General features: G+C 53.9%; 3 protein-coding genes across 4 annotated transcripts in view; 2 read left to right on the top strand and 1 right to left on the bottom strand.

The window, feature by feature from the left end:
• Positions 1 to 3,579, top strand: part of DIRAS3 (DIRAS family GTPase 3) — a 4,074-nt gene extending 495 nt beyond the window's left edge. For both annotated transcript variants that reach the window (XM_052801285.1, XM_052801284.1), the window contains exon 2: positions 79 to 3,579. In XM_052801285.1, coding sequence (XP_052657245.1) covers positions 164 to 760 — 597 coding nt within the window. In that variant the 5' untranslated portion in view covers positions 79 to 163 and the 3' untranslated portion in view covers positions 761 to 3,579. The remainder of the gene's footprint in view (positions 1 to 78) is intronic.
• Positions 3,580 to 16,603: 13,024 nt separating this feature from the next.
• On the top strand, positions 16,604 to 41,519 carry GNG12 (G protein subunit gamma 12). The gene is made up of 5 exons (XM_052801287.1): positions 16,604 to 16,691; positions 24,942 to 24,999; positions 25,633 to 25,732; positions 39,191 to 39,307; positions 40,362 to 41,519. Exons 4-5 carry the CDS (start codon positions 39,212 to 39,214, stop codon positions 40,485 to 40,487), a joined length of 222 nt encoding a protein of 73 aa, XP_052657247.1. The 5' UTR covers positions 16,604 to 16,691; positions 24,942 to 24,999; positions 25,633 to 25,732; positions 39,191 to 39,211; the 3' UTR covers positions 40,488 to 41,519.
• A 4,723-nt stretch (positions 41,520 to 46,242) lies between these two features.
• GADD45A (growth arrest and DNA damage inducible alpha) lies at positions 46,243 to 48,403 on the bottom strand. The gene is made up of 4 exons (XM_052801286.1): positions 48,254 to 48,403; positions 48,046 to 48,147; positions 47,754 to 47,967; positions 46,243 to 47,076 (listed from the first exon to the last, which is right to left on the bottom strand). Exons 1-4 carry the CDS (start codon positions 48,295 to 48,297, stop codon positions 46,963 to 46,965), a joined length of 474 nt encoding a protein of 157 aa, XP_052657246.1. The 5' UTR covers positions 48,298 to 48,403; the 3' UTR covers positions 46,243 to 46,962.
• Positions 48,404 to 68,441: the final 20,038 nt, after the last annotated feature.

The following is a 68,441-nucleotide window of genomic DNA, read 5'->3' as shown; positions in this document are numbered from 1 at the left end:
GCACCGTAAAATTACCGAGATGGTGTGAACGATTTCTTTTTCTTTCTCTCCCCCCCCGCTCCTCTCCGTCCTCTGCAGGCCACCTCAGTGTAGGGGTGTGTAAACTTGAAGAACTCGGGCTCGTTCAGTTAAAAATCTTCACTTGTATCGCAGCGCAGTAAACATGCCTGAACAAAGCAATGATTACAGGGTGGTTGTGTTTGGAGCAGCAGGGGTTGGGAAAAGCTCCTTGGTCCTTCGTTTTGTAAGGGGAACTTTCAGGGAAACCTATATCCCCACGATCGAAGATACTTACCGGCAGGTCATCAGCTGCGATAAGAGCATCTGCACCCTTCAGATTACAGACACCACGGGAAGCCATCAGTTCCCTGCTATGCAGAGGCTGTCTATATCCAAAGGGCATGCTTTCATCTTGGTGTACTCTGTCACCAGCAGGCAGTCCATGGAAGATCTTCAGCCCATATTTGAACAGATTTGTCAGATTAAAGGGGACATCCAAAAAATCCCCATCATGTTGGTGGGTAACAAAAGCGATGAGACCCAGAGGGAGCTGGATGCCAGTGAGGGGCAAGCGTTAGCCAGCAAGTGGAAGTGCTCCTTTATGGAGACATCAGCCAAAATGAACTACAACGTGCAGGAGCTCTTCCAGGAGCTCTTGAATCTGGAGAAGAGGAGAACTGTCAGTCTCCAGGTGGATGGAAAGAAATCCAAGCAGCAGAAAAAGAAAGACAAACTGCAAGGCAAGTGCTCTGTTATGTGATTGACTTTGGCTGGACTCGCACTGCTGCATGGTGTAACTGGAGCATGGACTCCCACAGAAAATGCATTTCTGCTGGAGGTTTCAGATGAATCCATGCCTTCTAGGCTATTGCTTTTCTCTAAAATCTCTGCTGGATTATATTATGTGTTGGTTTTAAAGAGGATGGCTTTCTGCATGTTTATTTTTTTAAAACAATAAATGTTCAATGTTAGCAATTACATGCGACTAGAAGTTTTTAATGCAAGTTTACAGAAGAGAAAAATGTCAGTCAGAAACAAACATCTCTATTGCTGTGAGTACATGCTAGTTTTTAAGTATTTCCAGCCTATTGGCTCAAAACAAGTCATAGTGTCTATAATGTGTATACTTCAAAAATTGTTTTCAGGAATCTGTTGACCAGAGCAAATCTTTAACAAAGCTAGGCATTTGCACTGCAAATGGACATGTATGTGGCTCCAGATGCTTACATTTTTGGCAGACTGGCTTGCATACCAAAGATGCTTTTTTTTTCATAGTAAAAGTTAAGTTTTCCTGTGCGCTATGCAGTTCCTGAGACTTCTGCAGTTCTGTGAATGATTACAGCTATACCAGCATATAATCAGGCTGTTTGCTCCCCCCTCGCCACCACCCTTTGCACTGACTTCCCCTGTTCACAGAGGTAAGAGGTTCTACATCCTCTGGCTCCCAATCCAGGGGTGATTCCTGGCATCCTTAAGCAAGAGCTGCCTCCTTCATGAATGTAATTAGGCTGTTGTAAGTACCAGCTGAGGTAGTGGTTGGTTATCCTGGCAATTCACCTTTCCTTTCTCAGCTGTTGGTCTGGTTTTGTATGTGGTGGAAGCTACTTTTGCAATCTTCCCGGAGTTCCCTTAGATTTTTTTTTTTTTTTTTTTTTGCCTCCTCTCCATTATTTCTTCCAAGTTACCTAGGTTTTAGCTGATGCTTATGATGAGTCACTTCAGGTAACACTGCTTTGGGAAGAAACGTCTACACCTGGAAGCTGCATGTTTAAAGCACACTCTTCTCTGACAAACTTTTAGCAGACACTTCTCACAAATGAGAGGAGTGGAGACATGGTCTTAGTCTATCTCCTGTCTCCCTCCCCCTGCTTTTTTTTTTTTTTTTTTTTGGCTGTTGTTAGCAAGAGACAAGCATGATAAGCCTCACCTGCAGTGCATGCTTGAGAAAGATTTCAAGAAAATAAGTGCAAGTATTTGCATCAGCCTGTGCTGTAGATCTACTCTGTGTACGTATTAGTCCAAGCAGAAGACTGTATGGACTTCAGTACTGCACTGTTGATTTGATTTTTACACAGCAGCATGGTCTTGACGCAAGAGACGTGGGAGAGACGAATTGCTTCTTTTTATAGCACTTTTCTAGTGAAATGATTCTATTGTTGAAGATGAGCAAAATACAGAACAGGAGATGCTGGAAAGTACATACCCTTTTTTAGTTTGAAAGCATTAGTGTCTATTAATAATTGCTGGTTTTCTACGTAAGATGCTGGAGAAGGGCCTTTTCTCTCAGCTGTTATTTCATGCGTCGCAGACTAATACACAAAGCCATGAAGTTCGTATCCATGTTAGTCTCTCGCATATTTGAACAACTCTGACAATCGATGCTGGCTGCTGATGCTCCGTTGTCTCCTCTGTCTGTCTGTGGGCTGCTTTTCTAGTCTCCTCAGGCTGTTCCTACGCCAACAGAAGGGGTCAGTTAGCTCTGTGTGTGCCAGGGGACTTGCCCCAGCTACAGCTGGAGCCCTCATGCCGTTTGATTCGGCAGAAAATCTTACTCATGATTTCAGAAACCCAAGCGAGTTCTGCACAAATGTTTGGTGCTGACTGAAATGTTACGCTTGCCAAAATGACGTGCCGATTTGCCATGCTGATACAAAGGCTCTACACCTGATTTTTCTTATTGGAGATGATACCCTGCGAGCTTGCTGTGCTGGACCTGTGGTGCTGACTGGTGTAGTCCTCTGTGCTACTGCTGTGTGTGACCTTCGCTTCTGTTGCCCAAGCTGAAGGGCAGCTGGAGAAGCAGCCGTAATGGCTTTGCTTGAAAATAACTCTTGCTTTTTCCTCTCTAACTTTGTGCATGGATTTTGATCTCTCTGTTCTTTCATTTCCAAGCAGTTATGCAATGCTTCTCTGTGGGTCATTTTTAGCATCTGGCAATTATTATTGCAAAGGCTATTTCAGTTCCATTCCAGCCTTTGAAACCCCTATAAGACATTTTATATTTAAGCCTTTTTAAAATGTCATGAGACCTAATAATGTCTCTGCGACTCCCACAGCCTTCGTGGAAATGCCTGTGCAAAGGCAGGGCAGTGTGTATCTGCAATTATTCGCACAGCCGAGATGTTCCGTAATGTGTCATTATCACTGCAGCGTTTTTCCTGTACATGGTATGGAGATCACTGAGGACTGGGGGCTGGCAGAGCACAAGGAACAACTAATTGAACAAAACAGGCTCAGTCCCGCCTGCACCTGGGAGAATCATTGGCAGATCCCCCCCAGGCTGCCTTTGGTGGCTACGAGAGCAGGTCCCATGGGACAGAGTGGGTGATGGAGATGTGTGGGTGGAGACGCTCGGGTGCTCCTGGTGATGCAGGATGGTGGTGTGGGGGCATCAGCACCCCAAATTCCAGCCTAGGAGCCTAGAGCAGATTGGGAACGAGTGACGCCTGGCGTGGCTGCCTTTCATGCTGTGTAAATAATCTGTGGTTTGGGTGTGCTAGATCAATTGTATTGTAAATGAAATCTGTATTAATAAATTGTATAATTGTATTTGTTTCCGTATAAACTGAACTAGTCTGATTTTTTTGTGTGTGTGTGTAATCTATCATTCTTATAAGAAGAGAACTTTATTTTAATTGAACTGATGCCCATCAAGATGTTGGCTATTAAAAGTTCCATACAAATCTAAACTGCAGGGCAGTATCTTCACAATCTTCCAGGGAGCTATGTAGAGAATGACTATAGTTAGTAACAGAGTGAAAAATACCATACTGCTTGGGGATGCTCGTTAATCGTTACGAAACACTGGCCACATTCCACTTGTAAATGAACGTTACTTCATGAACCTTGTATTCGGATCTGCTTCCTCATAACCTGGATCTGTTGGCTTTGTGTGTGCTGGGACAGATGGTGGCATCGTTCCTCTTGTGCTCTGACAACCAGCAGTCTTGGGCTAATGTTGTTATTCTGGAGTGATGGCGTAGCAGTAGAATTATGCCCCTCAGACAAACTGGAGAATAGCTGAAGATTCATCGTTTTTAGGGACTGGTGGGTAGGTTTTTGCTAAAACCGTACTTAAAGTAATACGTGCCTCTTGCAGATAACATCTAAGGAGTTTATTGCACACGTGCTTAAGTTTTATTTCTTACGTAGGAGCATTTTGCATATTAAAGGAATAATGATTTTTCTTCAAGGATTAAAGTGTTTTGTAGTGTAAGGAGTATATGTTGGAAGTAAATGCTTTAGCTTTTTTTGAATAAGTACAGTTTAAAAAAGTGAACAGATCTGGGTTTTTTTAAAAAAAAAAAAGAGCAGAAGATACTCTGAAAGACATTCAGGTAAGATCGTTTGTCTGAAGTAAACAAGCAGTTCTCATGGCTGATAGAGCTAGCTCTTGTATTACCTTACAGGCTTTGTCCTTAACTGCTGTTTGCCAACAGCATGCTTTTTCATGAGGCAGTGACAACGTGTTTTTTATGGAGCTATTTATGCATCCTGTAAACTCTTCAGCTTGGAGACATGCCTTGACACACTGTTCGTATCTGGTGAGCAGAATGGTAACTCACTACTTCTCAAGTTGGTTGTTTTCCTCTCTTTTCCCCCTCCCCCCATTCAATCAAATGTCATTCAATCCCAGAACTCACTGTTTTTCTGAAATGTTCTTCAGGAGTTCAGATGTGGTGAGACAAGGTCGTGGAAGATGCTGATGCAACTTGTTGAGTTGCTATTAATGCCCCCATAGCGTCTTTTCCAGGATCACGAGGTGAACACAGTTGACCGTAAAAATTCTCTGCGACGTCCCGAATGAATCATGAGACCCATCGGTAGCCTGGGTGGCTGGGTGAAGGCTGAGACATTTCAGGCAAGGCCACTTACTGCATTTACTGGCTACCCTCTGTCCTGGGAGTTAATGAGGAGTGGCAATTTCTAGCTTTGACCAGCTAGGTATGTATTTCCAGCAATAATTTAACCCTGTCTTTAAGTTTCTCCACCAAGCAGCTGCTTTAAGTTGGAAGCAACATGGACTGAGTGGAGCATTAACACAGGTTTTCCTTAGATCTGCATTTCAGGATCTCAAGCTTGCTTTAAAGCTTGGGTCAAATTTTGCTCTTAAAAATCAGTTCCTTGCTCTCTGCCACTGTAGAGCTCTTAAATAATTTTCAGAAACAGCGTTGCAGTGCATTTTGGAGAACTTGTTAAGCAATATTCAGAAGAGAAGGTGTCAGATCAGAGGTGTTTTAATGGAGAAGGATAATAGCACTGCAGGCCTTCTGTTTCTTTGCTGGAGGAAAAATATTATAGCACCTTTCATTTTAAAGCTGTTCCAAGGTTTCCTCTCTGCAATATAGAAATTCAAACATTTCTCAATTAGTAATGTTTATTATTTCCATGCAACACTTGTCGACTGGCTTGAGGCAGCTTCCTTCCCGAGTCTGGCCAACAAAATTAGTGTAAAGAGAAAATACCAGGGAGGAGAATCACGAACAGCTCTTCTGTGACTTGCAAGAGAAAAAATATGAGCAGTAGCTGGAGCGTCCACCCACACGTGTATTTTAAAAACAAGCAGCCAGAATATTGCCATATTCTAATTCCTCTTCCCAGAGCAAAGCAGGCACATGATTAATGTAACAAAGAGCTCTGAATAATAAGCAATATTGCTTTATATGCGTGGTCCGTAGCTACAAGGTACTCGGCGCACTCTACAAAAGTGCATCTTAATCATCGTCTGCCATCTTCTACAGTTTCTGTGGTGTATATTAAGGATGTCAAAAGCATCTAAGAGCTAATGAAAATGCTGAAGACCGCTTAAAACTAATTGCAGCATAGCAGCCTCCTAGTTAATGGATATTGCTGCATGCTAGGCTAGCACTGCTACCCCTAATTGGTTCCTTTTTTCCCCATTTTCAGCACACATCTAATAATGGAAAAGGACAGGAGGGGGGGAGAAAGGAGGGAAAGACCCGAGTCCCAGCACTGCCTTGGCACTGTTGCTCTTCTGCGCAAGGTCGCAGTGTCCCACGGTGGCGGAGCTGAGCCAGCAGCAGGCGCGGGGTCTGGCTCGGTCTGCTTTGTCCAGTCCCGTTTGCTGCTGTTTGTTCTTTTCAGATTTCCAGCAAGTCTGAAAATCGGATGGGAAAAGAGATTGTGTTTTCCTGGCTTAGCAGAGAACCAGAGCCTTCCAACCCAACCATCCCTAACTGTTCCTGCAACCCTCCTGTTGCCCCCCAGTCCTTAGCTGGGTGGAAAAGGTGGGCATGGGGGGACCACCGTGGCCCATCGCTTCGTGGCAGCCTGTGCCGAGAACTTGCTCCTCGACTTGAGGAGACAGCAAATGCAGTCGATCTGCTGTAAGACAGCATCTCTGTGAGCCCTCCCCTGAGCTCTGCTGACAAGGATAAGTGGTATGAGGTTATGGGTCTCTTCCCGCTCCAGTAGGAAACTGGGACCTGGAAGCAGTAGCCTGGGACGCGATGGGCATCCTTGACGGTGCTCCTAGGGACAGGCAGAGCCCACATGTCCTGAGCTGTGCCCGCAGAGACTCGGCTGCAGGAGAAAGCTGCTGGATTTTCTTAAGCTATTCAAGGTCAATTCTGTATATGTATTTATTTAGCTCTGGTAAATGCAGTGGCCTGTAGCTGTTGGGAGACTGACTCCTCCTATTTAGCTCCAGTGAAAATTAAGTGCTTGGGCAAGTGCTGGCAAAGAGTCGGAAGCTGAAACCAACCAAAACTCACTTCTCCTTATGCACAGCTTTCCCCAGAGGTGCTGAAGTGACTTAGGTACTCGGTCCCTTTGGCTCTAGGAGGTCTGAGGGAATAAGGCACCGCGCAGCCTGCGTAGTTTGCTGGTGTAGCACTCGTACCGTCCTTAATACACGGAATTAATTCAGCCTGCTCTTCTAGGCTGCTCCTCTGGACCAAATGGCCAGGCAGGTCTGCAGCTTTTCTGTCTGAGCTACTCACTTCTTAAGACGGCAGATGTGGATCTAGACAAATCGATGAACGAAAACTTGATCCCCCAAGAGCAGCTGTAGGCAGAGGTAACCTCACTGACAGCGTGAGTAAATACAATGGTAACTCTAGAGCAAAGTACGTGCGTGTTCCTGGTTGGAAACATTCTCCTACTGAAAGGTATTGGATCTATTTTTAATGACTGCAATTTAAAACACTTTACTGATAATGATATATTATTAACACACCCATGATGAGACCCCTGCATCTCACCAGCTGAGCCTGGGATGTCTCCCCCAGGTAGAGGGAGATGGTTTTCCTACACCTGTGAATGCTGCCCCAGTGCTAAAACCTCTGGGCAGCACAGAAGTAAAAGCCTTGCATCTTGAGCATCAGCAAGAGTCTTGTTGTTTCAGCTCTGCTTTTCAGAAAGGGCACTTCTGAGGTGACAGCTGTTTGTCCCCAGAGGTGAGACTAAAATAAAACACTCCAACGTCACAACAATATCCACGGCTGAGCGACCTGAGCGTGCGGCGGGGCTCCGGGTTACCGGGAGAGGCAGGGGTGTTGCGTTTGCACCTTGTCGACCAGAAATAGGCAGAATCCAGCAAACACCAACATCGACTGCTCAGCAAAGCCTTTGGGTGAGCTTTACCCAGCCTGCGTCTCCTGGGGCTGAGTCTGCAGGAGTGGGCTGTAGGTGCCCACCAGAACCTCCTGCAGCCCCTTGGACGTGAGGGGGGGGGTAGGACGTGTTGTTCAGGATACGAGCACCGTGGCATGATCGCATCCCTGACGCCAAGAGACAGCACCGCCAGATGGTGAGGGCTGGCCAGCAGAAATCAAAATCTTTTTCTCCCAGTGGAGAACAGAAAAAGTTGCTCCGTTTCACCCAGAATGATAGCATGGGCAAGGACATAACGTGCGTCTTGACGAAGGCTCCCCTTTTAAAAGTGTATCCTATTTTTCCACCCAGATAACGGTAAGAAGAAATCAGTCATACCTGACAGATTTTTTCTGCGTAATTCTGCTGGGTTTTTTTCAAGGATCGGTATCTGAAAAGCTTATGCAGGTACGCTGCGTCGTGCCCGTGTGTAAATACAAGGTTTCTGTTGCCCGCAGAGAAGGGCTGGTTGAACGCGCCGCTGTTTGCCACCAGCAGCCAGCCCGTTCCCGCAGCATAAGGGTCGCCTGTCCCCCCTCCCCGAACAGGGAGGGCCAGGCTGTGGTGTCGTTCCTTTCCTAACCGGGGTCCCTTCCACCCCCCGAGAGTCCCTGCTCCCACCCTGCCGTAGGGCGAGCCTCTGACCGGGGTGGGATGCGGGCAGAGCACCGCACCGGAGTCTCCGGCACGGGGACCAGCGGGGAGCTTTCTTTTTATATCCCAGTGATGCATTTGTGCTTTTCAGACTAAAAATATCTAAGGATGGAGATATGAAGACGCTTCCCTCCTATGTTGTCGTTTGTTCTTTGTTCCTACATGGTTTTCTCCAACCCCTGCACCCCATTATCTGCCTTAGGCTGCCCGTGGGATCCCAGCGGGCGAGGGACGAGCAGCTCACGCCCAGGCAGTGAAAATCCTTTCTTGGAGGGAAAAATCCACCCGTCAGGTGGAGTCCCTGGACCAAGACCGAGGTCTCGTCTGAGAAAGGAGCGACGAAAAGGCTTCTTCAGCTGGTGCCAGCTGCCCACGTCCTGCTGCCGCGGAGCAGACGGCTCTGGGCTGCATCGCTGCTGTCGCTGCTCAGAGCATCCCGGGTGGGCAGGGGATGGAGCAGACCCTGGCCGGCAGATAAAACCTACCTCTGCAAAATGCTCAGCCCTATACAGGGCCATATAGGTCTGCTGAAATGAATATGGAGGTGAGGGATTAACCGAATATGCTCCCACTGCCTCCGAGGAGCAGCACGTAAGTCTGTCCCTGTGCAGTCCTGAGATGTCATTTCTATAAAGTAAAGCCCACAAAAGGAAAGGGGAAGAAAATTAATAAATAAGGGGATGTTTGTGCTCAAATTGTTTCAGCTGTTTCTGTCATCAGATGCTTTACCAGCTGGCCGAGCTGGAACGGGGAGATTGGCTGATTTCTTGATTATCTGGAAAGATTACCCAGAATGTGGCTCAAAAATGGAAAATATTTCTATTGACTGTAAGAAATTATTCTTTCCTACAGGCGTAATTCCAGGCATTGATTTGTTAGTTCTTTTTTAGGTGAAAAAATAGCCTTTACGCACAAGAAAGAGGATGCTGAAGTGTGGCTGGTGTTTGTCCATAATGCGAGTCATGCGTAACAGAAAGATACTTGGAGTTTAATATTTTTTGTTGCATTCATTGCTGCTCGAAACAGCCCTTCCCGGGCAGGGTTGTGGTCCCAGCTGGATTCAGCCCGCGGGACACGGACGGGGTGAGAAGCAGCCGGCCCAGAGCCATCGCCGCGGTGTGCCTGCCGGTGCTGCGGGTGCTGAAATTCACCCTTAAAGGAAAGCAGGTCGTGCAATTTGAAATAGGTTGAGCTGTTCTATCAAATTGTGAATGCCTGGGGAGATGTAACAGGCCTACGTTTTCTTTACATGTGACGTAGCAATTGAATCAGTTGGAGGATTTCAGTTATATGGAGCATGGGAAGGTTACAGCCCGATCAGGCAATTTTGGGCCATTGCAGGTATGGTGCCAGTTACTCTCGTAATGCGCACGATGTAAACCAGTGTGGTTTTCTTAGGGGACAGGGTCATTTACCACACATGCTCCTTTTGGACAGCCTTTTCCAGGGAAGGCTGGGTCCACCAGCCCAGTGATGGGGGTTTAAGTGAGAAACTCCTTCATTCGTGAAAGAAATACATGATAAATAGTAAGGGAAAATAAGCATAGGGAGGGTTCAGACCATATTGCCGGCGGCTGGCTCCTTGGGACATGGGTGGGCAAGCAGAGGCAGCAAAGCCAGGGAGCCTGGGCTCTGGTTTCTTCTCTGACGATGCTGTAGCTGGCCCGTAGCTCTCGCCCCTTTATCCATTTTCTGCTGCCAGAAGGGACTGGGGAACCCTTCTGACCCTCTTCCCTGAGCATCGCAGGTGATGGTGCCTGCTCCCTGGAGATCTCCCGGCGGATTAAGACCCTGCCCTTTTCCACGCTGGTGCTAGCTGGGAGAGGTGAAAGCAATATTCCTCTCCTAGTCTTTCTCCTTTAGCAGAGTCTATTCAACAAAACAGCCAAGATACTGATTTTTTTTTTTTTTTTTTTTTTTTTTTGTCAGCTCATTCATCCAGGCTTTGCTCTGGGAATGCAAGAAGCCGCAGTGCTGGGACAGAGCCGGCAGCGTGGGTGCCATCACGGGAGGGAACGCCGGCCGTTAACGGGGCCAGGATGGCGATGGGGGAGCAGGGACCGCTCTTGGCCGGGGACCACGGGCACGGGCACGGGCTCTGCTCCCCGCGCAGAGGAGCGGTGAGGGATGGCTGCCCTGTAAATTACATTGCACTGTCTCCTGTACCTCCGGTTCTCCTTCCCCGCATGTCTACGCGGAATTTGATTACTCTTCTGCTCTAGAGAAAACCTTTCTTGACTGCTGGCTGCGCACATCTGTCTGGTTTATTTATCAAGTCCCTTTTTGTAACGATTACTCCGGACTCTGTGCCCAGTGAGCTAAACCCACAGGATAGCTGGGACCAGCCCCTTCCCGAAAGACACGACAACCACCTCTGCCCCATGCCAGCACCTAACCCGGACCAAGCTCTGGCCTGCTCTCAGCTATTTTCAGGATCATTTTTCTGTGCGTTACTAGTTAAGTACGAGCTCAGCAGAGCCACTAAGTCAAAATTCCCATTCTGCGCAGATCCTGGGGAAAAATCACTGGGTTTTTGGGGGGGGGGGGACATGACACAATTTTGAGGATATCCTAGGGAGGGGAAAAAGCTAAGAACTGAGGTTTTCTGCTCTGCCTGCTTTTGCCTGGCTCCATCCTCCCTGCCAGGAGAAGGGCAATGGTCGGCCCCGGGGGCTCGGCTGCAGCGCCTGCCAGCCCGGCCGGCTTGGACGCCCACGCTGACTTCTTTGGGCATCTTGCAAAAGAAGTGGGCAATTTATGCAGAGCATTGGTGTTACATTTTTGCTCACTACTGCTAGCGTGTCCAGCACCTTACTTTGAGATGCAGGTTCAGGAAAGCATCTTTGCTCGTGGTAGCATTGGAGCGAGGCACCTGGCTGATGTTTTTCTGACAAAGGAAGTTTTTGTTACAACATGATGAATGCTGAAAGTCAAAATGCATCGTAAAAAGTGTCGGTTTTAGAACAAACTCCCACTGAATGCAGCTTTGGACACGGGCACTGGGTGGGTGCACAGCAGCCCAGTACCACGCTTGTGCCAGGGGCTCAGACTGACCCACCTCGGCGCAAAAGCAAACTGCTGCTTTGTCCTCAGAGAAGCCAGCCCTGCTGCTGGCAGCCTTTAACTTAGGGTTGGCTTTTGGTCAAATGGATGGGAAAAAATCACTTTATTTCTCCTTGTGCATCCCTCCCCCAGGGATGACGCACTTGACCTTCGGGCACCGCTCATCCAGCGCTGTGAACGTGAGGCTAATGCTGATTTTCCACGATGCTGCCGGTGGGGCTGCAGGTCCCCCCCTTGACTGCAGCAGTGCCTGCGGCATCTCCGAGCGCCCCAGAAATTATTAGCTGCTTGCAAACACGCACTACTTTTCATTTCAAGGTCCGCTGCCTCTCTGTTGCATTAGGTGCTGTGTCTCATTCCCCAGCAGGGAATAGGTGATACGCTCACCTCTGGAACTGGATTATTTGGGAGACGCACGCTCGTTGCTCTCTGCAGCCCTCCTGCCAACAGCAGCTCCACTAATTGCCTTTGAGGAGAGATTTATGCAACTACTGCTGTTTCTCTTGTTCAGCTGGTGTGCGCTGTATGATCATTTTTCAGCAGAAGTGCCCCGAGGCGCTGGGAGCATCCTCTGTGGTCACTGCAGCTCAGCATCCCTCAGCACCGGGCTCTGGTGGGCAAACCCCTGCTCCCGGCAGGCTGCTTGGAGCATCCCCGGGGCACGAGGAACCGCTTTTGGGCAAAAAGGTGGCTGTCCTTCCTAGGATGGCCGTGTGAGGGACAGGCGGTCCCCAGGAATGGGCTTTGCTGGGTGATGGTGGTTGGGAGCCGGGTGCCGGGCTCTGCCGGACGAAGCTCTGCCTTTTCCACAGTGCTGGCCCCGCTCCTTTAACCCACCCTCTCTTGGTTCATGTGCACTGGAGGCTCGTTAGGGCTGGGAGTGATTTAGCTATTTTTCTCCAGCGTCAGAGGTCTCCAGCTGGGGCAGACCCCCCCCAGCTCATTCAGTGAAACCCACCCTGCCTCGGTGGCACGCTGGTGATGCCCGGCTGGTGATGCGGAGGAGCTGCAGCATCTTCTCGGCCATCCCCGGAACGGGCTACAGCGCATCCGAGGCAGAAAGGAGCAGCAGCGTCAAACACGCGGACGAAATCTGGCTTTGCTTTAGCACGGCCAAAGTGCATGCTGAGACCAGATCTTCTGTCTTCCAGGTTTATGTTATTGCAGTGTGTCCCTTGGCTGAACTCTAAACCTTGTTACGCAGGAAATAATGAGAGTTCAGCAAAGATAAATGATCGTGGTGGACAGGATTAGACCGTGCGTACCATACTGAATCCCACAGGCGGGGGCTGCCGCACGTTCAAAACAATGTTCACACACTTTGCTATGGGTTAAGGGGAGCAAAGGAAAAGAATCAAATAACAAAAAAGTTATTTGCAATAGCCTAGGTTGAAATACAGGTGTAAGATGTGTGAAAAGCAAGCTGCAAAAACGAACAGTTGCTTTGCTTTGTGTCACCTTCCTCGTGTGTGTCTGCGGTCAGATGGGCAGGTAAGAGCAAAGTCGCGGCAGGACGATGGGCTCGGGGTGCCGCACCACTGGCCTGGCTGCAGGGAAGTTTTTCGCTGTTTTCTTTGAACCGGTTCTGCTCACCGATGTGTGTCGTGTCCTTGGGAAATCATGGCATCTCCCCGTATCTCCCCCCATCCTTCTGGATGGACAAAAGGTGGGAAGGAGGTAAGCTCTTGAAGCAAAGACTCTTTAATAGCGTGGGTGCTCTGATCTAGGCTTAATACATGCTAATAATAATAAACATTTTTATATATAGATATATTTGTGTTTGGAGGAGAAAGGAAAAACTATGCTTGCATCACTGCAGATGTGAAGAACTCAGTCCTGACTTCAGACAAAGGTGAGACAGCCTTTGTTTTAATGTCTGGGACAGAAAAAAAAGGAAGGAAAGCCGAGAGATCTCCTCGTGCTGAGTCTTTACCCAGTCCCCGCTGAAAAGGAAAACAAAAATTTAATAGAGAAAATACAAAGTTCAAACTCGCTCTAAGTTTTACGGTCCTGTTGCTCCGAGTCGGAGCGGCAAGGCTGGTCCCGCGCACGGTCACTTGGTGCAACTCGCTGTGTTTTCTGGAAGCGTTTGAGAGCGCAGGATGCCGCAGAGGCGCGTAGACAGGAGCGTTGCGTTTTTGCAACGGGCTAACCTGGCGTCACGTCAGCGCCACGAGGAGCAGGGTGGCTGCAGCCCTGCGGCCGGGGCCTCCACCAGCTTCAGCGGCATTTTTCCGCCACACGGTCACTCTTTGTTTGGCCGTTCCCTGTGCTGGAGCCGCCCATGATAACGCACACGTGCAGCCCCCAGCCCCGTGCCCCTGCCCAAACCCCCCGGGCACTGCACGCCTCGGCTCCAGTGCACCCAGTGCCTGCAACAGCGGGCCCACCGTGTGTTCTGCTGTGCTTATTGCACACGCCAGTGTGCCCAGTGCACGCTCCAGAGCGCTCGACGTGCCCAGTGCGTGCCCCAGTGCGCCCAGTGCATGCTCCAGTACACCCAATGTGCCCTGCCAGCATGCCCAGTGCACGCTCCAGAGCGCTCGACGTGCCCAGTGTATGCCCCAGTGCGCCCAGTGCGTGCTCCAGTGCACCCAATGTGCCCTGCCAGTGTGCCCAGTGCGCCCAGTGCACGCTCCAGAGCGCTCGACGTGCCCAGTGCGTGCCCCAGTGCGCCCAGTGCGTGCTCCAGTGCACCCAATGTGCCCTGCCAGTGTGCCCAGTGCACGCTCCAGAGCGCTCGACGTGCCCAGTGTATGCCCCAGTGCACCCAGTACATGCTCCAGTGCACCCAATGTGCCCTGCCAGTGTGCCCAGTGCACGCTCCAGAGCGCTCAACGTGCCCAGTGCGTGCCCCAGTGCGCCCAGTGCGTGCTCCAGTGCACCCAATGTGCCCTGCCAGTGTGCCCAGTGCACGCTCCAGAGCGCTCGACGTGCCCAGTGTATGCCCCAGTGCACCCAGTACATGCTCCAGTGCACCCAATGTGCCCTCCCAGTGTGCCCAGTGCACGCTCCAGAGCGCTCGACGTGCCCAGTGTATGCCCCAGTGCACCCAGTACATGCTCCAGTGCACCCAATGTGCCCTGCCAGTGTGCCCAGTGCACGCTCCAGAGCGCTCAACGTGCCCAGTGCGTGCCCCAGTGCGCCCAGTGCGTGCTCCAGTGCACCCAATGTGCCCTGCCAGTGTGCCCAGTGCACGCTCCAGAGCGCTCGACGTGCCCAGTGTATGCCCCAGTGCACCCAGTACATGCTCCAGTGCACCCAATGTGCCCTCCCAGTGTGCCCAGTGCACGCTCCAGAGCGCTCAACGTGCCCAGTGCGTGCCCCAGTGCACCCAGTACATGCTCCAGTGCACCCAATGTGCCCTCCCAGTGTGCCCAGTGCATGCTCCAGTGCTCCCAGCATGTGCTCCTGTGCACACAAGACACCCCCCCAGTACAGTGCCCAGTCCTGTGGACCCCAAGGGCTGCAGGCAAACCCAGGGAGGCAAACTGGGGGGGTGAGACGGGACCCCCCTGCAAATGCTGCTGCTCGGGTCAGGCGATGGCCCCGCACTGCTGCTGCGGGTCGGGGGCTGCTCGCCCAGGAAGGCTGCACTGCCAGGCAACAGGTAGTTAATTAACACTGGTTAATTAAGCTCACGATTAGAACTGAATTAGTGGGTAGCTGCTTCTTTAGCCCACGAGAGGGCATTGCTTCCCGGGGCCTGGCTGGCTGGCGGAGAAGCTTGGGGAAAAGTGGCTTTCTCTTTTTTTTTAATTAGGAATTAGGAATTCGTCCTCTTTTGACAGTTTTCGAAGGGTTTGGGGTTTTTTTTGTTTGCACTGCGGTGTAATGCATGACATGTGCATCCAACAATTACTTTCCAGCACCGAAGTGTTACCGGCTATAATGCCGGAGATGTGCCATAAAAAGGAGCCAAGCAGAACGGCGATACCATCTCCTCTCCTATAAAGCCTGTCTGCGGAGACGGGCTGGCGTCATCCGTGAAGACCTGGCTGTGCCAAGAAGAGCAACAACCGGGCTGGGCTGGCGTCAGACAAAATATGGCCGTGGCAAAGAGCGAGGAGGGACGTTCCCGACGCTTTCGGACCTGCTGCAGGGCAGAGGGACAGCTCGGGATGCTGCGCAGGGACACGCTCGGCACCATGTTGGTGCTGGCTGGTGATGAGCGCAGCAGCTTCCCTATCTCTCCCCACGACGGGACCGGCGCTTTCTCCCACCCAGCTGCCTCCCCTTCCTCCCGTCTCCTTTTTCCCAGGCTGGGTGCCCGGTCCCTCGCAGGGAAGGTGAGCGGGTGAGAGCCGGTGGCAGAAGTTGGGTGCTGGGTGCGGGGCTGCTCCCCCCGCTTCGGAGCAAACCCAGCATCGCTGCCGATAGCCGAGGAGATGCGGGAGAAACATCGAACTCCACACCTTCACTTGTCCTCCTGGAGTTTTACAGCAGTGAGTCTGGTACGGAAACGAGACCGAGACCAAACTTAATCTGATCTCACGAGGGCTCCTGCAGGCTCCCAGGCAGCAACCTGTATTTAAGCATTAATCAACGCCCTCCTCTGCCTCTGAAGACAAATTCGCAGCATCAAAGCGCCCAGCCCCGCAAGCAGAGGCACGTCGGGCCCATTTGGGCGGCAGACAAGTCTTTGCAGACGCCAGGCCTGCTCCTCCCCGGGCATCGGCGCTGCCCCCGTGCTCCAGCAAACCCCATGGGATGCCCAGTTCGTCCCCAGGCACAGGGACACAGGGATGCTCCGGCTGGTCCAGCGTCCGAGATGCTCTGCCATCACACCCTGTGGGCCGGATCTGCTGCAGTCCCCGGGAACACACTGCTCCTGTCGCAATCCCTTCGGAAACAGCGTCGGCGGGTCTGAATCCGGCCTTCGGGACAGGAGAGATGGGATTCGGTTGTGCAATTTCCCGTAGATCTGGAAGAGGCACTTTGTACATCAGTCGCCTGCACTATGGAGCGAACTCTGTGGAGTTTGGCGGGTGGTGGGGATTGGGAATGGGCGCCCCATCCCCCGCGTTCTGCTCCCTCGGGCTGCGCTCAGGCTGGGGAATAAAAAAAAATTAAAGTAAAAAAAAAAAAAAATTAAATCCTTTTCTAACGTGAAAGCGGGGATCCCATGAGCTGGGACAGCGGGGGGCGGGGCGCCCGAGGCCCCGCCCACCGCCCGCGCTCGCTCCGCCCACGCTCCCCCGGCCCCGCCCCGCCCCTCCGGGCGGGGCGGGGCCGGGGGAGCGTGGGCGGAGCGAGCGCGGGCGGTGGGCGGGGCGAGCGCGGGCGGTGGGCGGGGCCAAGCCGCCCGCTCCGGTCGCCCGTGGAGACGGGCTGCGGGCGGAGGACGGGAGCGGCGGGCGGTGAGTGCCGGGCCCGGGCGGGGAACGGGCACCGGGCCGGGGGTCGGGGGGGCTCCGCCGGCGGGAGAAAGGTCCCCGCTACCGAGGGGGTAGGCCGTACGGACCCGGCGGGAGGCGCCAGCCCGGCCCCGTTGGCGGCTGGTTCCCCCCCCCCCCCCCCCACCGCCGCCCCGGGTGGGCCCGCGGGCGGTGCTGGGCCCGGCGGGGGAGGGTTGGGCCCGCGCGGTCGCCGGGTGGTTTTTTGAGGTTGGTTTAGGGTTTTTTTTTCTTCTTTTAATTTCCCTCCCTCAGTTTTTCTGAGGAGAAGTCCCGGCGAGAGTCGGCGCGCAGCCCGATGCGGTTCAACAAGTTGCGTGCGGCTTCAGAAAGCGACGAAATCTGTCCAATTACATTAAAAAAAACCCAAAAACCCAACCCTCCCCAAAACTAGGCCTTTCTTTTGGAGACAGGCTCTGCTGCGCAGCACCCGGCCTTCCCGCCTCCGTCCGTCCGGACCTTCTCTCTGGCAGTGATGGATGCCCAGGGCTGGGAGCAGGAGACTGCGAAGGGGCAGCCCCAGCCTTGGGATAAATCATTTAAACTTTTATCTGTTTCCACGTTCCCACCCGTCAGGCGATGGCTGGGCTTTCCTCGGCCCCGCTGGGGTTCCTCTGCTCGGCGGAGGAAGTTTCCCATGTGCGAGGAGTTGTGGGATTAGTGTGGGAAGGAGTTTAATTAGTGGTAAGCGTCATTATTCGAGGAGGTTTCGTGTTGATACTGAGAAGATTACACGCCCTGATGCAGTAATGAGTTTACTCTAGTAACTTTTAAATTGCAATACTCTATTCCGAGCTTAAATTCTTTACTTTCTTGGGGGAGAAAAAGGGTAGCTGGGGCGTATATTGTGTTTTTAGCCTGGTGCTGTTGGGAAGGAGGACCCGCGCTGGGCTGATGCCTGTCTCGGCCCATCCGTCTTCCCCCCTCGCTGGCACCGACCCCGCCGCCGGCGTGCGGGGGACACCGGGGTCTTGTCACCGCTGGTGGAAGGGCAGCAGGACCTGCGTGGACGTGTGGCTTCGAGCGCGATGGGGACAGACATCGGGGTCGCTGCAAGGCAGGGGAGGGCCCGGGAAGCCAGGCTGAATACGTCGGAAGCTGGGCCTCGTTAGTTCTGACGATCAGGAAACAATTTGATTAGTATGGCATATCAAACTGAATTCACAGTAATTTGTCAGGCTATTAGCCGGCATTTCTGTTGACTTGGAGCTAATAGCATGAGTGACAAGTTACTTGTTTGCATTTATCTTCGTTGTAAATTGGTTTAGAAATAAAATTCCGTGAGTAAATAGCGAGTACTGGAGAGCAGTAGCATTTTATGCTACTCCAGTACCACTAAATGAGATTGAGGGATTAGTATGCAGTTAATGACTTCTCAATCCCGTATTTCGTCCTGGCGTTGAACGTATTGCAGTCATTTAGGATATCTTTAATCAAGAACTAAAGCGGCAAATAAACTCTAGAGGAGAACAATGGATAGGGTCTAGTGCTGCGGTCAAGCTCGCTTTCGTAATCGCCCGGCTGACGGAACCACCTTCCTTTAAAAACAAAGGTCTCCTGCTCTTTGGAGAAGTTTCGGAGGGCTCCCAAACAGCAGTCATTGCTGGTCAGAACCACTGCCAGCATCTCTGATCTCTTGCTGGCGTTACACTTAAATGCAAACACTGAGTTGTGCTGTAGGTTTCAGATACTTCTTTTGTTTCACATACATGTCTCTGTGGCTATATAATAACTTTTTTTATGAATACTGAAAGTTCTTAATTTCTTAGGCTCTGCTCCTCAAAACACTCAGTATATTTGAGCCAGATTTGCGAGAAGTTCTCTATAGCAAGGTTTGGGATGCAGACAGTAGCATGGTGATGGCTCCGCAATCCCTTCAAGTGTTGCTGAGATGTTAAGTCTGTTGTGGAAGATGGTGAACACGACAGCTCTGCGGGGTGGGAACGTGCTTCCTTCCCGGCCACAGCTTCCTAAACCTCATGCATCATCCTTTGATTAGGCTCTGTTGCAAGAGCAAATTCAGATTACTGCAGAAGTTTGTGGTACAGCCCCATAAATCCTCACCCTCAGCCATTTCACTTTGTCCTTGCACCAGAGCAGAAATTACCGCACGAGCCAGCTTGACGGGGCCGGAGAGAAGTACTTTCCAAGCAGTGTATAGTTAGCATGGGAAACACCACCGCAACCTTGGCCAAAGTATGGAGCGGTATTCCTAGGAGGATTGTGTCGCTGCAAATGCATCTGCGCTTAAAAAAACTATAGAAATGGGTAGGGCTGGTGGGTCTCGCGTTCTAGCACAGAAATACCCTTGTCAGGACGAGGTAGGAATTGGTAGTGCAACTTTCATTAGACTTAATGGAAGCAGAAAGCAAGTTCCCCAGATCTTCAGAGTAGTCGTGGACTTGCCGTTTCTTGGGAAATTGAAGCTGCAGATGTTTGACGACTCTCGGGATTTGCTCCACATTAATCACTGCTGGCATCGCACAGCTATTTTCTGAATTTTGTAATGTTACACAACTAGACCTCATTTTTCTGAACCCGAATGTTCATCCTGCATTCAACACTGTGGTCTCTTCTGAAATCATATCTTTGCTGCTCTCAGCAATAACCTATAGAGGAATGTCGAAGGGAGGGAGCAGAGGAAATACTCATGACATGAGCAAAAAGTTTTCACTCTGTATTTGGCAAAGATTAATGAGAAATAGCAGAAAGGGCAGAGGTAGTGACAAAAGTCCTCACAGTGACTGAGTTACGGTAGGATTCTCCGTGGCGTTTTCCAGAGGTAGGCAGAAGTGGGAAGGTGGGGGTACCCGGGGGAGGTAGGAGCACGGTGGGGGTACGTCCATCCCCCGGAGAGGCACGCGGCTCGGGGGGGGGATCCGGCATTCCCATGCACCGCGACGTAGCGCTCGTTACTGCGGAGCAGCTCGGCTCCCTTCCAGCCAGGCGTCCGTGGGGAGGAGAAGGTCCTTAAAACTGGGGTACGGTGTACCCCGCATCTGCAAGCTCTTTGGTTCCCGGGGGCCCCCAGGCAGCGTAGCCTGCCAGCGTGGGTATGGGCGGTTCGTAGCTTTGAGATGTTCAGGGACACCACTGACTGTATGTTTTTAGTTGTGTTCCTTTGAATATTTGGTAAAGCAGGCAATGTGTTTATATTCAGCTTCCTGTATCCGTATCAGCGTCTTGGCATGTGATGGAGCTACAGAGTTTTAGAAAAAAAAAAAAAAGTGTGTTGTAAGGATTATTTGTATTGCAGCGGCTAACGACTGCGGGATGCGGCCTCTGGGATGCCGTGGGTCCCGAGCCCCTGCACGAGGGGTGGTAGCCCATGTTGGCTCCCGTGGGCTCGCCCGGGACTCGTGCATCAGCTCAGGGTCGTCTCCTTCTTGTTTAAACAGTCAGCTCCACTTGAAGCAGGAACCAGGCTTGCTCTTCCATTTGTTCACACCATTTTTCTTCCCGTCCCTTCTCCCGTGTCTTTACAAACCTGCCGTACAGGGACAGGTTACTTTTCGGCACGTTTTGGATTTGGACGTACGCGTGACCCGAGCCTCACTGCTTCCCTCCGCTGTGTCTCTGCTCCGACGTGGAGCATCGGCTCGGAGCCCTCGCTCGCCGTGCGGGTCACGATCCTGCCGGCTCTCCCGAGCGTTTGGAGGTGGCAAAGCCCATCTTTGCCCCGGTGGGAAGGGGGTAGCCCGGTTCCCCGGCACATGCCGATGCCGGCGGTGCTCTCTTGAATCACCCCTGCGCTATTCGTAACCTCTCCTTGTGCAGAGGCAGTTGGAGCACAGAGGGGAGATTTGGCCCGGTCTTGCTCTCTAAATGATAGTTATCTTTGTGTGAAAGCTTCCCCCAGCTAGGTACTGATCTTCAGAATAACTTCTTTCCCTCGCTGGGGCAAGAACTGGGCAATTCAAAAGCCGACACTGAACGCACATGGGAGCGGGTGGCTGTGTTATTTGTAGGGGGGGGGGTAGGATTAACCATGGGGAAGAGAAAAAGTTTTCTGGTGCTTTAAGATGAGGAGAGCAAGAAAACCTCCCTCCCAGTTTCCGTCATGCTAAGATGATGCCGTGGGACCCAGCGCTGCCCTCGGCCGTGCTGGGCTGCTGTACTGGGGAAGCGTAAGGGAAGGTGCGGGATGCTCTCATGAGGGACCGGTAGGTATCATTAGAAAGGAAAAAATATGGGCTGAGAACCAGGGAAAACCGTCGAGGCTATGGAAGCTGGTGCTGCGGGTCTGGCTTGCAGAGCAGGAACCGCCGCGGGAAGGGTTGGGAAGCTCTGGAAGCGGGGACTCGGTGGTGATGGCGGGGTATAAAGGTGGCCCTGCGCAGGAGAGGGCTTATTCAGCAGAAACAGGGATTCTAATTGTTTATAAATTTAAGTTTTAATTTAAAATTGATTGCAACGTAGGAAGTCTGTCTCCGGAAAGGCCTTTCCTGAGCTGTCTATCCCTAATTGGATATGTTTAGATTTCTGTCCTCTGTTGTTAGGTCTTTGGGCTTAAATTTTCTCGGCAACTGGTGCAGTCTGCAGTTCTGAGATACTTGATGTATCTGTGTATACCTTTCCAGTTAATAAAAGAAAAAAAGGTTCTTTGCCATGTCATTAATCATATTGACGAATAGCCAGAGCATTTCCAGAAGAAAATTTCCTTTCTGTTTTTAAAAGTAAAATCAAGCTGATACCAAAGGCATTTACGCTATTCTTTGTGTGCTGCCGTATCACAGCGAAGTGCAAGAAGTTCTGTCCCAGGGCAGTTGCTTACAGTTTGCGTTAGAAAAACAAAGTTCTTGTGAAGGATCCTGTGCCCTAGTATGGTGCAGCTTTCCATGTGTTTTCAAAATCTTCCACTGATGATCTTCCTCTCCCTTGTTGATCCTGCTCTTCGGTTGTCCTTATTAAACACCACCAGCACAGCTGGCAAGAAGTTATCCTCTCTGGAAAGCTACGCTGTTGTAGGAAATACTTGAGGTGAAGGTAAACCAGCATGAAATAGGAATTTGCAGTCATGTAGCAGTTCTGCAGAAGCCCAGGAGGCTTTTGTTTCTGAATCAAAATAATTCCAAAAGCATCTCGAACTTCATTTGCTTCCGTCTGTGCTGCGGAGGAAGAAGTTAAGCAAGTGCAAGAAAAAGTCTCAGAAATGAGAGATTAAATGGAAAGAGCTTGTTATTTTTGTTAATGAAAAGCCATAATCTTTCAGCCAAAGTCTTTTTTCCTGCATCATCTCACTCTTGTAAGGCGTGGTACGAAAGGTGTTAGCGTTCTCCGGTTGCTTGTTTTTGCAGCCATCTGGAGTGTGTGTTAAACCACTGGGGCCACTGCCCTAAAAACGCAAAAGTTGGTGCTGTTATAAGTAAAATGTCCTGTTTTGTTGGTTGTTGCTCTAAGTTTGAGCAGATCCCAAAACACGTTTTCAGCTGGGTTCTTAGATTCAAGCCCCAAAAAAAAAAAAAAAAAAAAAAAGTCAGGCTTTTGGGTCTAAGCTTGGAGCTGGGATAAGCAGAAAGTGCCGCTGACAGTTTTGGGAGACGGACCCATCTCCTTCCCAGCCGAATCCGGTTTATGTTACTGTAAAACTTGCAAGGGATTCATCCTGCAAAGCAGGGATGCTCCGGCTGGAGCTGCCTGCCGGGACTTGCGGTGCGGGAGGACCAGGCTTGGGCTGCTGCCCTTGGCCGCAGGGTCTGGGACCTGTTTGGCAGCGGCATTTCCTCGTATCTCTCTCTCCCACGTGCCTTTCCCTGATTTATTCCTTCCCGAGGATGGCCTGACCTCTGAACGCTTACACTCCAGCTACCCAGCACGTCTTCAGGAGGGTTTTTGGGGGGGGGCGTGCATTACACCGGCCTCAAACTATGCTAGTAATGTTGGGTTTGTGGGCTTTTATGACTAATTTGATAGGAGATTTGATTAGGCAGGAATATCGAGTCTTTATGGCTCTAGGGTGGAAAGTGGCTCCTATGAGCCATATTTATTTTTTAGATGCGTTTAAAGATTGTTTTGACTATGTGTGTTGGTGTCCGTCAGGAAGCAGAAGTCAAGAGATTAAAATTTTTCTTACTTTTCCTTAACAATTTGTGGGTGTTGTGACCAGAGTGAGAACTTGCAGAGCTAAGGGAAGCAGAAGCTTTTCCATTAAAACGTGTATTTTGTGCAGCACAGCTGTCACACGTATGCAAAGGAGGGTTACGTGTTGCATTTATTTTTGTTTCCTTGCTGTATGTGAAAAGCACAAACTTGGCACTGGGGCAACAAGGACTGGCTGCGGCAAGGCAGCCTCTTTTCGAGTGTAATTTATTTTCCTGCTCCAAACAACGATTTTAACAGCAGCTATTAAAATTTTGACGCCGTTTCCAACTCGGGAAGCGGCGTGTGATTTATAAAGAGGACGCTGCCCGTGCTGCCAGCCCGTGGCAGTCGGCGCACCTCTCCCTTGTTAAGGGCCATCCCTTGGGAACTTTCTGTGCTTTTTTACCTTCTCGTTTCCTGGGAATGGGGGAACCGAATTGCTCTGGCTCCTCCGACCCCATCGTTGCTGCCCGAGGAAGGCGGGGGGCTGCTCTCAAAGCCTTTCGTGGTCGCTCCGTGCGGCCGAGTGCCAGCCGAAAGGCAACAGCCGTCCGCTCCTGCCCTCTCCCCGCTGGTGGTCGTTGCCATCGCTTTGCCCCCGCGCATCACTCTGGGCTTAGTATGCCGGGAATTGGCTCTACGTTTCACGCATAGCGGGGCTGGTAAATCTCATAGCTAATTGTGTTATTCGGCCGGTGACTGAGCGGCGCCGGGGCTCTGCGCCAGATCTCCGCCGGCCATTTGGCAAGGGACGCTTGTTTTCCTTCCAAAAAGTGTCGGTGGCGATTCTGGATCCTGCCGTGCCCTGGTTAATGAGTTATCTGTGCCCCAGCTGCTTTGCCGGTTTAGTAAATGCCTGGCGCATATAATCCGTGTTTTGCACCGTATTTGACAGTGGGTGTCTCTGCAGGGATCCAAAAGTATATAAACATGCATTATAAATTACAGGAAAGGTTAACATAGCAATTCCCAGTCAATGTTAGATTATTAGTTGCTGTTTTTAGAACTTTACATGTGTATTTGCACACTCATGTGTGTACTGCACTGAATGTGCCTGCCCTTAGACTTCATGCAGCGGCAAAGCAATGTGAATAAAGACAACTTTATTTGTAAATAAAGTCCCCCCTCTAGCTATCACAGAAGGCATGTCACCTGATGTTTTTATTTATCACCTTCTCTTTTACCCATAGCATCAAGGCAGCCAACTTGGTTTGTGTTTGTGTTATGGATAGATGTTTTTAAACAAATAAACCCTTGTGAACTTTCAGGTATTCTTCAGTCGCTGGTTTCTGTTCTTGGCGATGCCGAGTTGTACATATCAGGCACCCAATTCCACTATCGTTCATGACCAACACTCTTAGAAAATTGCTGCCCTCATTGAATTGTCATTGTCGTACAGTTTTAGTTTAAAATTAGAGTTTTATACAATGAAAATTTAAGAAGGGTGTTAAATATAGCGTGCTCCGGATTTGCCAGTCTTGCAACAGTGAGCAGCATCTGGCACAGGAACTTGAACGTTTTAGAGTTGATCAAATTCCAGCATTTTTTTTCTGGGTGTGTAAAGGCCTCTTTAGGAAACATGGGCTCTCAGATTTGTTTCTCCTGTGGTTTCAGCACAGCTGCTGGAATATATCAATGGAGGCTTACACGTCAGAGAAGTCTGCAGGAGGCAAAGTAATACATGTGCTCAACGCCGGCTACGCTGGCACTTCATGTAAACCTGCTCAGGGCTTTACCCTGAGTAGTTTAACTCGTCTTAAAGCCAGTAGCTTTTCTATCAGCTGCCTCTAAATCTCGTCCGCTGTAGGTCTGGGTGGGACGTCTGCCTCGGGAGCGCGGGCTTCAGGAGGAGCCGCAGCGGCAGTGGGGAGGTGGTGCAAAAAGGCTGCGAAAACTTGACTTTGTGCACGTTTGGGACGTGGCCAGAGGGAACTGGCCGCCCGTGGCCATATCCTTGGCAAGGGAAATAGGGGAGCTGGCCGTAAGAAAGGTTTGAGGTAGATTTTTCAGTGAGGCCAATCTCAAAATATTGTATTCTTTGTGACTAGAATTAAACCACAAGTGCTAACCCCTCTTAGCTTTCCCTTTCTTGCACTATGAAGTACTTACGATTTTTACTTTACTCTGTTTCAGGATCATTACACCAATAAAATCAAAGCAAGCCGGACAGGTAGCAAGACCGCCTTTGTAGGTGAGTTTCCAGTACACGCTTGTTCTTTCCTTTCATGCAAAATACAAAGCAGCATCACAAGTCCCAAACCCCAGTGATTTAATCTTATTCTGGAGTAGAACAAATACAAAACGCTCAGCAGCTTTATGGAGGAGAGGCCACAAGGATGGCACCGGCTCCGTGGCGGGCACGGCAGCCGGGCAGGCTCTGCGCTTGTGGCTCGGTGCGGTGGTGGCTGCTGCCCGCTCTCTAAGGCATTAGCAGCAGGTTGGAGGTTGCTGACTCGTTAGCCTCCATTTTTAACTGCTTGACCACTCTTGCATTGAATATTAGGCGGCAGAAATGCTGTTTTGAATGAGCTGCTTCTGTCACGGAGATTAGGCTTTTTCTTGTTTGTTCTATCAGTTAGCGAGGGGCAGCGTGGAAGTCTGCACCATTTCTGTATTTGCTGTGTTGCATGTCTATTGTTTGACCATCTTGGAATGCAAATTCTTCCTGTATTCACCCCGTTTTTAAAATAGGTGCTTTGATAAATGCATGTAACCAAGAAGCTTGTGAAGTACTTTGCACCCTTTCAGTGTCTTTCAGCTGAGAACCACAAAGCTCTTCACAGAGCATCTCCCACCAGCGTCCTCGGCTTTATCTCTCTTTCAGACTAAAGAATTTGCTGAAGGTCACGTAACCTGAGGCCACGCTGGATCTTGTGACTCCCAGTCTGGTGCTTTAATCACGGACCGCTCCTGCTTTACATGCTGTAAGATGAACTGATTTTGATACCACTAAAAGTCTCTTTGCAAATGTCTCTTTGTAGTTTGTGTATGTCTTTTCTGGTGTGAGTTAGCTGGGTAGTGCCCTGTGGGGAGAAACAGGTACCTTCTGTGAAGAGACTGCACCGCAGTTCGTTAGGGAGCACAGGTTGTCTTTACTAATGACTTCAGGCCGATGTCTTTAAAATTATACTGCTCAGACATTTTTCAAAGTAACCTTGATCTAGAAGTCAGTTTCCGTGGCTTTCATTTGTACTAAAGATACAAAAAGTTAAGTTGGAAAAAATGCAGAGGAAAATAAAAGCGGGTTTTTCCACTACTCGTTTCCCAACAAGTAAATTGGGTTTGACAGAATCACATGTATGGTGGCTGACTTTGTAAATCAAACGTAGCTGTAGCCCAGTTTTGATCAGCAGGATGGTACTGGGATAACTTGTGAAATGGAGGTTATGAAGGAACACATCCTTAATTAAATACCCAGAACGCTAAATCCAATTGAAGATCTTGGGAGTTGTCTGTTTTCTTTCATTTCACATTATTTGGGATTTTTATACGTTTTAGAAAGACTAATTAAGACACTGGCAGCATTGTTTATAATTGAAAAAAAAGATCTCAACTGTAAAATCTCTAAATATTCTCCAGTGTAAATTCTCTGAAGAAGGAAACATCACAAGTTGGTGTTCCGTGCTTTAAGGAGCTTGTATTCTCCATGTGCACTGACGGGCTGCTCGCCTCTGGGGAAAGCAAGTGTATCTGCATGCCCAGACTTCCCATCGCTAACCTAGTGCTAATTACCGCGCTTCCTCCAAGAGATACGGATGGAAGGAGAGTTTGGCGTCGTTGTACCTTTTCTGCTGTGAAAGTGGGTTTGAAAACTGCTGATATATACTGTAATCCAAACGAGGCAGACTAAACAGAGCTGAGGTGTGCTGGTTCCCCGCTTTCAGCTGACTTTTATACCTCTGACGTGTAAAACCCTGTCTCTGTATTTGCTTCAAGCTCACGTCGTGTAAGATCTGTACTTGTGCAGACTATGTAAAAGACCAAGCGACTTTGTGCAAAACAGAAGCTTTTGTGCCCAGCAAAACAGAAGTTGGGTCTTCTGGGGTGCCTGAGTTTCCCCACTCCCTTCAGCTGTGGTGCTGTGCAGGGTGTGCGTGCCAAAGCATCCACGTCCTCCACCAAAAACACCGTGTGCAAGTACCGCAGCTGCCGGGTGTTTCAGCTTTTCTGTGCGCATGGTAATAGCGCGATCCCTGAAAACGCAAAGGAGTTGTTTTTGCGTGGGGAGGATCTTGCTTTCTTTTCCCAAACCCAAACTTTTTCTGGCGTGTATAAAACACTTGTGCCGCGATTGTAAATCTCGCCTGATACCCGTTTAGAAATCAAGTCCTCCTCACCTGCCGGGAACCAGCTAGCCATCGCTGTTGCCGCTGCTGCTAACAGTTTGTTTCGCAGTAGCTGCGGAGGCAGGAGCAGAAACCTTCCTCTGGCCGCCGGTCCCCTGCAATAGCAGCCACAGCCTCGCTGCCGAAAACTCCCCAGCCCTTGGCTGGGGCTGTGCAGAGGGAGGGCGAGGGAGCGAGCCCCCCGTGGGACCCCCAGAGCCAGCGGGCGATCACGGCTGCCGTTCTCCTTGGGAAGTTTGCATCCTCACGGGTACCGCGTTCAGTGCACGAGCGTCTCCGAGTCCATCTCCTCCCGGTAAGCTCTGGCGTATCGCACAGCCTCGTCTCTGCTCTCGTCGGGTGCGGTGTAAGTATCGTAAAGCGAGAAACGACCAGAAAGCATCTCTAATCCCTATTTCATTTTACTACCCAATTCTGTGTTCCTGCTGAGGGCAGGGCTCCGATGTTTTCCCGCTTACCGGGTTTTATTTTCCATTCTATTTAGTAGCGTAACAGAAGGAAAAGATTTCAGGCGCGGCGTTTCCCTCTGCCAGGCATCTCGCCGTGGTTTCCACTGGGTGTCAGCACGGCCCCGCGCTGGGGCCGGGGCGGCAAGGAGCCCTGCCAAGCCACCGCCGGCTTTCCCTTTGGCTGCACCCACCGCTGGAAAAACTAGGTTGGCTGCATAACCAGAGCAAGGTGCTGGCTGAGGTGCAGTTTGGCGATGATGGGATCGCCCGGCGCAGGCGCGGGAGGTGGGTGAGCTGGGAAGGGGCTGTTTTGCTGGAGATGCTATTTCCTTTTCCGAGCAGAGCAACCGGTCGGAGCAGGAGGAGTGTCGAACGTGCCCTCGTCGTTCCAGTGCTCTCTAATTAGGGTTACATCTGGGACAGCGGGTCCTCGTTTCTGGAAGATCGGCGTGAATAACTTTTGTAGTATTTACTTTGAAGGTGCGGATGCGATAAAGAGCGCTCCCGGAGAGGTGCTGTGGAGGAATCGGTGTGAGCCGGACCATGTCCGGCAGGTGCGACAGATCAGGGCTACTCGCCCTGCGCTTCCTCCGCACGGAGCCTCCCACTCTTTTTCCACGCTCCATACGCATCCTGGCTTCCCAGTTATAAAAGTTGGGGAAAACACCTGGGGATCCCCCGCTGCCCCGCGCGGGAGGGCAGGAGCAGCTGGAACCCCTACGCTGGGATGCTCGGCCTCGGTGCAGGGAAAAAAAGAGCCCGGTGTCCCAGCCGGCCGCCGGAGCTGGCATCCCCTTTGCCGGGCGGTTGTGGAAAGGTGCTGCTGCGTGCCGGGGCACGCAGGATCTCAGGGGGGAGCACGCGTTGGTGCAAAGAGGCGAGTGGTTTGGCTGAAGGTAGTGCCAGGCGCTTTGAGATTCCTCCAGCAGATTCTTCCCTCAGACACCTAAACGTTAAAAAAAATCAAGGCCATGAAATATCACAATTAACGAGACTTTTTGATGCTTGCGTGCAACCGTGTTTCTGTACGCTGACATACCTGGTTATGCTACGCTGCACCCTCAGAATAGAGTTGTTTATTTCGGCACCCAGCTACGGCCTTTAATGACAGCGTCAGGCCTCTTGGCTTGGACTTGGAGAGTTTTTAGGTTCTGCAAGTCGTAACAAACCTGCTCCCGAGCGGCCACGTCTGCCCCGTAGGAAAACCAACAACCGGCATTCAAGTCCCAACCAGCCGCCAGCCTTCACGCTCCCACACAAGCGCCTGGGAAAGCGGCACGTGCAGAAGCACTCGCAGCACCCGGAGAACCCGCGGAAACTTTGCGCCGAAACACCCCACACCCTGCCGCTGCGCCTGGTGCGCGTAGTAGTGGTGCGCGTAGTAGTGGTGCGCGTAGTAGTGGTGCGCGTAGCCCACAGTCATCCCAGGTGCTGGAGAGGGGCTCTGGCATCATCCCCTTCCAGGGACCGTCGCGGCTCCTCTTTCCCACTCTCCGTGAGGACCGACCTTGACTTGGCGGAGTTAGGTTTAAGGTTGGACGTGATGATCTCGAAGGTCTTCTCCAACCTAAGTTGATTCTATGACCGTGGCTGCTGGTGCCTCTCCGTGCGGCTTGCAGCCCCTCTTCCCCTCGCTGCCTTCTCGCTCCTTCCAGCCTCCCCAGCCCGTGCACGGTGTCCTGCTGCTTAACCAGGCTGGGGGTGAAAGCGGGGGCTTGCCTCCTGCAGCGCCTGTTCCCCCCAAAGCAGACGGCTGCTGGGCTGTGCGGTGGCTCCTTCGAAGGTCTGCCGGATAAGCGCCGTGTCCCAGCTGTGCCCTGGGCAACGGCATGGGCTCAGCCTCAGGAGGAGCGAGGAGCTGTGTAAAGCAACCGTAAAAATGCCACCTTCCTGCCCAACAACTCTACTCTCCGTATTTTCAGAAGCAAAATTGCCGACTTCGGAGGTAGGAGTAAGCTCCTGCCTTTTTATTCCTGCGAGCTCTGGAGAGTGTAAGTAGGTAAGAGTAGTAAGAAACCAAACGATTCGGTAATAACGCACCATCAAACCCCAGACAGCTGGATTTGGGGTTTGATGGTGCGTTATTACCGAATCGTTTGCAGAGTCCCAGCTGAAGGCAGCGGGGGTGAAAGGGGGCCAGGCAGGATGGTGTGGGTACGTAAGGTGACCGCAAAATGGTTTTGCAGGCAGCGTTGCGAAGTAGCGGGCAGAGTCTTTATTATTGGTGGTGATATGCAAAACGGATCCAGCTTAAAACTGTTTCAGCAAAGATTTGGGAGGGGGATGTTGCAGGACTGGCACCAATTTCGCTTGTAAACCTGCAGCATTTGTTGTGGAATCACCGAAACCGTAAACAGGAGCTCCTGCGGTGCCATGTTACGGTGGTTTTTTGGGGCAGAAACGCCAGCCCCGTGCAGGGCAGCACGTGCAGAGCGCGGGCTGGATGCGGCCCGACTTTGAATTTGCCAAGCGGCTCGCTCGTTTCTTTTTTTTCCCCCTACTACTGTGTTTTTAAGAAAAGCAAAATAATTTACGTGGTGGTGTTTGTTTCTGGTTTTTCTAGCAGGCTCAAGTGGGCAGCAGCATCCAAACATTTCCGAGCTGGAAGAGCTCGCAGCGGCGGTTCCCCGGGGTCCTCGCTCCTCCATCCCGGGGGGGGATGCAGCAGGGACGGCCGCCCTGGCCCACGGGACACCCGAGCAAAGGCTGGTTGGTGCTGGTGCCGGCTCGTTTGCGGTGGGTGCTGTGCGATGCCCTTGGCGAGGAGGGATCCCCTCTGCCAGCCTGCCGCGGGGGGACGGGGAGGGGGGTCACCGGGAAAGCCGGTGTCCCTCTTGGTTTACGGAATTGCTCGTGTCCTTTTTTTGCCCGCTGTTTCCTTGCCGAATTTGAAGCCTGCCGTGCCGCCACCTCCCTGCAGCCTCCGCGCCGAGGGTATTTCCACCTCGGGGGGTCCGTATCCCCCGCCGCACGGCTTCTGTGGCTTGGAAAAGGAGATGCGTTAGAAACTTGCGTTTGCAGATTAGCTGTTAACTTTAGATTCGCGCCGACCCCCAGCCGTGGGCTGTCGCCCCGGAAAACCGGAGGCCGACGGCGTGTTAAAGCCACGCACGTTTCGTACGCTTTTAGGTGCCGTGTTTGTTAGTGTTGTCGCTTTGTGTTTTGTTCAGTCCGCTCCGTTGATCTACAGTTTTGAGCTACTCGGCTTAAAAGCTGTTTTGCTTCAAAAGAAATAGCACCAAGATACCCTTTTGAACCTTTATTCCGCTGCTAGCTGGGGTTTGGAGCTGCAGTATAAGCTGACTTTACGTAACTGGAGCGAATAGGGAGCTGTTTGCAAGGCAGAGCTGCCGGGTGATTCCCGGGTGTACTTTAGCGGCAGTGATTTAATTACATTTCACTCAGCAGGTGGTTCGTAAGTCCTGGATCTAAAAGAGTAAAAAAGATAGATTGGTGTTTAATTATCCTGGTTGGAGCTCCAGTTTAATGCCCAGCCGCGTACCTACCAAGGCTGTTCTGAGCGCCTGCTGCATCGTAACCTCGTTACCTAAAGCCTGCGGAAAAAAATAGGGCAAGGCCCTGAAAAATAAGGTTTTTCTAGGGAAGAGGGGCAGCTCGGCCTGTTTGCAGGTGTTTCTGTTGTTATTTATAAGACAGAAAAAAACGCAGGTGTATGGCCTGCATGAAGTTCCCTGGAAGTTCCTTGTGTTTTTAACCTGGCAAAGCATGGCTGGTGAGCATCCTCCTCTTTTGAACAAACCTAAGTCCTCAGTTTTCCATGGAAAAAGGTATTTTCCCCAAAGGATGAGCTAAGCCTTCCCACTGGCATATTTGCTCTGTTCGTTTGTTGACTCTGCTGCTAATTACAGAGCCCTAGCCCAGCCTGTGCCTCTGCAAGGCTGCAGCACCTGGAGAGGGCAGGCAGCTTTGCTCCCTCCCGTTGTTATTAGTGCCTTCTTTTCACTTCTGACAGCTTTCAAACCGAACAGGGGTAGGGACGAACAGTGAAAAAGGGCAAGAGGTGACAACCAGCGCACGGTAGCGTGTGCCGTGGTGTTTCGTGGGATCCCGGTGGGGTTAACGGCTGCTGCAATGGAAACTCTTCTTCCAGTTGTCTGTCTCGCCGCACCTTTCTGCTCCTGCAGCCTCCTGGTATTAAGAAGGGGAAAATGAAAGCCGCACGACGTGCTCGGGACTGAAAACAAAGAAGAGATCCTGCCAGCTTGCACAAGCAACGCAGTGCGGCTTGGGGGTCCGAAGGGCTGTGGGCTGGCGTGGCCGGGGAAGGCAGACAAACCTGCGAGCCCCTCGCTAGCCAACGTGAAGCACGGCACGAAAGCTTGCTTGTTTTATTAGACCAGCTGGCACAGCTGGAAAAAACATACCCTGTTTTCAAACGTAGCTGTTGGATGGTTTCGGAGCACTTTCTGCAGAAAGGCTTTGCTTCGGGCACGATGGCCGGAGAAGGCTCTTGGTGGGACTGATTATTTTGTCTCTTTTTAGGTTGTGACTCAGAGACAAGTGAGAGTTGCAGCCATGCCCGCAGCTGCTCTGGGGCTAGGGAATCTCTGTCGTCGTCAACCGCAGGTTTGGCAAGCCCTCGTTCGGCTTTATCTCTTGTGGGAGACCGAGGTTGTCGCTCGCGGTGTGTCCCTGCAGCGGTGGGCGCAGGGGACCCCCGGCTCACCTCCCGCCTAGAACAGCACGAGATCACACCGACCATGTTTTGTCTTAGGTGGTGAACTGAAAAACTCGTTGGAACTTTTGGGTTTGGTCCGTTTGATGGAGAATGGATAGTTGTGGCTGTGAGGGGGGGGTCACGAGAGATCCCCGTGAGAGAAGTGGTGGGGCGAGTTGGGCTCGCAGGGGATCTTTGCTTTCGGCTCGGGGCTGCCCGCTGAGCACGAAGGCTTGTTTCTTAGAAATTGGAGCGGTGCCCTCCCTGACCAAGTGGTCTTTTCTTTAGAAAGTGATTTAATTCTCCTGGAGACATCCCTGTTCCTGAAAACCCTGCCCCGGGCTCCGAGGGCACAAACTCCCAAGTTCTGCAGAACCGTGTACGCCGCCGATACAAATCTGCAGAGTTTTCTGCAGTTGCTGTTGTCTGAAATCAAGTGTACCCTATGAGAAATGCTGCGGCTCGAGATGGCCGCCACAGCTTAGTTAATAGGGTAGGTTGCCAGGAACTCGGAGGGAAAACAGTATTATTGGGTGATGACCTAGTTGTTTGTAAATCTCTCTGTAGAAGAGATTTAGTAATCTTAGGAGGACTATTAAAGTAATGCTGCTTGTGTTTGTTTGAAGATGAGGAAACACAGCAATTTAATTTTCAAATGTTATGGTTTGGGTTTGGTTTTTTTTTTTTAAAACATCTAATTTATTAACAAAGCTAACCAGCTGGGAAAATAAACACTGAAACTTTCCTAACGAGGTCATTCATGTAGGATGGGAAGGGACTCCAGAGAAACTCAAACCTCTCCAGTGGCAAAAGGGGTTTTGCGGCTGTGGCTTGGGGGTGGGGAAGGGAAGGCTGAGCAAAGTCAGCCTAGGCTTGCCCCAGCAAAATGAGAAGAGAACAGTTTATCTTTTAATTTTGCGGCAACTGTTTTTTAACCTTATGTCTTTAAAAAAAAAAAAAAAAGTACTAAAATTGGAGGAATCAGCAAATGTTGAACTATCTTAGTTCTCGGAGGTGCATGCATTACTTTATTAAAAAAAGAATTGCTTTGGGCTGGTTTTTTTTTCACACCGTAGTTTTTCAATATAGTAAGTGAAATCTGCGGGGTCTGGAATGGGAGTTTGGGCTCAGTTCGTAGTGGATCCGTGCTTTCGTGTCCATGTGAAACAGCTCCTTCTTATCCCAGAACTGATTATTTTAAAGTACTCGCCGTCAGTTTGCGACGCACCAGCAGGGTTCATATCAAATTCAGCAGCTGCGTGTATCGGCTCTAACAGCGCGTGTTGGAGGTTCTGGGTTGGAAGTTTCATTTTTTCACGAACGCGTGAGCCCGTCGGGTTATGGGGAAGCTTTTGCAGCTGCGACCATCTCCTGCGGGTCCTTCTGGGCGATATAGCTGGGCTGCAGCGAAGCTGTTGGGTTCGGTGTGCCTGCGCCTGTCTCACGAGTCAACCTCGGCCCCAGGGTCCTGCGGAGGTTCTGGATGGGTGCCCTCTGATGCTGGTGAGGAGGAGGAGGCAGGGAGAGCGGGGTGAACGCAGTGCCCCCTGACCCTGTGGTTTTATTCTGATCAAAACCCCCAAAAGGTAGGGCCTTCCGATTTCTCGCTGTATTCCTTGCAGAGCGAATTTCCCAAAGTAGCCAATAGCCTCACAACTATTATCTTTTCTTAAGAGTACTACCCGAACGTGAGAAATTTGTCTTCTACCGTTTCAGTTCCACGTAGCCAAGACGCTGTTTTGTACTTGCACGTCTCCCGCTCGGTGCCTGTGGACCCGTTCTCCGTCCGGAGCAGGGTCCTTCTCCTCAACCGCTGCTGGTGCAGGAGGACTTCTTATAGAAATGACAGTCCCATAGCAAGAACATCCTCCAGACACGACATCAGCACCTCTCCTTGGGCCCGGGGAAGGGTCGCTGGTGTTTTTGGTGAGCCGTGCCTTGCTTGCGTTGCCTACCTGGGTCACGGTCCGAAATCCCACGTTGGGGTGCCGGGGTGGGAGTTAAAGCAGCGAGCATCCCCAGGGACTGTGCTGGGGGGGACACACATGGGACAGGGGGAAGCATCACCTGCAAGGACGATCCCGTTACCATTTACAAATGAGTTAAGCCTCATTTACATGTTGAGCAGAAGCCCCTGTCGGACCCCGCGGCCGTTTGACCTCGGTGAGCAGCACCAGGATTAGGCGACAAAACCCAGATCCGGCAAAGCCCCGGGTCTGGTAGTTTCCCATTGCAATCAACGGCTTCCAGCGGGAAGGAGTCTCAAAACTTGGGCTCGAACGTACTAACGGCTTTGAGCAGAACAGGGCCCCGGTGCTATTTTTGTGTGTTGGAAGGGGGCTGTGGCCGCAGAGCAGCCTTCCCCCTGCCCGCTTCTCGTGGCACGCCAGCGAAGGCAGGAAGCGTCGAACAAAACCCACAAAATCTGTGTCCTTTTAAACATCCTTTCTAGGAACTCTAGCTTAACAGTTAGCTTTTCAGTAATTAAATTCCTCCAATTACCAGGTTAAATGCCCCAAAAGTCTAGTAACTCCTGTTACGTTTCCAAATGCTGTTTTAAATGAGCATATGGTGCTGCAGGAGCGCAGTCTGCTCGCATTAGCCGTCGCATCTGAGGCTGCAGCTCTTCGGGCGGTCCCGGTGTGCCAAGACGTGCAAGTCTCCTAGCTCCGTTCGCTTGGCAACAGCATCGCAAAATCACGGGGCAGGTTTACCAGTGTTCTGGCTGGGGTGCTGCCGTCGAGAGTCACGGGAGCTGCAGCTCGGTCCGTCTCGCTGCCTCCGGTGAGCGGCTGGTAGAGGTCAGGGTCCCTTTGCAGCAGCACCGGGGGAGACGGGGGCTCTCCCGTGGCCACCGTGTCCCCCCGCTCTGTGGCACCAAGCCCTGGACGTGGTCCTGACCCTGCCGATTCCCACCAGCTAAAGCACGGCCCGCCCCTCGGGATGCGAGGTAATTCTCCCGATTTTGTAAAATTCTGCTTTTGTGTCTCTGGTGAAGCACGCAGCGCGTTCCCGCGTTGCCCGGCGTGCTGCAAACCTCCCCGGCTCGTTGAGTTGGCTGTCGCTGACTTGAAATGGAAGAGGCTTTCTTGTCTGAGTCCCGGCACTGCAGGGCTTACCTCGGAGGTGGTTAATGCACCGCGGCCTTTGCCTTGAATTCCAGAGAGTTTTCACTTTGTATTTTCCAAATAATACGATGTGCATTCAACATACACCCCCCATCATCACTTACAATGAGAATCGTGCTCCAAGTAGCTTGCCCTTTCCCAGAAATAAAGCAGAATGTCTGAATATTAAACCTTTGCAAACAGATTTACGACTGTTTCCAGACAAAGTTGTTTATGCTGTGTCAGTCAGCATTCCTCCTTCTCTTGAGTAATTTGGAGATTGAATCACTAAGTGTGCCATCAAAATGCATTTTAATATTTGGGTGCTACAAATATTAGTAATTCAGGACGCATACACTGTGTGCTTGCTGTGGGATGTTACAGCTCCGTGATTAGCAATAACTCGACTAATACGGTGGATCTGGGTTAGTAACCGAGAGTTTGTGTCGTGATGTTGATACAGAGGGTATTTCAGACTCCCGTGCGTCTTAACTCTCCTCCTCACAGCCAAGCACGCAAAAACTTCACACCTCCCTAGAGCAAACAACGCTCCCAAAACTCCGTACCCACGGCCGTGCCCAGTAAGTAGCTGACGGCGCTGGGAGATGGCAGCCCCGGTCTGGCAAAACCAGTGCCCGTTCCTGGGAGCGAGGGTCTCGCGCCTGGTGCTGCCCGGTCACAGCTGCGTCTTCAGCTGTCCTGTGCTGACTCACGGTTTGGATTTGTCACCTCCTGCCTTGTCGTGCAGGGATTAAATGAGGGCTGGAAGAGGTTTGCAGGGCTGGAGGATGAGCTGCTGTCGTGGAGACGGTCCCGGCTCGTTTCCTTCGTGCCGCTCCGAATGCAGCACCGTGGAGCGGCGGGGCAGCGGGTGCTGAGCGAGGATGAGCGCCCGCGTCTTTGGTTAAGGCAGCGCCACCGAGGGAACGCTGCTCCACGGAGGGAAAATCCTGCTGGCTTTTTTTAATTTTGCAATAATTACCTCCCGTGGGTGGTAAGCAGTGAATCACGCGCCGCTCGGTCCGTAGGGGATCTCTCTGGAGCACGGCGGGAACTTTGGGGAAATTTGGGGGCGACGAGGGGCTTGTGGGGAACTGGGGCAGCGGCCGACTGCCACAGCCCGAGGCTTGGGTTACTGACCCGGCTGTCGCGGAGCTGAAGCGACCGCGGTTTACAAGCTGTCCTCCTGCACAGCCGGCGCGAGTCAGTCGGCACCGCGTTGCTGCCAGCCCGGCTTCCCCGGCCTCCGTGTCACGGGCGTCTGCTCTGCTCAAATTTCCTCAACTTTGCTGCAGCTTTACTCGTGGTAGCTGCCTACAGAAACCCTGGGTGGAAATATTTGGAGGAGTGGAAGGTACGCGCTTCAGATGTCCCTGAAATGGCCGGTGCCCTCGCCTGCTGCAGGGCGCTTGCTCGGAGCTGTGATTTCTAAACTGGCATGCGTTTAAAGGTTCTAAAATTACAAAAGACCTTCTGTGATTTGCCCTGGAATCGGTCATTTGGAGCATATGCAGCATTTAAACTAGTTCTGGTTTTCATGCTTGTCTCCTCCTCCCGGCTGCAAAGAGTTACTGGGAAAGTGGGCCAGTGAGCTAAATATTGGGGGGCTGTTATATGGCCATGCAGATTGGCGAGGTTCACGAGTACGTTCTTAATATTGGTTTCAGGAAATAAGTTTTTAGTGCCACCTAATACCAGTTATGAACGTCCCTCCTAGCCGCGCGCGAGCAGGAGTGTTACCGGCCGCTTGGCAATTACTCTGCCCAAAGCCGTCGCGAGGAAGGTCCCCCCGCATCCCGCTGCCGGCTGTTCCCGGGCTATGGCAGCATCCCTGCGCTGCTTTCCCCGCAGCTCAGCTGCGGAGCACGGCTCCGCAATGCTGCTTGCCGCCTGGCAGCCTGATCCTGCTCTCGCTGGGCTTCGCCGCTCCCGCCGCGGATGCAGCTGGGAAAACGGGCAGGCTGCTTCGTTTGTGATTCACGGCTGGGATGCTAGGAGAGCAGCAGAAGTCAGCCCTGAGCTGTAAAGCGTGAAATACCGGTTAGCACGCCGCTTGCGGTCCTTCTCACCGGTAGATCGTCGGGCTGCAGAGAAAGCCGAGCACGCTCGGTGCCGCGGGAGCGCGGGTCGGCGCGTCGCTCCTACCAGAAAACGCTGAGGATGCCACGGGTGGAGGTGTTTGCTGATGGCTGTGCAGGGTTCCCGGCCAGCAGAAAGCACCCGTGGGTGCCTGCGATAGTCTTGGAGGAGAGCTGGGAGGGAGTATGGCAGCGTTTTGTGGGCATCCCACGTCTGCCGTGGGTGCTGTGCGCCGGCGCGGGCTGTATTGGCCTGACACGCGCCGGGGCTGAACGGCAAACCCAGGGCTGGTTTCTGCAGAGGGAGAGAAAAATGTTGAAAATCTGGGGCCCCGCTGAGCAGCCTAGAAATGAGGGCATGTGCCGAAACGGGGACTTGGTGCAAAATGATGCTGTTCCCAGCTAGCTGGGCAGGCACGAACACCGGCTGGAAAAACAGCCCTGCTACCCAGGCCGAGGCGTGAGAAACCTGAAGCCTACAAGGAAACGCTGTATGCAGCACTTGGAAAGGTCACATGGAGCTACATTGGACTTGAGTCCCTGTAATGCAACAAATGATTTAAGCACAGCACCATGGAGCCAATTATTCTCGTGGATCCGTGGAAAACAAAACGGCGGGGTTTGGGGACAGTCCTGCTAGAGATTGCGTGCAAGGATTGGCACAGAACGGACAGTTTCACAGGCTAGGGCTGTCCTAAACCAGCTGCTCTTTGAACTCCCGGGTACCTGAATAATTTAGCAATAAGCTCTTTGCTGCTGCGATGCCTGTAGGGATATTCTTTTGAACGCGATGCTGCGCGGTCCTCGGCCCTTCCCTGCTCCTGCTGCTCCGTGCACGGGTAGTTTCCTTCCAGCAGCAGCCGTTGGATGGCTGCATGGGATGAGAAACGGCAGGATGGGTGCTGCAGGGAGATGGGGCAAGGTGGCCTGCAGGGTGGCACGGGCGAAGGGACAGCTCGTGGTGGTCCCATAAGCCAGGGCAGGCTCGAGTATGCCGTATGAGTTATGTACACCTGAAGAAACTGAGCTTTTTGGGGACCACCGGGAGGTTACAGACCTCCAAATCCCGAGCGGTGCAAATGCACGCGTGCGATCCCAGTTCCCTCCTTTGCTCTTTGGTGGGGTTGGGAGCGTGTCTTCGTCCTCGGTCCAACTTGCAGGGAAGCGCGTGGCATCCCGGCACGGGCTGGGGTCCCCGGTACGCCGGCGGCACGTGCTGCCGTCGTGCCGCTCACCGGCATCCCGTGGGTGGCTGCAAGCGAGGGGTCGAGCTGCAAAAGCTGTGCTCGGATTGCTGCCGGACCGGCCGGCTGAGCCCAGCGGAGAGCATCCTTTCTTCTCGCTGGACACCATCCGAACACCGGCCACGTGTCGGGATTGATGCTTCGCATTCTCACCCGGAGAAGGAAAGCCCCGGAGCCGCTCGTTTGTTTTTTTTTCCGCCACCCCCCCCCGTATATGGCCACATGGGAGCAGACAGCAGCCGGGAGGGCGTCTCTGAACTTTGCCTTCTTGTTTTTTCCTTTTCTTCTGACGTGTCGTAAAGCTGCTGCTGGGCTGCTGCAGACCCGAAACGCAGCCCGGCCGTTTCATCCCCAGTGCTCGGGCAGCTCTCCTCCCTCCCGAAACCTCCTGGGGTAACCGTCCCTTCCCGCGTGCGTGTAAAAGTAGTTTAACATGCTGTGCCACCTTCTGGAAAACTAACCCGTTGTCTTTCAAAACAGAACTTCACTGCTTCACTGAAAATGTCTGGCAAAACGGCTAGCACGACCAACAACATAGCCCAGGCCCGAAGGACTGTCCAGCAGTTAAGAATAGAAGCCTCAATAGAAAGAATAAAGGTGAGAGCACGTCCTTCTTCACCCCTCTTTTTTCTCCTGGTTTTTTCCCCTTCCAGCTGTAGGGTGATAAGATAAGGGAGTGTGTGTGTGCCCACGGTTCATTTTTTTGTCCCCATCTCAGAACATGACATATACCTTTCAGCCCAACAAACCTGAATAAATGTAATTCTCGTGGCCGCTTGCCAGCAGTATCCTCAGGTAGCTCAGTGCTTTATGGACTTGTAGGAGAACCAAAGCAAAATACGAAGTGCAAATCAAATGTGTGAAACGGAAGGCAGGTACGAGTTTCCAGTTTCATGCACATTGTGTGATTTTGTTCCATTTTTGTTCCTGAATGCTACCTCTGGGAGGAAGGTGAATGTGTAGCGACCTTATTAAAAAAAAAAAAAAAAAAAAAGAGGGTAGTGAAAACTGGATTCCTTTAACTTAAGGCAGAAAAGAAACCAAACTTTTTTTCCGGCTAGCAGGGGTAGGATATTGGCTACATGAGACGTAGCCTTGTCGGAAGGATGTTGCCTTCTCGGGTTTTGCCGTGCTCCTTGAATTGCTGCCCAGCCCCTTTTGAAGGCCAGCAGAACAGAGGTACGGACTGGCAGAGCAGCGGTGCCCTTCCTCGGGTGGCAGGAGGGACCCTGCGCGGCGTTCCCGAAACGGCTGGTGAGCTGAGGACGCTTCTGTTGACTGTCCCCGACGTTATAGATGAGGAGTTCCTCGTTACAAACCTACCGTATTATTCTGAACCTTCTCCTGTTTATTTTTAGCCTTCTGTAGAAGCCGCGTAGGAGCCGAGCGGTACTTTTGCCTCGTGTCACGAACTAACCCCGCAGAGCACCGGCGTCCATCCTTTCCTCCTCCCTGCAGATGCAGCCGGAGCCAGCCCGTCTTTCGCAGGAGACGGAGCCCCGGAGAGCGCGTTGATCTCCGAGCACCTCTCCGGTCCCACGCGGGGACTTTTTACCCGTCGGCAGCTCCCGGCATGTTTGATCATGTTAGCAGTGATGGGGAAATACCATTTTATGTTGGTTTTTTTTTTTTTTTCCCCTGTCTTCTGCAGGTGTCAAAAGCATCAGCTGACCTAATGCTCTACTGTGAAGAACACGCCAAGAAAGATCCGTTGCTAATGGGCATACCCGCTTCCGAGAACCCTTTCAAGGACAAGAAGACCTGCATTTTGTTATAGGAGAGCGGCAGCTCCTCCGCAGCCCTCCTGGGCAAAGCCGGCCGCCGGCAGGCGTATAGGCAAATACTCTGTAAGGTACCACCTGTTAACTGTGTAAGAGCAGCTGTTCTTTTACCAAGCGTATAAATGATTTCTTAAGCTTTCTAAAGCATTTCTTCTGTTCCCTATCTTTATTAGGAAGCGAGGTTTCAAACTGAATTAACTTCTTTCTTGTCCGAGGGAATGGGGTCTTTGTCAAGCCCGCGAGCGCTGCGCCGGGGTCCCCGCGGTGGGACGGGCAGGGCGAGCCGGGGGTCTTGTCCTCTGCAGGAGTGGGTCCCCGTTTCACTTTTCAAGTTACGCAAACGAGACCAAAGTTGCCTGAGCTTTGCTGACAGAGCAGAGGCAAAGGGGTAGAAACCTGATTAAACATCATTGGTTTTACATTTTTTTAAAATTACGTATGCGGGGAAGGCGGGGGGGGGGGATGTGTACTGTGTTGGTAGCGTGCGTTTATGCACAGACACATTTAGAAGTGCATTATCTAGCAAAAGCTACCTTGAAAAATGATTGTAGCAACTGCTGGTGAACTCCAGGGAGCCATGTCTGCAGCCTTCCTTATGCTGGCTTCTCTCGACAGGGGTTTTTAAGTGTAAAACCTAAAGCGTCAAGAATCAGAGATCTGCAGATTTATTTTCCTGCTTTATAAAAGGAGCTGAAAAAGCAGAATTTTCAGCTTTGATTCTGCTTCTCTGCATTTTCTTCTGTAATTAAGAATCTGTGTTAGCATAAAAAAACCCCTGTCAAAAGAATCAAAGGCTGCAAGCTAGTGCTGCCCTGGCCGCGTGCTGAGCTGGAGGCATGGTTCCGTCACTCGAAGTCCCAGTTGTATTTTGTGCAGGGAGTCAGAATTTGGCTCTTTTTAAAATTCATTTTTAAAGGGGAAAAACGCCAAATTATATCCAGATTGTGGTTATGCAGATACAATTGGAGGGCCTTTCCATCAAGTAAGTGATTTTATATATATACATAATAAAAAAGTCTTTCTCTGTCTGTGTGTGTATATGTGTATATATATAAAAACTTTAGTAGTATATTTATACAAGCATTGCATACTAACAGAAAAATTTGAAGGGATCGGAAATAATTCTGACTTCAGCTGGCTACAAACGTCTTTCTCTGTAGCCGGTGGTTCAGAGGTTGAAGTGGCGATCTGCCGTAACTGTGCGTTTCTGTAATGATCTTTACAGAATTTATTAACCACTTGTAATTTACTGTCTTACGTCGCATATTTGTCATTTCTATATTAAATGATATACACGCTATTGATATATATTGAGAAGTTACATATTTGTTTAACAAGCTGCTTTAACAAACAGTTCAAAAATCGACATACAAGACTGACAGAAAATTGTACTGCTTATTCTGTGCTTACAGGCAGATTATTTTTATAATTAGAGTATTTTTCTAGTGACAATTTAAAAAACAACAATGTAGATCCGCCCTGATTTTTTTTTTACCGTGTTTGTGTCTATCATTTTATAACACATCTTGTTAAAAATAGTTAATTAACTTAGTTTGGGTATGCAAGACTGTAGCTGTTGAGAGAACTCCAGCTGTGCTCAGAAGCGTGCAGGCAGGTACGCGGGGCGGGTAAATAACCTCATGTTGCTGCCCGAATATTGTTCTCCTATCAATCTGCTGGCCCCGTAGTAATCTGCATTTTTATTTCGTTAGCGCTCCCTGCCCCCCGAAAAAAAGATCACCTGTGTGGCTGCAGAGGTGCTGTTCGTGTCTGGGTTCTTTTCTGTATTGTCTGCCCTTAAATAAAGCCTGCAGCAGAGTCTGGTTGGTGATCCAGCTGTGGAGCACTGGTTGGTGATCCAGCTGTGGGGCGCTGGTTGGTGATCCAGCTGTGGGGCGCTGGTTGGTGATCCAGCTGTGGAGCACTGGTTGGTGATCCAGCTGTGGAGCACTGGTTGGTGATCCAGCTGTGGGGTCCAGCCAACACTCTGCCCGGAGCTGGAGTGTGCCCACCTCCCGTCATTCCCACCCGTCACGCCGTGTCCGTAGTGGTGCTTAACTCTGTATTTTCTAATGAAGAGCTTCTGGCACGTTCCTCGGGCTCGCTCCGTCACTCCTCTCCAAAGAACCCTCCGGCGTTTGTCAAGCCGATGTCGAGGGTGCCCCGGCTGCGGCCGTGGCTCTGTCCCAGCCCCGCGGCCGAGTTAAGTGTATTTTTCAACTTCTTCCATGCAATTTTGACATCCTTGCAGCACCAGGGCAAGATTTATGCCGGCATCTATTTCACGCTTGCTTACGTGCCCAGAGAACAAAAGGATTGCTTGTAGGTGGCCATGACCGTGTCGGCGATCAGAGGCATAGAATTAAAAACACCGTGCCAGTTTCTTTTTCAGGTGCTTTCTCAGTTTTAGGTAGAAGACTTCAGATCACCAGCTAACATCATGCAACTGCCCGCCTCTGACAGCGTTTAGTGCATAGATTTTTGATAAACTCTTTTATTTTTTAAATGCAATATATAGGGGCATGCGAAGGCTCGAGCGGTTTTGGTTGCACTTTGCTCTTTTGCTATAAATACTCTCGTGAAAGAACAGGAATTGTAAAATTCGGGGGAAATACAGACTCTGCCCTGGTAGAATGAAAAAAGGAGAAATGAGACCATCTGCATCCACAGCTGCTGGGGGAAACCCACGAAGGCAGCACGGTGGGGCGGCACGGAGATGCGATGCGGCGGGGCGGCACGGCCGTGCCGCCCCGCCGCATCGCATCTCCGTGCCACCCCTCTCTTTTATATCAAGTGAACCCGATACCACTCCAGAATGGGTATTTATTCTTTTTTTTCCCCCGTAAATTAAGCAGCCAGCTTGTTATTTGTGGTTTTTCTCTGTATTTTCTAATTTGTCTCTTAATACTGTGTTGCATTAAAGGGAGAAGGGCCGGTTGGTGGCTTGGAGACCCGCCTCTTGCTAAAATAGCCCCTTGCTAAAATATTTCTGCTTTTTCTATGCTCCCAGCTTTTCGTCGCTCGTTTTCCTTGGCCTCCTGGAGCTGGTGAGCTGCAAAGGTTGGACTCGCTGCTGCTGCGCTGGTGCCTTGCCGGGTGTTTCCTCCGTGGGAATGGGGTCAGGATAGGGATAACCTGGTGCAGGATGGTGGGACTGGTACCCCCTAATCCTGACCCCTCCTAACCTGCCAAGGGTCCCCAAGAGAACCCGGCTGTCCCTGTAGCATTGGGTGACAGCAGGACAGGTCTTCTGCAGCCCCCGGGTGGGATGGCCCCTACCGAGACCCTCAAGCGTGCTTGCTGGTGGTGTTTAAATCTTGTCTCAGGTAGGACCTGCTCATGTCAAACCGATAGGCTAAAAGTGGGTTAAAAAAGGAGATCTGATGAGATCTGCTCACAGTTCTTCTGGGCTAGGATGGGGTTATTTGGATGAGCATTGCGGCAGGGGTGAGAGCTGCAGGACACCTCGGCCCTGGAGCAGTGACAGAAGCTGGGTGTTCTTTATTATTATTAAAAAAAAAAGTTTGTTTAGATTTACTAAAGATGCTTGGTAAAGCCTCGGTTCTGTTTGGGGGAGATTTTGTTTTCTTTCTTTCTTTCTTTCTTTCTTTCTTTTTTTATATACTTTCCACATCCTTTGTCCCCAAGCAATCCTGACCCATCCCTCTTTTGGCTGAGCTCAGTGTGCCGGGTGCGGGGCCGTCATCCCGGTCCCCAAAACGCCGGTGTCCCTCCCCGGGGCTGTCCCCTGGGGTCTGCAGTCCCCTGTGCGAAGCACAGCCATCGACCCGGGGAGCCGGCAGGCTGGCTTTGCCAAAAACGATCGGGTTTTGCTTGAATTGGTCGCTCTTGTCTTGATGGGTTTTGCTTTTGAGGCTGCCGTGCAGTTAAGCCCCAAACCAGCACCCATTTTAAATGAGGGGGTGCAGCAATGGGAATGCGGAGCGGGATCTTGAGTCCAGCTCTCCAGGCCCCGCTCCGGAGTCCGATGATGTCCCATCGCCACGTGCGGCTGCTGCTTACACCTCCTTTTGGCCGGTTTTCGGAATAAACGTCCTTCCCGGTACGTGTCGTACGCCCTTCCCTTCCCACCTTTCCCGGCAGCTCGTGCTTTCCCGGCGGGTGGATGCTGCTGGGCTCCGGTCTGGCTTTGCCCCCCACCCCGGGATGCCTTTCTTGGGTGTTTTTGGGAGGGCTTGGCACATGGCCAGGCAGGGGGACCCCCACCCCCTCCTCAGAGCTGGCTGGTTTTGGGGGAAAAAAAGAGCGTTTGGGTGTAGGGGTGCGTGCTGGGCCATGTGGCTCCGGGACCACCCACGGGTCCTGGCCGGGCAGTTTGTAGTGTGGGGACAGGGGCTGGGGGAGACACCGGGAGAAAACAGGGATTTGGGGAGTTTCGGATCAAGTTTGAGCTTGGCGAAATAGCAAGTATCTCCAATTAATTCCCAAAACGTGATTGATCCACCCGCCCTCTGTTACACGCTTAGGAAAGAGCAACAGAGCGGCTGGTGTACGACGGCAGAGGAGGGTAAGAGATCCCCAGAGCTGGATTTGCGTGGGTTTACGGTCAGACCCGGTGAAATTTTCTCCTCCCTGTCTGACATTTGTGCCGCTGAAGTAACATGCAACAGAAAGAGGATCTTTAAATACGTGTGCACGGAGGCAACAGCCAGCGGATCAACTCTTGGGGTGTATTTGCTTTTGAAATGCCATAATAACGAAGCTAAAATTACATTTGTACAGCTACCGTGCCTGAGCCTGACCCGAACTCCTTGCTGGGGCTCATCCGTGTGTTTTCTTTTTTTTTTCCCCGGCTGCGTGCCGTGTCGGGCGGCGAGCGTGACTCCCGCTGCCGTGGGCTGATGGTGATGCCACGTCCCCGGGGGCCGAGGACAGCGTCCGCCCGGTCCTGAGCTACGTGCCGGCCACGGCGCGAGGCTGCGGTGGTGGTGGTGGTGGTGGGTGGGCTGGGGGGGTCCGGGGTGCAGCGTGCCGGGCTGCGGCACACATGTGCAACGAGGGAAGCCCCGATGTAGGTCACCGGCATCGTCCCGTCCCGTCCCCCCCCCCGGGGAAGCGTGGGTGGCACAAGGCTTTTGCCGGCAGCAAGCGGTGTGGGCGTGCGGGAGGCTGTTTTCCTGCTTTCTTGGGGCCTGGAGATTTCTGCCGCGCAGAGTACGGCTTTTTTGCTTGCCAGCATATAGATGTAATTAAAAGAAGAGCCCGGCACAGAAACCCCCTAACCCTGGGGGGGCGCGGGCTGTGCTGGGGGTGCACAGGGAATAAATCCGGGAGGGTTTGCAGCAGTCTGCGGTGCAAGGTTTGGACAGACACCTTCCTGGGAAAGGAAACGGCGGGTCAAGTTTTCCTCCTCCGAGGAATCGGGTTTCCCCACCTTCCAGGAAAACTCAGGCTCTGCAGGACTGTTGGAGCCTCTAAAATACCGCTCCCTCTCGGGGGTTTGGTTTTGTTTTTTTTTTTTTTCCAACTCTGCTGTTAAGAAGTGGCAGCGTTCAAGAAAAATAAATAACATTTCCAACATTTCCTGCAGCACATCAGCTGCTTTTTCGTTTAATGGCTTGGGAGGGGCCAGGAATAAACCCACACAGGACCTTGCCCATGGCCAGGACAAGGAAGCAGCTGCCAGATGAGCCCTTTTGGCTGTATGCTGATAAGTGGGGTAAGAAAATAAACCCCAGGACCAAGGGTTTGAGTTTAAACTTTATTTCCAAAAAAAAAAAAAAAAAGGAAAACAAAAAAACCAAAACACAACCAAAAACCCCAAAAAACAAAACACTATCCAATTTCAAACAATTATATTAATGTAGCTGCTTTTAACAGCCAACTGTTAAAAGATGTGTGGTTGCAGACCAACTGCTTAAGGGCATTCTGGTTCTCAAACCTCGGAGTATAAATAATTTTTTCATCAATATCATAAAATAACTTATTATATATCTTAGCATAAAAACTTGAGAATTAACATCCCAAAAATACAATAAAATTGTTTGTAAAATGTTTCGATTAACCTTTTTGCTCTTTAAGGTACTTAAACCAGGAACTGTTAAGTTGCACTTTAAAAAAAAAACCGTGAAGGGTGTTGGGTGTTTTCGGTGAGTAACCCGGCCGTGCGGCACCCCCGCGCGTCAGGCAGGGCTCCTTCCTCCGGCGACGCAGGCGCTGCTCTTCCCTTCGCTTCCACGCTCATCCCCGCCGCTTCGGAGTCACTTTTCTTCAAAGAAGTCCCACACAACACGTAGTTCAACTTCAGCCTACCCCCCCCCTTGACATCAGTTTTATCTTTTTTTTTTGTTGTTTCTTTTTTTTTTCTTTTTTTTTTCTTTTTTTCCTCCCCACCCACCCCCCCCCCCCCGCAATCCTCTCGCCAGGGCAGGGAGTTACTTCCTGAGCAACTGCTAAAATATTGCAAAACTTCAGTGCAATTCGGTTCAGTTCGTTTTCGGCCCGGCGCGGTCACCGCTCGGGGAGGTTAATCACTGGCACCCACTGATCCATGTAGCGACTCTCCCGGCAGAAGCACATCAGCTGACTCAGCGCTGGATCCTTCCACTGCGAGGCATGGGGGTTCTGGAAAGAAAGGGAGAAGGGGGGGGGAAGCGTTTTAACAGAGAAGCAAAAACAACCCCCACAGAAAGAAAAAGCACAGCAGAAAACCCAGGAGCGTGAATCATCTTAAATTGCCACTAAGGCAAACAAACAAACCAACCCCAGAACCACGCGAGGAGTTTTGCAGCCTCGGACTCCAGGGCAGAGTAGGAAAAAGAACATGGAAAAAAAAAAAAAAAAAAAAAAAAAAAAGAAATCAAGTTTCCTGCGGGATCCCCCTGCGTGCGGGTACGGACCTGAGCCCCCGGTGAGGGCCGCGGCCGCCGCCGCGCCCCGGTTTGACCGAATGACATTTCGAAGTTGCGCTCGAACCCGGGCTCCGCAGGAGGAAAAAAAAAAAAAAAAAACCAAAAAACCCCAAAACCCCGACGTGCTCTGCCTGTTCGCCGCTGCTTACTGGCAAGACGAGTTAACGCCTTGGAGCCAGACCGCGGCGGCCGGTTCGGGACGAGCCGCCGGTCCCGCCGCGGCCCTCGGGAATCCGCCGGCCACGAGGGACCCCGAGGAGCCGTGGGCGCCGGGAGAACCGGGCGGGATGCTCCGAGGCGCGGGGCTACCGGCAGCGCTCGGGTTTGGGGGGGGGGGGGGTCCCGGTGTCGCGTCCGTCCCCCCCCCCCCCCGCCCCGGGTCCCCCTCACCGTGACGAGGACGCAGTGGAGGTCGGCGGGCGAGTCGGGGCCGGTGGCGGGCAGCAGGAGCTGGGCCAGCCTGGCCGGGTTACTGACGCGTAAGATGTTGATGTCGTTCTCGCAACAGAAAGCCTGGATCAAGGTGAAGTGGATCTGCAGCGCCGCGTCCCCCGCCTCCTCTTCGTCGGCCGCCAGCAGGCACAGCACCACGTTGTCCGGGTCTCTGCGGGGACAGCCGCCGTCACCGGAGGGGCTGGGGGGGGGGTACCGGGGGGTACCGGGGGGGGGGGGGGTCACTCACACGTTGAGCAGCTTGGCGGCCTCGTAGACACCGAGGGTGAGGCTCCGCTGGCTCAGCGCCTTGCTCAGCACCTCCTCCAGCGCGTCCCCCGCCTGCTCCATCCTGCCGCCGGGACAAGCACAGACAGGCCGCCGCCGCCACCGGTCAACCGGGACCCAAACTCCTCCTCCGCCGCTCCCCCCCCCCGCCTACCGTCCCCGTCCCTTACCTCCCGGCGGTGCGGTGGTCCCCGGGCAGCTCCTCCAGAGTCATAGTGGAGCTGGGGGTCCCGGTGCCGGTGCCGGTGCCGGTGCCCGCCCCGCTCGCTCCGCGCCGCCGCCGCCTCTGCGGAACAAAGGCGCCCCCCGGGCGTTATCCGACTCGCGCCCGGCCAACCCGCGCCGGCCGCATTTGCATATTTTCTCCCCATTGGTTCATGCAAATGAGGCCGCTCCCCCCCCCCCCCCCCCCTCCGCTCTAAGAACGGCCGAACCGAAACCCCCGCCGCCTCGCCTCTGCCTACCGGCCGGGCAACCACGGGAACCGACGGGGAGGCGGCTGCTGATTGGTTGCGGGAAGGAGGGGGCGGGGCGTTCGCCTGTAGGAGAGGGGCGGGGAGCGGGCAGCGCGCGCCGCCGGCGCCGGCGGAGCCCGGCTGTTGCGGGCAGCGCTGGTTCGATCCATCCCATCCCATCCCATCCCATCCCACCCCATCCCCCAAAAAGGAACGAGCAGACGCCGTTCCCGGGCCGCCTGCGGGGGGGACGGGGAACGGTAACGGTAACACGCATTTTTTCCCCTTAAACCGTAAAAAGCTGCGGTAAGAGCTGCCAGCCCTGCTGTTCTGGCCCGGGGGTAAAGCTGGGTTGCGGGTGGGCGCAGCAGCCGCCCCGGTGTTATTCCTCCGCTGCTTGCCGTTTCCCCTTGTCACCGGTTTACGGTGGTACCGGGAGATAGCGGGTGGGAGCGCGGGCCAGGCCCTTGGAGGGTGAGCGTTGGCGGTACCGGTAAGGTAGGGCCGGGTACGGCGGAGGTCGTGCGTCTCGGTCCGGCTTTGCCGTCGGTAGCAGAGCTTGGCCCGGTAAAGCCGAACGTGTTTCTGTAGCGGGACGTCGTCAGAGCGGCCCGGCGGTGCCGCCTGTTAGGCCTCCAAAAACCACGAGTTTCCCTTTAAATTCACAATTAGGATGAAGCCGTCCGTCTTCCCCGCAACCGCAAAGATTGCGCTCTTGCCGTTCCCCTTCGAGTGACCACCGACACGCTCGGGAAATAACCTCACCAAAACCTCGGCACGCGCGATTGCAAAACACCTGGGACGCTCTTGCAGCCCCGGCAGCGGTGAAAGCAAACGATATTTTTGTGCGTGGTTTTCGCGCGGTACGGCCATTCCTCGGCGTAATGCTGCCGGTGGCGTTTTGCGGCTCGTGGCGGCAGCGCCGGCGCAGCTGCCTTTATGCCGAGAGCCAACCGGGGAGGTGGAAGGGACCCGCGCCCGTCCCGAGTGGCACGATGTGATTTAACCCCCAGCCCTGGAGAGCGTCCGCGGTGCTGGGGACGCGAGCGTGGGGGACGCTGCCCTCCCCGTGCCGCCGTCCTTCCAGGAACTCACGGTTCTCCAGCTTTCGCCTCGGCGGGGGACGTGGTTTCTGATCCGTGCGTCTGCCGCCGACATCCATTTTGGGGTTTGCATTGGCCCCTCCGCGTCCCTGCCCAGGGTGGGGGTCACCCCCAGCCTTGCCTTAGCGGACACCCCGCCACCTCTTGTACTATTCCGTGTTGGACCCAAAGGGGGCAAATAAGGCAGCGGAGTCTTAAAATATGTGCTCTGTGTGTAGTAAACGTGTAGTTTCACTTCCAGCCTTGCTGGCCGGGAAAGGTAAGGCGGCCCGTTGAGAAACCCCAAACTTTGGAGGCAGCTTCGGCAGCTCTGGCCTCCGGCTCACGCGTCGTTAGCTGGGGCTGGCGCGGCGTGGGCTCGCCGCTCGTGTTCGGGACGGCGCGAGGTTCCCCGGCGCGGGCGATGCTGACGCCCAGCCGTCGGGTACCCGCGTCGCCGTCCTGGTTAAACCACGACGGTCACCCTCCTGACGGCGCCTGCACCTCAGGTTGGGCGGGCAGCAGCGCGGTGACCGGCACCTTTCCCGACGTGAGCGGTAAGGAAAGGCAAGCTCCGGAGCACGGCCAGTGTTTCCGACGGCTGCAGCTCGGCATGCGTCCTTCTGCTGTTGAGCAGTGCTCTCCTCCCTCTCCCCAGTTTGTCTTCTGCTAGGCCACGCTATAATTCCCTGGTGAGTCACAGGCATTACAGCTTGCGCCAATCCTTGCAAGAAATACCTTTCCTGAGCGCAGTCTGAAGCCTGTAGTGCTCGGAAGTTGCAGAGTTATCCCGACTTACCGCACCGGCGGTGGGGACGGTGGCATTCCGGCAGAGCCACCGGCGCACCGCGCCGTGCTACGCCGGCTGGCGGGCTCCTGCGCCGGCGCCTGGCGTGCCGACCACAGCCACGGTGTGTTGCTGGTGGCAGTTACGCTGCGAACGATGCCTGCCGGTGCTTCTCCCTGCAAATATCCCTGGTGGACTGGACTCTCCTCGACTGCCGCTACGGCGAAGGAAAGCTTCGTGTCGGCCGGAGCCATAAGACCGCTCTGCAGCTGGGTGCTCGAGCTTGTTCTTCTGATGCTGACTTAGCTAAACCGTGGGTGTTTGAGCCCGGCGGAGGAGACCTGCTCCCCCAGCCCACCCTCCCCAGGCCAGCTGGGGCATCTCGCCCTCGCCGGCCCCTCCACAGGGTTTCCAAGTGCGGGGTCGAACTTGGGGTTTCTCCGGGAACTTACTTTTGCTGCCATATGGCCCGTCTCAGCCCGGGAGACCTCCGGGGAGGATCCCTTCTAATGAGAGCTGTGTCAAAGATCACGCTTTCTCAGCTGTCGCACCTAAAAGCCTCCATCCTCCCGCGGCGAGTGCCAAAACGCTTGCCCAACCCGGGCTGCGAGCTGGCACGGTCCCACCGGCGCCGGCAGACTGGGGCTGCAGACGGGACCCTTGGTGGTCCCTCGCGGAGCTTTTGGCAGCCTGTGCTTTAAAGGTTTGCTTGCGTTGGCGTTTCCCTTCGGCTCGTAAACAGCAGCGGCCGTTTTCCACGGCGGCGTTTGCTGAAGCGTGGTGCGGCGTGCCGGTGAGCGCAGCTGAGCGATGCAGAGCGGCGTTCGACACTCTGCTCGCAGAATCACTTAATTAGCCATTTGGAAAAACAAGATCTGGGTATGAAACTGTTTTCCACAGCAGAATATAGAGAGCCATTTAAGTAGCCCCTCGGTTGTGCCGGCTACGGCAAGGAAAGCTTCCAAAAGTTTGCATATGTTCCCCCGGCTCGGCTCTCGCTGCCCATTGTCCTGCCGCTGCAGCCCTGATGAGATATGACACGACTTAACGAAGCCCACGGCGTCAGGAGAAAGGGAAAAAAAGCCTCTTTTGCATCAGGTAGAGGGGTGGCAGATGGCAGGACCGCAGCAAAACAGGTGGAAGCATTGTGTGGTGACCCTCCGAATTAAGTTCGGTTAATTTGCTGTCTCTCTATTAGCAACTAAAGTCTCCGGCTTCACTGAGAGATCTCAGATTGTATCTCGCAGGCGGTCTGGCCACGCAGCCCCATCTGTGGCCGGCCGCAGAGCTAAATCTGTCTCAAAGGCAACTGAAAAGCAGCTGAAGCCTCTTTTCTCTCCCCTCGGTAGCAGCAGCACCCTGACCCGTGCCAGCAATGACGGCAGGCGATGCTCTAAAACTGCATTTTCCCTGCAGGTTTCCCAGCTAGGGGCAGTTTTCCTTCCCTCCCTTTGTCCAGAGAAGCAGCGAGGATGCTCAGGAGGCATGCAGGTCCCTCCTGCTTTGCAGCGGGGAGAGAGAAACTGGCCGTACTGGGGATGCACCGTGGCTGCTCTCCTGGGGAGCCCGGTACGGAGTCGGACCCGCAGTTGTCCCTCCATCAGCTCCCAGCTGGCAGCTGCTGCTAAACCTTCCTTTCATCGCCTGCCAAAACACGCCCGGGGTGTTTTGCTCCCCCTCAGGCCCCCCCCCCAGCCCTTTAATCCTGACTTTCATAAGTCTCCAGGCTGATGCCGGCAATCCCCTCTGCGTTCAGCATCGCAGAGACGGGGGGCCCAGGAGCTGCGTCGGGCTTGGCTCTTCCCCCTGCGCTGGCGGCCCCCCGGCCCCAAATGTTCTCTGGGGCCGTGGGTTTTAGCTGCTTGGTGGTTCGAGAGCGCTGGGTTAACAGGCAGGGGTTTAGGAGATGCCCACCCGGGTCCTGCCTTCAGTTCGGCTGCGGGAGGCACGGGCTTGGCCAGCCAGAGACGCATTTCCTGCACGTAAAAGCAAAAAGTTGGTTTAAGTTTTTGGGAATGAGACCAAACATCAAATGGTGTCAGCGAGAGGTGACGAAGCCCCATCCGAGCCGAAGGGGTGGGAGCGGGGGGGGGGGGGCAGCGGGGCCGGCAGCCGGCCAAACCCCTTCCCGGGGGGCTGCGGGGGGCTGCCCGCCGGGTGGTCCCGGCCACGGCTGCCCCTCCTGCCCCGCAGCAAGGTGCCGGGGCCTTTCGGCTCCCGTTTCGCTCGACTTTGTGCTGTCCCCATGCTCGCGTGGCCCCGGTCCTGTTTTCAGCGACGTCCCCATCCCCTCCCTGGGTCCCCCGCCTTGCTGCTGTCCTGCGTGGGACCTTTCTCCAGCTCCGCTGACCCCCCCCCGGCCATCCCTTTGCTACGTGAAGGTCCTGGGTCTGGCCCTTTGCTCAGCGTCGCAGAAACACGCCGCCGGCGCTGCCGAGCAGCACGACACCCCAGCCATGCTCGCCGCGCGTTCCGGGCGAGCGTTTTCGCTCCCCTTTGAATCTGCTGGATAACAAGGGCAGCGATCACCTTTGCAAAGCAAACGCCAGCTTGCACATTCCCCCGGGGGCGGCCTCTGGTCCAACAGTCCGCTGCATTTTCCCAGCCGGCACCCAGTCCCGTCTTGCTGAGCCAACCCCGGCACCCCGGCTGACCCCGCTGTTTCCAGCCGGTGCAGGCAGCAGCATCCACCTTCACCTTCCCGGGCCGGGGCATCCCTGCCTGCGCCATCCCGGATCCCTGCGGGAGCAGACCCCCCAGCCTCTGATGCTCGGCAAACCTCGGCGCGCTCAACTTTGCCTCCTTGCAGAGCGGAGCGGGAGCCCGGCGTTGACCCAGGTCTGCGGACCCGGCTTTCCCGCACGCCATCGGTGGATGCTTCTCGCTCGGGCACGGACCACCGTGTCTCCCAGTCAGTGCCGGCAGCAAAGCAAGGGCAGAGACGGAGCGTACGGGATGGGGCCACGGGAAAAGCCTGCATCCCACGCAGGGCTGAGCCCGGCCGTGGCAGGGTTAGGGGCTGTGGGTAACCCGCCAGCACGCCCACAGGGCACTAAAACCACCGAAAAAGCAAACCCGGCCATCAGTTTGGGGAAAGGCAGGCGGGCGTACCTCCTGACACGGGAGCTCTGAATCCACCTTTGCGGTGGGGTAGAACCCCCCGTTTATATGAGTTTCCCCTCCCTTTGCAGGAGTTTCTCCATCCCTGATGGAAATAAAAGCGGGGTTCAGCTGAAGCAATCCCTGCTGGCATTCGGGGTGTGACTTTAGCCGGCGCCTGGGAGCGCACAGGGCAGCCGGGAAGCGCGGCTCCGGCTGGGTTTGGCTCTGGAGCCGGGCACCGTGCCAGCAGCTTTCCTAACCACCCGGGTCACCGCAGTCCAGCCAAAAAGCCTGGCTCGGTGGCACTTCACAGGGACGGAATTTTCCCGGGAGAGACGTTCGCCTTTCCCCAAGCAAGAGCCATGCCCCCTCCCCGCGGCCGTGGGGTCGGGTTGTGCAGATGTAGGTGGCGGGGGCCAACTGTCCCCAAAATCCCAAGTCCTGGCCCCAGAAGAGCGGGTGCGGGGTGCTGGGGATTTGATACTAAGCCAGCCGGTCTGGTACGGGGTGTTTCATGCAGCGCTGGGCTCCCTGCACCGAAAGCAAACCATCGCACCCTCGGCTTTCATCGGCAGAGATGGGAAACCGCGAGCGAGGACAGCAGCTGTCCCCCTGTGACCCCATCCGTGTGCAGGAAAGGAGAAAAGTTGGGGTGCGGGACCCCACGTTGGGGATAACGCCGTCTGCTGCTCTTTGCACAGCAAGGCCGGCTGCTGACTCCTGACCTGGGGGTTTACCTCTCCCAAAAGCGGGGTGGCAGGGATCTGGGGGTGCAGCGGTCCGGTCCTGCAGGGGTTCAGGGGTGCAAGGGTCTGGGGGATGTGGGATGTGATTATCCCACCCCGGTTTGCCCGTGCTCAGCACATTCCTGCTGTCCTGTGTGGTGCCGAAGCGTCGCTGAAAGGGATTCGGGTCTCGCCGGCCACGGCACGCTGGGGTTTGGCAGCAGGCTGCTGTGCCGAGCGGGCTGCGGGAACCGCCTGGGTTTGCACAAAATAAGGGACCCGCTTCCCGTCAGCAGATGTTTTCACCTGCGGCCAAAAGCCCGTGCTGCCGCCGGCTCCTGCTGCCCCAGCTGCGCCCCATCCACGGCAGCATCCCAGCTGCCCCTCTCGCCGGGAAAAGGACATTTTGGGCTGCACAGGGAACGGTTTGGTTTGGGCCGCTTTGAGAGCCGGAATAAGAAAGAAGCGCCTTTGGTGCTGCAGGAAAAGCTGCACGGGGCCGGGAGAGGCACGCAGGCAGCCTGCACCGGGGCACCGTGCCTTCCCACGCCGGGCACCGGAGAAAACGCCGAAACCCGGCGCGGTGCTGCCGGCCGTGCCCTTGGAGCTGGGGAGGGGGTTTACTCACCTGGGCCTGAGTTTTTATTGCAGAGGCCCAGGGGGTTTGGGACAACAGGGACCCTGCAAAGGGGGAACACAAGTTTTTCCCACCCTGCGCTTGCCCACCTTCGCAGGTGCCCCTGCAACCCACGTCCATGCCGGAGCCGTGGCCGGGGGCCCCGGGGGCGTTGGGTGCTCGTGTGAGCCCTCTCGCCTGGCCCGGAGCCGAAGCCCGGGCAGCACCGGGCAAAGTCCGGGAGCCGGGACACCCCCTCGCCGCCCGCAGCACCGCTCCCCAGATAAACCCGCAGTAAAAGGCAAACCCAAACTTTGTCCCATTTAATAGCTGCGTGCAATCCTGAAAGAGCACACGGGTGGCATCTGCATGAGCAAACGCCCTCCTGCCCTGCGTGCTTTTTCCACAAGGAAACCGGCTTCGTGTGAAATTGCTGCGCGAGCCACCCCGGCAGCGACCGGCTCCCCCCAGCCCTGCCTGCCTTGGGGATGTTTCCCGTTCGCCAAGGGCTTTGCTTTGCAAGCTGTGTCCCCCCCCAGCCCCCCAAAACCAACCCCTGCTACTGAGCGCAGTCACGCACGTGGAAGCAGAGAACCGGTTTTGTTCACCCTTTTTAGTTACAGTCATCTTTAGTGCTGTCCCTGCCAATAGCAGGTAGGTCATCTGGGGACAGGATATGAGTTTACATTAATTTCATTTAATTTTGTCTCCTGTAAAGCACTGAGCGGGGAGAGTGTGTAGAAAGAAAAGGGGAAGGGACCTCGAAGCAAAGCCCCGAGTTTGACGGGCATTGCAGTAACGACTGTTGCAGTACATATAAACGGAACCACGACATTTATTTGGAAGCAGATTTAAAATATATATATAACAGTCAGAAACACAGGAATCTTGTTTTCAAGGAACTCTGGCAAAGTTTTTAAGGGCAATTTTGACCTGTGCTGGCAGGAAACCCTTTTGCCCACCCCGGGGCAAAGCAAAGCCCTTCTTCCAGTGGTCGCTCGCCCCAAAACCGCCCAGGTCATTACCGGTGCCTCTGGCTGCCAATTAGCTCATTTGCCCCGTGGCCACCTCCCAGTTCCCCCAGCAGCAGCGCTGGGGCGGGGGGGGGGGCGGGGGGGAGCCAGGGCAAAACCAAAAAAATTGCTGTTTCGTCGAGAAGCAGAGAGGGACGGGCTGCCTGCGAACCCCTGCCTGCTCCTGCCTGCTCCTGCCTGCGGGGGGGGCGGCCGGCGCCTCTCCAGCCCCTCCTGGCGGCCGCGGCGGGGGGAGCGGGCGGGCCGGCCCCCGGGGTGCCTTCGGGGGCTCAAACCGGGGAATTTCTGGTGCCTGCACGTCAGGGGGAAAAAAAAAAAAAAAAAAAAAAAAAAAAAAAAAATCCCAAACCAAATCCCAAACCAAAAAAACTTTTTTTTTTCCCCCCCAAAAGTCATTTTGCAATAAGAAAAAAAAACCATCCAAGGTGTAACATGTCGCAACAGAAAAGTCCAGCCTTTAATGCCCGTCCTGGGGGGGGGTCACTGCTGGGGACTGACCTGCCTTTTGGTCGGAGGGGGGGGGGTGAGGCCGGTGTCCCCAGCCGGGTCCCCGGTGGGAGCGGTGGGGTCGGGGTGCTGCGGGCTGCCCACGCAGCCGTGCCGAGCCCCCTGCCCCACGGGGCTGCAGGTGGGGAGCCGCCGACTCCCCCGGGGGGGGGACGACTTGGGCTGCAAAACCCAAGGGTGACGAAGGCAGGGGCTGCAGGAGCAATGGGACGGAGGTGGGGACATCTCCTCCTGATGGCATCTCCCCACCAAACCTGTCCCCCCCGGCACAGGGAGCGGCTGGAGCCCCGGAGGGAGGCGAGGACCTGGCTCAGCCCGAGGCCCAACCTGCCCCCCCCCAGCCCAGAAGCTCTTTAGGAGGAATTAGAGGGGACGAAACAAGCAGAAAAATGCACCGACCCGTGCTGCGGGGCATCTACAACAAGTTGCTTCCTGGCTGGACTCATGGAGCAGCAATGTCCCGGGCCGGGGGGGGGTCCCGAATTCACCGGCCGCAGCCGTGTCACCGAGGACGCGTGGTACCACCGTGGAACCCGCGCAGAGAGCAGCCGGTGCTTGCTCGGAGGATGCTCTGGCAGCAAATTAGCACTCGTTAACGGAGGTTTGGTATTGCTAGCATGGCAGAACTCAGAAGAGGAGACCTAGGATTCCTTTATTTTCCACCAGCAAGCCCTCTGCTGTGCTTGCTGCGGTGTCGGGAATGCCGGACGGTGAGGGATGAGCCCAGATAGGGGGTTTGGGTACGGTGGGGGTACACTGTGGGGTAGCCCATCCTCGTACTGTCAGCTCAGTCCAGGAGCTGGGGCTGTAAGAAAAACATTGAATAACCCCAAACTCGTGACCCAGTCCTAGGGAAAGGTGTATGCAGCCATCCCCGCAGTGCCGCAGCCCAGGGCCTGCCGGCCGGGAACGCCGGCACTGCTGCCGGGCAGCTCTTCCCAGGGAAAGGATGGGGCAGAGAGCCTGGAGCAGCACCGTTCAGGCCAATCCTTTAACATAAACTTGTAATAAAGGTAATTTATTTTTTAAAGAAAATATACATAACACTTTTTTTAACATGCATAATCTTCTAATGAATGGTGTGAGGTTTTTTTAAGAAAATACACTTCTAAAGAAATCAAATATTGCTGCTACAGCTCCCTGGTGCTGGAGGATTCCCTCATCCCGAAGCAGTCTGGCAGATCAGCCCCTTTCTGCAGTCACTGGGAGAGCCAGGTATGCTTACAGAGACCAGTCTGGAGCGGTAGCAGCAAGCTGTGCCGGTTTTATTTTCATGTATTATGGGAGCTGCCAGCGCTTTTGAATTAATTTGAGGATTTTTGCCTCTTTCTGCTCAGGAGCAGTCTCCAGGCAGGAGACAGTTTTCTTGGACTGATTTGTAGTTACTCGTGTAATGATTACCCCGCTCACGTACATTCAAGTGAAGAGATTGCTAGCGTTGCTGTTACTGTTTGCCCTGTGTGGCTCCTGCCTCCTTTGCAGCTGGGCCGGGAGCTCGGCAAACACTGAGTTTTCACAATTTTTCATTTGTTTTTGGGCCGGGGCCTTTCCAGGGGCTGCAGCAGTGTCGGCTCCGGAGCAGTGGCTGTGCATCGCCCGGAGAAGAGCTGGACCAAAGAAACGCTGTGTCTCTGCGGCTGAGGCACCCCGGGGCTGCGGGAGGGTGTCTTCAGGGTGACAGCTTGGGATGTGCGTTCCCATTTTCCAAGGAAATCACACTTTGGGTCTGGCCTTTTCCGTCTCCCAGCTGGGTCCCAGGATGCAGGGACACCGGGGGAGCTGTCGACAGGGAGCGGGCATCCCCGGGGGTGAAGAGGATGCTCTGGAGAGCTGCTCAGGAGACGGGGAGGGAACGTGGGTCTATTCTGCTGGAAGAAGGTGAGCTGTGAACCAAAGGGCTCCTCTGAAGACTGAATAAAAAGGGATTTCCTTCGGGAAGGGGTTGCACGACGGTGAGGAGCCTCGGCGGGAGGGATCCCTGCCTTCGGGAGGGGATAAGAGCTCATCGAGGTGGCAGAGGTGGCCCTAGCAGGGCTGGCAGCAGCTCCTGGTGCGGAGCGGGTGCTGTTCCCCACGTAGCCGCCCGCGTTGCAGGCAATATGTTAATAACACTTTGTTCTTCGGTTCTTTCATCAGAGGCGCTCAGAGCGATTCACAGGCGGCAGTTGGTGCGTGCAGCACACCCACAGCAAACACAAATCCCTTTTTTCCCCTCCGTTTTCACAAGCGGGGGCTGGCAGCGAGGGGCTGCCCAGGCTGCCGGGGGGGTGCAGCGGGGACGGGGACGTGCTTGGTCCAGCCAAGTCCCTGCCCCATGGGGAGAGCTGGTGGCTCCGCGGCCCTTCGTCACCAAAGTCTGGCCCCTCGCTGCAGGCTGCACAAACTGCCACTATTTTCGGTCCATTTTTATGAAGCCTTTTCAGCCACGAAACTAGTGTCTTGGTCTGATTCTTCCTACGGCCCTCCAAGGTCTATTTTTAGTGATGTTTGGGGTTACACGAGCTGTGTCACGGTGCGGTGTCCCCATGTGTGTCCCCCCTCCCGTGCTGGGGACCCATGCCCCGTTATCAAAGCCGGCAGCCCCGCGCTGCCGCTCGGTCTCGCCACGAACGGGACCTCCACCGTGAGCAAGACCTCCACCGCTGGCCCGGGGACCGAGCTTCCCGCAGCACCTTATCCGAACCGGCAGCCCTGCTCTCCGCTCATTTGTCTCTTTATCTGAAGCAGCAGCCGCGGGGACCCCACGGGACGTTAACGCTGTTAATGAGCGATGCGACGCGGACGATGAAGCACGCCGGGTTAAAAACCACTGCGCGGGGAGGGATTGGAGGTCTTGCTACCAGGTCAAGCATCTTTCATTTGCCTAATGTGCTGGGACGTGCCTGCACGTTGCTGATGGATGAGAGGATGTGGGAGCCGGGCAGGATGGGTGCCCAGCCAAAGGTTGCACCGCCCGGGGGGGAAGGAGCCGAGGGTGCTCGGGATCTCTCAGAAATTGTCCTGAGCAATTGCACATCCTCCTTAGGCGTTTTTGAGGCTGGTGCCTTAATGGTCGTGTGCAATGGAGAACCAGGCCCTCGACCCTCTGCTTGTGAGCAGCCTCCTGTGCTTCTCCGCCGGCCTCACCAGCGTCCCTGGCTGAGGTTCAGCCCCCCGAACCCCCTCCCAGCACCATCCATTGGAAGCGATGGTCTCAGAATCTCAATCCCCCCCCCGGGCTGTAGTCAGCCGCGGGCTCACGCTGGCAGCAGCGTTGCTCAGACAGGCTGAGGAAGCACCTCGGCTCTCCTTGGCACCCCAAGGACGCACAGCGAGCCTGCCCGGGGCGTGCTGCGGCCACGGGGATTTGGGACCCTGGCACCAGTTGGGTGGTGAGACCCTTTGCAGGGCAGGGGACTGGGATGAGCTGGAGCAGTGGGGAAACGTCCCGAGCTGGAGCTGAACGTGCAGCAACAGCCCTGGGGCTTGTTTGGGCTGCAGAGACCTGCGCAGGTCAGGCATGCCACGCCGCTCGTTAGCAGAGAGCCCAGGTAGTTCCTCTGCCTGTAATCACCCTAATGAGTAGTTGTCTTGCCCAGCTGCAGCAGAGGCAATTCTGTGACCTGCTTTTGGTGCGTTTGATCTTGCTTTTCTTGTATTTCCTCGCCCGGGCGAGCCTGCTGCGGCAGCAGGTACGGCGGTCAAGCGTGCGTGGTCCGAGAGCGGCCGGGACCTGCGCGTTGACTGAAGCCGATGTCCTCTGGGGCTCGCTGCCAGCACCCAGAGACTCGATGCGTGTGCCCTGCTCACCTTCTGGGAATACATACCTCATTAGTGACTGACAGCATCAGCATTAATGGCTCAGGCTAATTGCCCAAGCCTGACATCACGCTGGCGGAGGAGGCGATGCCTTCCACGCACTCGTAACACGCAAGGTTTGCCGCACGGGAGCTGCTGCTCCCGTGCATCCCCATCTCCCCAGAAATCCATGGAAATCCTGCGGTTTGCCTCAAGCCCCTGGGATGGTTTGGAGATTCCCCTCGCTGGTTCCCAGCCTTCCCGATGCCTCTGCAGAGGTTTCATCCTTGGCGAGAGGAGCCAGCGGCCATCAGAGGCGGCCACGGGGGTGAATCACGGCCGCTTTAATCCCGGCGTCGGTGCCCTGCCCCGCAGCGCTCGCGCGAGGGCTCGCCGACGAGCCGGGCTTAACGCCGATGCGCTGAGCCGTGCCGCAGCCGGGCTCTCCGCCTGCGACACGGGCAGGGGCGCGGGATCGGACCGCTGCCGATGTGGGATGCTCCTGGAGAAGGATGGCTCTGCTTCTCCCTGCTTGCTGCAGGGGATTGTATTTCCTTACAGGGGTATTTCTGCGTCTCAAGGAAGAGCTGAAATCGGTGCTGAGTAACAACCCCAGGCATTTCTGGTGCTTGTTTTGTGTAAGGACCGTGGCGGCCTCCAAACCACCAGCCCAGTGGCAAGCACGGGATCTCTTCCCAGCCATCTCCGGGGGGGAAAGCGCTGCACTACTGTCCCCTTTACCCTCCTCCGGGCATGCGTTGCTGCGGAGCGGGGGTCAGCATCGAGCAAGGGGGGAGGATTTGGGGTGCAGAGCGGTACGGCCGGCACGGGGGCTCTTGCCAAATGTTTTCCCTCGGCCTCGCGGCAGCACGCACAGGGCTCGTTTCGATCAAACACAGCCGAGCAAATAGGAGCCTCGGCTGACCGCAGCGTGCTGGGCGGCCGGTGATAGCATCACCCCGTGTGCCGCACACCCCCAGAAGACCTCTCCTCCTTCCCCAGGGGTCCTGCAGGGCTTCTGCTCCTCCTGGAACCAAAAGAGGCGAGGAGAAGCAGGCAGGGAGAAGCAGGCGAGGGGAGCTGGGGGCCCTGACCCATTTGCAAACAGCCACGGCCACCGGCTGCCTGCGTGGGATTCTCCCGGACTGGGCTGATGGCAGGGAGGGCTTGGCTCAGGCACCGGTGCTGGCACAGCCCGAGCCCGGGTCGTTTTTATTTTAAATGCACCTGCAGGGACAAGTAAGAAAAACCAAGCACAAGGGCCGGGTCGCGTTTGGGACAGGTCCCTCGCGCGTGGAAGGCTGGGGAAGGGCTGCGGGTGGCAGAGAGTGTGCACACCCAGCAAACGGGCGCGCGGGGCGGCAGGACAAAGGTCCTGGGTTGGTTTGCACCGGTGTCTGTTAGACATTGCTGGTGCTGGGAGGGAGAGCTGCAAGACAGCCGTCTGGGAGAGCTGGGTTTAGGGTAGCGAGTCTTTTCTAACCCATTAAGTTGGTGACTTCTTGGGGGCTGGGGTTTGCAGCGCTCTCAGCGTAACCAGGAGCGAGCCAGCTGCGATATCATTATCGCTAAAGGTGCAGCAAAATCTGATTGTTTTAATAACACCCTGATATGGTAGAAATTTCCCTTTTCTGAATCGCCGCATTTCTGTGTCAGCCCAGAAGTACTTCTGCTTACAGAAGTGCCTGGAGGCGGTGGATGTGCCTGGGGTTCCTTTGGGCCCTGGGAAGGACCATCCCGTGCTTCGGGACAGATCAGCCCGGTGCCGTGCCGCAGTGCCATGCGGCTGGGGGGTCTGCCGGCATGACGGGGAGCTTGGCCGAGCTGCCGGCTCACAGATCTCGCTCGTGCTCCTTGCTCTCCTGCAGCTGCCAGGTGGGAAGCTGTGTCTTCCCAAGCTTCGCCCTGCTTTGGCCGTGCCCCAAAATAAACCTACTCTCGTTCCTCGCCCTGCATTGTGCTCTCTAAAACAAAAGGGCCCCTTTTGTTTGTGCGACAGCTGAAATCTGGGCTCTACCGAGCGGCTGTAGCCAGCCCGCAGCCGGTGGAGGGGAAGGAGAAGCCGAGCCGCCGGCCGGGGAGCAAGGCGAGCGGGCAGGCTGAGGATGCTGAGGGCGAGCGCTGCCTCTCCGCAGCCCCGGCACCGGGCAGAGGAGGCTGCGGGGTGACTCAGAGTGGTCTCGCCTGCTCCTGCTTCGCAGCTCGCCCCGCCGTGTCCCGGCGAAGCTGCCGGCTCAGCAACCTGGCCCAAGCTCTCCCATGGCCGCCCTCCACACCCTGCAGCCCATCCGACTGGGAGCCGGGGCGCGCAGACTGGACGGGCTGGTTTTCGGCACGGAGTCGGGCTTGGTGCTGGCGGGGCTTGGAGGCGGCGCTGCCGAACGCAGCTTCATCCCCACGGCCGATTTCACGGCGGGACCGGGACCGGCCGAAGCTCTCCTGGACAACCTCGGTGGCAGTGTCAGCGTGGGGCACATTAACAGTCGTACCCCAGGCGTTTTCAGCGCCCTGCAGACAGTGCCGGTCCAGGTTTTGACTGTCCATCTGTTCTGGGTACGGGACGGCGAGTCAGCTTGCTGCAAAGACGCGTCCGGTTTGCACAGCGTGGCTCTGGACTCGGACTTTGGCCAAAACTGTAATTTCGGGATGCTTGAACCCAAAGGCCCAAGCCCAGCCCCAGCTGCCCACGCTTACAGGCAGAACGCAGGCAGGGATGCAGGCAGGGCAGGACACAGCCCCAGGCTTCGCTCGCTGGCGTGCAAAGCCACGCCGATGGCTTTTCTCTGAAACACCGCGGGTTGCAGGCTGCTTAGGTTTGTTTTCTAGGGGATGTTCACAGGAGCGATGCGGTGCTGAGGCACCCAGCACAGGTCCAGCCCGGTCCCTGCGACGGGGGACAAGGGCAGGCTATCCCAGGTATCCGGGCTCCTCTGCGCCTTCGATGTGGGTGGAAGACCCACACGTCACTGGTGTCCCCAAATGCCTCCCGGGGGGTGGTGTAACCCCGCAGGCACCCGAACCCCCCCCCCCAGCACCAAAGATGATGGCTGTGGATCAGTGTCAGCAGCGAGCCCGGTGCACAGAGCTGAGCTGTCCCATCGAAGGCAAGGGGGAACGTGCGGAGGAAATGTAACTCCCGACACGGGACCCGCTGCTGAAAGCGCAGGAATGTGCAACCACAGGCTGCCCTGCGCTCGGCTGCAATCGCGGTTTAACGTATTCCCCTTCCTGCCGATTGCGGGGCTGCAGCGCGAACCCAGCCAGCCTTAAAAAAAAAAAAAAAAAAATTAACATGGAGGGAAAAAAAATGGTGCCTTTGCTTTTTTGCAGCCGGATCGGGGCCCTGATCCAGCTGCCGGTGCAGCCCCGTGGGCGGTGTGCCGGCACGGCGGCGGCGACGGCAGCACGTGGGAGGTGGCAGCAGGCAGAAAGCGGCTGTGTCAGCTGCAGCCGAGTTGGGAACCTGCTCATGGAAGCAGGAGGCAGTTTTAGCTAGCAGGGAGGAGCAGTTTTCTGCCCAGACAGTTACCGGCCGGCCCAGCGGGTTTCACTTTGGCATGTCCCAGTCTTCCCAGCGCTGCTGCACACGGCCGTTGGCCATTTTGCTAAGGCAACTTCGTTTTTTTTGTCCTCTCTAATTTCCCCCAGTAATAACCCTGAGAAGAGCTGCCGTGGGTGCTGGTGGCGGCAGCCGGAGTGGCTCGGCGAGGGCTGCTGCAAGAGCGGGGACGCCCGGGCAGGAGGGCTCGGTGCTCGCCGGGAGCCGAGCCAAGTGGGGTGCCAGTTCCATGCTCGGGCTGAGCTTTTCCGTGCAGCACTGCTAAGTGCATTATTTCATAGAATCATAGAACCATCATAGAATCATTTAGGTTGGAAAAGACCTTCAAGATCATCGAGTCCAACCATCATCCATGCCCACTAAACCATGTCCTGAAGTACCCCGTCTACTCGCTTTTTGAATACCTCCAGGGATGGTGACTCAACCACTTCCCTGGGCAGCCTGTTCCAATGTCTGACAACCCTCTCGGTAAAGAAATTTTTCCTAATATCTAACCTAAATGTCCCTTGCTGCGACTTGAGGCCATTTAACCCGTGGTGGTGGTGGGTGCTGGGGCGCAGAGGCTCCCCTCGGTCCCGCAGCACCCAGACCCCCCCTGCGCTCTGCTGAGCCTTTTAGGAAGGGGAAACCTGTTTTTCTCCTCTTTTCCTTCTCCCTCTTTTCAGATGAGGAAGGCAGCAAGGCCTCCTCTCCTCCAGGGTTGGTCCCAAGGGAGCTGTTTGATCGCGGCAGCCGAGGCGGCTCCTGCGTACCCCAGCCCCTCCTGGCACCCCTCTTCCACAGCACCAGGGCCTCGGGAGCCCCGGGGACGGGGTGGGTAGGGGAGAGCTCACAGAAATAAGCCCCACAGAGGTGATAAAAGCAGTGTTCGGTGTACCTGACCACCTGCTCTGTAAAGTTCCAGTGCTGGTTTTCTAGGCTAAAAATACCTTTTAGCTTGACTGCTGTTAAGGAAGAACACTTGCCTGGCAGGTTGTTTAGGATTCAGGGGAAGAAAGTTCAGGCAGAGCTCAATTAGTCTGGCTTAATTTACAAGCGAAGTTCTGTGTCTACATGATGTGCTTCACTTGTCTGTTGTACACTTTAATGCACAGAGCAGTACTGGGCTTTTTTATTTTTCAGTGCACATACTTAATGTAGAAGCACCGTTGTTATTCACATGTTTACAGCCCTCCTCATAATGAAACTGCTGGTTTTTCTGCTATGAAAAAAAATATCTAGTGCTGGGCTGAAATGAGCAGAATATGTGGGAGGATGAACCTGTGTGGTGCAGATCGTCTACCTTCTCGTGTGCTCTGCCTGACTCCCCCCAGTCATTCCTGCTGCCCTTCTGCCCAGCGCTGCTTAATTCTGGGACTTCTCACAAGCGATCCGTGGACCACAGCTATACTGGTGCAAACAGCTCAGTAACGAGTCCTCTGTGAGCAACCACCAGCAAGCATTACGTACTGCTTAGCTAATGCAATGTACTTTATTATTATATTAGTAATGCAATAATAATCAGTAATGCAAAAATATTATTATTATATTAGTAATGCAATGTAATGCAAAGTAATTGCAAAAGTTACAGTTTTAGGTAGTCTGCTTGCTATCTTCCCCTGACTGTCTGCTACTTCGGACTCCTCAGCGCTGATACACTTTGCTTATAAAAAGTGCTGGGAATAGGTCATCTGTCACACTTCACTCTGAGCTGTCTCTGCTAAAGCCGTATGATGGCTGTAGAGCATCTCGGTTTGAATGGTCGGTATCTTCATGCAGCAAATTGAAAATCCAAAGGAAACAATTGCCAGAACAAACTGAACAAGAAGTTGCTACGTTTCTCTGTGGCATACGATGATTACATGATACCTAAAGTTTTTCTTACTGGTTGGAAGTCATGGCCATACTTGACTTTATTCGGAGGCAAACATAATGTTTTCTGTACAAGGAATCACTGAATTGTTTATGGCCTAGGAAAAGATCCATCTCAATAAAAACCCCCAAGCAACCTCCTCCTTGTCTGTATATTGTATGTTCTGACAGCAAAGTAACACATGCATCTGGAGAAAACTGGCAAAACAGATTTATAAAGGTTCTTAAGTTAAAAAACATGTCTTGGGAATGGAGCAAGGACCCAAACTAATTCTTTTCCCCTTGCCCTCAACTTGCTGCATTTCCTATTCTTGCTTAATAAGCAGGCAGCCGACAGCTGTTGGCAAAGCTTGAAAATAGCATAAGAGTGTAGCATGTCAGAAAGCAGTCCGTGCCTCTTTTGGTAAGCAGTGCAGGAGCGGCTCCTTAGGTAGGTTATCTATAGGCCGGCTTCGGCCAAGGAGCGTTGTGTGTCCCAGCCATAAATAGCACCAGCAATCCACTTCTTTGGGTGGTGGAAATGTTAGTTTTACTCCAGCGCGAAATGATAACACAAGTCTCTGCTACGCACAAGAACTCCATCAGCCAGCCCAGTCTTTGATGCCAGCTCCTAGAAGTCTTCTGTGCATGTTTGAATTACCCCCTTGCCGTCTGCTAGCGTCTAATGACTGCATCAGCAAGCAGCGTTAATGAGATGACTGTCCTGAGACCAATGTGTGGGGTTTCAGTGATTTGGAAGCTGTAATGTAGAAGTTACATCCTTGGTTAGAAGCAGAAGTGCCGAGTTAATAGTCCTTGGCTATTTAATTCCCAGGCAATGGTCGTCTGTGGTTCAGATCTTCAGGATGGATTGCAATTCAGCATCGCTGAACGTGCATGAATGTTTCTCTGGCAGGAAATTTTGCTGACATTTGGAGAGTAGCAAAGCCCCAGACCTTGCCATCTGTCCTTCCCTCGGCCGGCCGCAGCGCGATCTCTGTCCTTGTCCAGCACGGGCCAGGACATGCGGAGGTGTGATGCTCCCGCGCAGCAGCCGTGCTAGCCAGGAGCTGGGGCACACGCTGTCCCAGCACAGCGGAGAGCTTTGTGAGTAAACCGCACACATGGTCAGCAGCCTGCGGCGTGAATAGAAGTCGGGGCCGTTTCTCCGTGAAGCGGTGCACAGGAGGGCTTGGCTGTGGCTGGCTGTGGTTCTTCTCCTGAGCCGTCCCGCGCAGTGGCCGGGATGCTGCCCCTGCCAGCCGCGCTGGAGAGCAGACACCGGCCTCGCTTGTCTGCATCTCAGACCAAAACAAACTGTGAAAGATGTTTTCTTCCGGCAGCACTTTTTTTCCCCTGGCCCTTCCTACCTGTGGCTCTGTCCACAAACGCGGTCCCACTAGAAGACTCGTTTCAGCCAAGCTTCCTAAGGAAGCAATGCGCGTGCAAAGCTGTCAGCCTCAGCCATTCCCCCAGTCACCTTTGAATTTGTTGGCCAGCAGCGAGCAGATTTAACAGAGCAACAATGACTAGGCAGGGACTCAGCTAATGCTCCTCCAGAAGGCAAGCAAAGTATCTGGAGGAGCAATGCCCCAGAAGGAAAAGGAGGTCTCTAGAGGAGCAATGCTCCACCAGACTCCGCAAGGTATCGATGAACGTGGTGGGACCCACCTGGAGCTCCCCAGGTGTAGGAAGCCAGGCTTTTCGGCTCTGCTGCTTATGAAGTCATTGGTTTGACTGAAACATTTTCTCCTCTTTTTCCCCAGAGAGAACAGCAGGCTGCAATCCTGCCGAGGAACGCGCTGGAGGAAAGGGCTGCCACGTCAACATTCGGGTTGGGATTCCTGCAAGGCTGCGCCTGTCGAGTGAGGCAAAAGTTATGAATTTGAACGTGCCAATTAATGAGTTTGCTTTTCAAATAAGGCTTAAACCCGGGTAACTTCTCCTGGTGTGCTGGTCCTTCGTGTGATGGGGGGAAGCACAACACTCGCGTGGGTAAGGCGCTAGGAGTCTCCCTCGGTGTAAATTCTCCCTGTTAGTTTAAAAATTTTAAAACCCCCTTTTTAAATGTTATGAATTGAAATGTTGTCTTACCGCCAGAAGTGCCTGAAAACTGTGAATTATATTCGGCAGACAACGTTATCATTTGGACTTTTGACCTGTGTGGCTAATTGCCGGGCCTCTTTATTGCGAACGCGGAGGTGCAAGGAGGTGGTGCGCACCAAAGCGCGCGATGGTCCCGAGAAGAGCCGGAGCTTCCTACCACGCGCCCTGCAACTCCCGTTTCTTGCTACACAGAATGAGTAAGTCTGGTTGTTGGTGATTGTATTCACGTGATGATCCATTTCCCAGTTTATACTGAAATATTTTGAATCTGTTTTGTCTGTGTTTAATTCAAGGTGTGACCCAAGACTTATTATGCCATATCTGCGGTTGGAAAATTTTGGAATATGGAATAAATGTCAGCTTGCAGTATAGCTCAGGGAAGCTGGATATGCACAATCCTTGCAAAAGAGATGCTCTGACTTCCCTTTGAGCGAACAAGCCCTGAAGAGAGGCAACTGAGAAGTCCATTTCTGTGAGCAAATGCCCTCTCGTAAACAAGAAGCCGTCCGTGCCATCTGGCAAGCAGCACGTCATGGCTCTAAGTGAGAAACATTTGTATTTCGTTCATAAAATGTATGTGATGCAATGTAGCCTCAGTGCGTGTGACAGGACAGGAGGCTGAAATGGGTTCACGGCTTTTCCTGAAAACATCTGCCACGTAAATACAAAGAGTTGGTATTGAACAAGCATTGTGTGAAGAACAATGAATGCCACCAAAACAATTTTCAGCTAATCTAGAAGAAGCTAAACTGTGGACTTACTTACTTTTTAAAACCAG

This window comes from Harpia harpyja, chromosome 11 (assembly GCF_026419915.1).
Source record: "Harpia harpyja isolate bHarHar1 chromosome 11, bHarHar1 primary haplotype, whole genome shotgun sequence".
In the NCBI taxonomy this organism is placed as follows: Eukaryota; Metazoa; Chordata; class Aves; order Accipitriformes; family Accipitridae; genus Harpia; species Harpia harpyja.
The sequence above is the reverse complement of the archived record's forward strand: the minus strand, read 5'-3'. Positions and strand labels throughout refer to the sequence as shown.

Excerpts from the sequence above, each read along its gene's own strand:
- GADD45A (XM_052801286.1), bottom strand. The coding sequence starts at position 48,297 with ATGACTCTGGAGGAGCTGCCCGGGGACCACCGCACCGCCGGGAG. Across the intron at positions 48,148-48,253 it reads GACCACCGCACCGCCGGGAG|GATGGAGCAGGCGGGGGACG; the intron begins GTAAGGGACGGG and ends TCCCGGCGGCAG. Across the intron at positions 47,968-48,045 it reads GCCGCCAAGCTGCTCAACGT|AGACCCGGACAACGTGGTGC; the intron begins GTGAGTGACCCC and ends CTGTCCCCGCAG.
- GNG12 (XM_052801287.1), top strand. The coding sequence starts at position 39,212 with ATGTCTGGCAAAACGGCTAGCACGACCAACAACATAGCCCAGGCCCGA. Across the intron at positions 39,308-40,361 it reads CCTCAATAGAAAGAATAAAG|GTGTCAAAAGCATCAGCTGA; the intron begins GTGAGAGCACGT and ends TGTCTTCTGCAG.